The sequence below is a fragment of the Bidens hawaiensis genome, unplaced genomic scaffold (genome assembly GCF_021521415.1).
Source record: "Bidens hawaiensis isolate Kalapana, Puna unplaced genomic scaffold, B.hawaiensis_p1.1 tig00015194_1, whole genome shotgun sequence".
In the NCBI taxonomy this organism is placed as follows: Eukaryota; Viridiplantae; Streptophyta; class Magnoliopsida; order Asterales; family Asteraceae; genus Bidens; species Bidens hawaiensis.
Genome location: NW_027492349.1, coordinates 177,808 through 249,896, shown reverse-complemented (window position 1 = coordinate 249,896; position 72,089 = coordinate 177,808). Strand labels below are relative to the sequence as shown.

General features: G+C 36.6%; 2 protein-coding genes and 4 pseudogenes across 3 annotated transcripts; 5 read left to right on the top strand and 1 right to left on the bottom strand.

Moving 5' to 3' along the window:
- Window positions 1-15,483: 15,483 nt before the first annotated feature.
- On the bottom strand, window positions 15,484-19,254 carry LOC143548526 (G-type lectin S-receptor-like serine/threonine-protein kinase At4g27290; annotated as a pseudogene). The gene is made up of 7 exons (XR_013137973.1): window positions 17,918-19,254; window positions 17,652-17,774; window positions 16,960-17,072; window positions 16,555-16,766; window positions 16,232-16,469; window positions 16,003-16,153; window positions 15,484-15,913 (listed from the first exon to the last, which is right to left on the bottom strand). The product of XR_013137973.1 is annotated as a G-type lectin S-receptor-like serine/threonine-protein kinase At4g27290 (transcript).
- A 4,379-nt stretch (window positions 19,255-23,633) lies between these two features.
- On the top strand, window positions 23,634-23,963 carry LOC143548544 (toll/interleukin-1 receptor-like protein pseudogene; annotated as a pseudogene).
- Window positions 23,964-24,285: 322 nt separating this feature from the next.
- Window positions 24,286-25,296, top strand: LOC143548543 (TMV resistance protein N-like). Its single transcript, XM_077039670.1, has one exon. The coding sequence runs from the start codon at window positions 24,286-24,288 to the stop codon at window positions 25,294-25,296; it is 1,011 nt and encodes a 336-aa protein (XP_076895785.1).
- Window positions 25,297-30,606: 5,310 nt separating this feature from the next.
- Window positions 30,607-34,596, top strand: LOC143548542 (disease resistance protein Roq1-like; annotated as a pseudogene).
- Window positions 34,597-39,613: 5,017 nt separating this feature from the next.
- Window positions 39,614-42,826, top strand: LOC143548541 (TMV resistance protein N-like; annotated as a pseudogene).
- A 2,679-nt stretch (window positions 42,827-45,505) lies between these two features.
- On the top strand, window positions 45,506-48,813 carry LOC143548540 (disease resistance protein Roq1-like). The gene is made up of 5 exons (XM_077039669.1): window positions 45,506-46,023; window positions 46,149-46,423; window positions 46,509-47,206; window positions 47,597-47,875; window positions 47,959-48,813. Exons 1-5 carry the CDS (start codon window positions 45,506-45,508, stop codon window positions 48,811-48,813), a joined length of 2,625 nt encoding a protein of 874 aa, XP_076895784.1.
- The last annotated feature ends 23,276 nt before the right edge of the window (window positions 48,814-72,089 follow it).

Genomic DNA, 72,089 nt, shown 5'->3' with positions numbered 1-72,089 from the left:
TACAGCAGCCATATCTGCATCAAACAGACTAAGTTAGATACACGTCAACACAAATCACAAGTTCGCCTGTTACCATGAGCGAAGTTGTGATTTATTCTGTATAGGCGAAGTTAGAGGTGGGGCAAAGTTGGGAAACAACTTCGCCTCAACTTGAACTTCGTCTGATAACTGTTAAGTAAATAGGTCCAGGCGAAGTTAATGATAACTTCGCCTAACCACAACATCGCCTCATAAACTGTTTCAAAATATATAATCAGGCGAAGTTAAACCTCAGGCGAAGTTACGGATAACTTCGCCTAAACTGTAACTTCGCTGAATTCGAATCGGCAACAGTTAGGATAATCGAACGACGTGTAGATGATGAAATTGGAGATCGAGGACTCCGTAACACATGATTTTATGAAGTTTTAGACGTTCAGGTATATTACGAACACGTAATAACAAGCTTGAAATCGGGTGTTTAAGGTTTCGAAAGACGAGGTCGATAATCGAGTCGAAACGACCGATGATCAACCTCACAAACAATGAGTATATGAAACTATAAACCCTACACACCTTTAATCGACTTAGAACAGAGAAAGAACGAACACAGAAGATTGAGATCGAAAATACGATAAGTTCGCTTATGTTTCGGAGGATAAGTTCGCTTAGGTTTTGAAATAATGATACTGTTTGACCTTAAAACTTCTTTATATAGGGTCAAAATTTGACAGGCGAAGTTATGGATAACTTCGCCTATTGCAGGCGAAGTTATGGATAAGTTCGCCTATATATGAAAATTTTCAAAACAAACCCCTATAATTTGAACAATTTGCAATTAAGTTTTAAAACAACCTTTAAAGCATTAAATGATACGATTAAGACCAAGTAACCAGGTATAAAATCAAACAACTACATAAGCAGAAAAAATTTAAAAATAAAATACACGGGATCAAATTTCAGTCTCGATAGGGACTACCATGTTTTAGAAAAGATCCGAACAGGAATCATACTAACTACGTGACTGTCACACAGATCCGTATTTAGCTGTATTATGACATAAAGAAACAGGTTGTAAGCAGGTAAATAACTTAGAATGGTTTTCATCGTTTCTGTGATACGGGTTAGGTTCAATTAAGCTCAAAATTTTAAATGGGCAACAACTCAGAGATTATGATACCTCCTATCTATTCTCAAAGCGTATTTTGCTTTCCCCAAGTCACCCTGAGTTGACCTCGACCCGTAGTGTCTGATTAAATAGTAGTAACTCTTCGATCCTTGGACTCTTAATCCCGTTCTCTTTCTTACACCTTGATTGAGAAGTCTAAATATTATGTACTCTAGAATGTCTCAAAATTTTTTTTTTTTTAAACATTTACACAACTTCAGATAAACTACTGCAAGTCCCGAATCTGGATCACTGCAGTTTCTTGACACGCTATCTTCACGGGAATCAGAACACTCACGGGCTCGTGTATGACTGGGTAATCGCTTTTCTGCCTATCATTCGGAAAGATATACATGGAGACATGCACAACTCATAAGAAGTTTCCACATAAAATCGAGTAGATTTAGTTAGTATCACTTCTATTTTTACGCACCATAAAAAGCTACCATGACATACAATGACTGTTCTAAAGTCTTTTAGGCCTTATAACTTCACTAGTTAAGCACACAAAATCAGTATATCTATCACTTTCCAAGGTTGGATCAATTTTCTGTTAAACATAGTAAAGATACTTCTTACGAAGTAGTAGACTTGAAAAATAATTTCATCTCCCAGAAGAAAAAAAATTTTTTTAACTTCAATTGCCCCGATCAAATTGAAGTTTTCAGGTAAACGGCTGTCCCGAAGATCCAATGGATCAGCTGGACCGACCACATACAAGTATGTGTCCTTCTAACTAAGTATGATCGACTAATTTTCAGCGAAAGAATGAAAACACATCATAAACCTCCCCGGTCACTTTCAGTCATCTGGTTAATGGCTATCCTTATATTCAACAAGTAGAAATGAGGACCAAACATATCCGAAGATATGTCCTTCAAACTGAGGCGACCGACATATTTCTAAGCGATAGTGACGTTTTTTTTTTTTTTAAAACAAAAACATAAAGCATGGTTACTCGGGATTGATCATCCAATTCAGCTCAACAAGGTTTTGAAATCTAGTTTTGTCAAACGCTTTCGTAAATAAGTCAGCGAAATTATCTAGCGTATCAACCTTTTCGAGCTCAATCAGTTTCTTCTCAGCACAATCCCGTATAAAATGATGACGTATGTCAATGTGTTTAGTTTTACTGTGCTTAACGGGATTGTTAGTTACTGAGATAGCAGCAGTGTTATCAATGCAAATAGGAGTAAGAGTAAAATTCAGACCATAATCGCGCAACTGTTGTTGAATCCAAAGAACCTGGGAGCAGCAGTTGGATGCTGCCATGTATTCTGCTTCACAGGTTGAAATTGCGACTGAGGTCTGCTTCTTGCATTGCCAGGACACTAGTCTGCCACCAAGAAACTGACATCCACCAGTTGTAGACTTCCGACTCTGATTGCACCCTCCATAATCAGAATCTGTGTAGGCGACCAACTCCAAGTCTCCTCCTCTCGTGTACCACAACCCCAGCTTAGGCTTGCCTTTCAGATACCGTAGAATCCTCTTCGCACCCTTCAAGTGAGATTCCTTTGGGTTTGCCTGAAAGCGAGCACAAAGACAAACAGCAAACATTATATCAGGCCTTGAAGCAGTTAAGTACATTAAAGAACCTATTATAGCCCGATATTGGGTTGGGTCCACGTCTGCATCGTTGTCTGACTCAGCACCCAATTTGTGGTTGACGCAGACTGGAGTATCGTATGGAGTGCTGTCCTCCATCTTGAAACGTTTGAGAACATCATGGACATACTTCGTTTGATGAATGAACATACCATCTTTCTTCTGATCAACCTGCAGTCCTAAAAAGAAAGTTAGTTCACCCATAGCACTCATTTCAAATCTCTTCTTCATGACGGCCTCAAACTCCTGACACATGGCGACCTTTGATGCAGCAAAGATAATGTCGTCCACGTAGACTTGCACCAGTAGAAAGTCGTTCCCTTTTCTCTTGAAGAACAATGTGCTATCAATCTTACCTCTTTCAAACTCATTCTCAAGCAAGTAGTCGGATAACGTTGAGTACCAGGCTCGAGGTGCCTGATGTAGTCCATACATCGCTTTACTTAGCTTGTACACGTGATCGGGAAAGTCAGGGTCAGGAAAACCCGGAGGTTGCTCAACGTACACAACCTCATCGACTTTACCATTTAGGAACGCACTCTTCACATCTAACTGAAAAACCTTCATTTCCTTATGAGCAGCAAATGCCAAAAACAGACGAATGGCCTCCAATCTTGCCACAGGAGCAAACACCTCATTGTAATCAATCCCCTCTTGCTGATTAAAGCCTTTAACAACCAGCCTCGCCTTGTTCCTGATAACAATCCCTTTCTCATCTCTCTTGCATTTGAAGACCCATTTTGTGCCAATCGCATGCACATTCCTTGGTTTTGCAACCAAGTTCCATATCTCCATCTTCTTAAACTGGGCTAATTCTTCTTGCATGGCTTCGACCCACGAGCTGTCCTTGAGAGCCATTTGATAGTTCTTTGGTTCAATCTGGCTGATAAAGCAGGTGTACAAGCATTCGTTGATTATGCCTGATTCTTTAATGCTTGTGTAAACACAGGTGTGCTCATTCAAGCTTTGTCTTGTTTGTACACCATCGGACAGATCACCTATCACATTTTCCAGAGGGTGATTTTTGTGAATTCTCGTAGTCGGAACCGAACTGACATTCAAATTATCTTCCAAGTTCGAAGATAGCTCATCAATGTGTGAATGATGTTGAGAGTGAAACGGATTGATGAATTCCTCTTCAGTAGAGGCAGCAGGGGTATTGACAGCATTTGACGAGGAAGGCTGACATTCATCATACTGTGGTCGTTGCACCAAAGTGTCTTCCTCATCGCACATCATCTTCGTTGCCATTCTTTCCTTAACTTCTGCAAAATCCAAATAAGGCATGTTAAAAGATTTAAAAAGTCTATCATAGTCGAAAACCGCGGCGGGTCCCGTGCTTGGTTTTGGTGATTTGTAACTTGTGATATCAGTGTTACACACCACCTCAACCTTGCTGGTCGATGTATTAAAGACCCGTCTGTTGGGAGTTCCAATAACGTATCCGACTAAGATTCCTTCGTCGGCTACTTCACCAAATTTAGAATTGGTCTTTAATATCGAACACGGTGACCCGAATGGTTCAAGACCACTCAAGTTGGGCTTTCTCCCATGCATAAGTTCATAACAGGTTTTATTTAATCTTTTAACAGTTAACACTCTATTAAGGATATAACAGGCTGTTGCAACTGCTTCAGCCCATAACACCACGGGAAGTTTCGAATCAGCCAGCATGGTTCTGGCTCCTTCAATTAAAGTTCTGTTCTTCCTCTCAGCCACTCCATTTTGTTGCGGTGTATACGGAGCGCTGTACTGGTGTTCAATCCCCTTCTGTAAGCAGAAGATCTCCATCTCATAGTTCTTGAACTCAGTCCCATTGTCACTTCTGATGTACTTAACCCTTTTTCCCATGATATTCTCAACCTTGGTAATCAAATTCTTTACCATCTGAACAGTTTCATCCTTTGACTTCAGGAAATATACCCAGGAATATCGAGAGAAATCATCAGTGATCACCAAGCAGTAAGATGTTCCTCCTAGACTTTTTACATTCACTGGACCGAAGAGATCCATGTGAAGTAGTTCTAGGGAGCTGACAATAGAATTAATCTTCTTGGTGTGATGGGATTTCTTGTGTTGCTTTCCCTTCTTGCATGATAAGCATTTGTCTTCGAAGTTGAAATTCTTCAAGGGAACACCCAACACCAACCCATTCTTGACAATGTAGTTCATCTTCCGAAGATGAATATGCCCCATTCTCCTATGCCATAATTCGGACTCCGATTCAGTCGCTTTCGACAAAAGACACGATTCTTCTGTGGCCATTTCAGTCGACCTCATGTCCATGATATACGTATTCTTCTCTCTTGGAGCCCTCATAACAATCCAATCCTCGGGTATCTTAAAACCAGGATGCAACACAATCGCCTCATTCTTGGTAAAATGCATGGTGTAATCCTTGTCACAGATCTGCGAAACACTCAGCAGATTATGCTTCAATTCTTCAACAAAGTTCACTTTCTCTAAAGTCATCTTTCCATTCGTCACAGTCCCAATTCCTGTGATCCTTCCACCGCTCTCTGCAGCGAAACTCACTCTTCCTCCTTGAACAGGTTTCAATTCGTGTAACAAATTCTTGTTACCCGTCATGTGCCGGGAACAGCCGCTATCCACAAACCATAGATTGTTTGCAGCCCTGTTCAACTGTTCCTACACGATTAAAGCAAATGATTAAAATCTGGGGACCCAAGACCTCTTGGTCTTGGGTCGATACATCCCGTACCTTGGCTGTCCAAAGTTAGCATCAGAATAATTTCTGTAAGTCCTGAGCGGATACCTCCTTGGAGATTGATTATGAGGTCATCCAAACCATCGAGAATTAAATGAATTATTACTTATGGTTTGGTTGTTAGCAGTGAAAAACTGAGATCTATTTCTTTGAAAACCTGAATTAGACCAAACAAAGCACAAACAAAGCACAAACACGTCAAACACACAAATGGCTTCAAAACACACGTTAATATTAACGTCGGGTGCTTAAGCACTAGCAATACAATACTCGTCTAAGAAACCTTTAGACGGCTAATAACTACGTGAACGAACGACCCCAAAAACCCTATACAAGATATCTATATACAGGGAACTAACATACTAGCCCAACAAAAGCCCAAAGCCCGCTGAGAACCACTAATGTTCTCGGCTTACATAATATACCCTATCTAAGCCCAACCTACAAGCATAAACCACAAATATAGCCCAACACTCTTGCTGAAAACCAAAGATTATTGACCAACACCTTCCATACTCGAATCCAGAACGTTCAAGCGCTGATGAACCGAGAAGCCTCCGAAAATGCTAATCTGAAAGCAGATAATTCCAGGCTTGCTGACAGACTGGCCACTCTAGAAAGAAACCAGCCATCTGCAAGTGCTCACAGGACTAGTCTAAATAAGAAGATCGAGGATGCCACTCGGAAGTGGGATGTTGAGAGTGAGGCCACAAATTCAAGAGTTACAATCTTAGAGAATCAGCTCGCTTCATCCGCTTCCCTCGATTCACTCAGAGCCTAGATTGAGGCAATTCAAGAAAAGGTGATGAAACATGATCGTCTTAATGAGCTCCAACTGAAGACAAACGAAGAGTTGGTGAGCAAATATCAAGCGGCCTCAGACCTTATGGGTATTCATGAAGATGACTTTCACGGTCTGGAGGATCGACTTGATATAGTTTTCAGAAGTTGGAGAAGGTCGGGTGAGACTTCTCAGGCTGGTGGTTCGCAGCCTACTGCAGGTCCGAGTGTGGCCTTGCGAGGAGTTAGAATGGGAGTGTCTGAAGGTGAGGCGAATGTTGGTCGTTTGGTACAACATGGCGGCCAGTCTAGCGGTGTTGGTGGTAGTAATGATGGTGATGACGAAGATGAGAATGAGAAAGATGATGAAGATGAAGATGATGATGTTCATGATAGCTATGATGAGGACGACGATGGTGATGATGATGGCGGAGACGATGGAAATGGAGGAGCCGGGGCAGCAGGAGGTGGAGGTGGAGATAACACTCAATCACCTCCACAAACTCAATATGAAGTTCAGGACCCTGCTGCTCACGAATCGGCTGACAAAGTCAGGGAGCATGATACACAGATTATTGACATGTATAAAGATTTATTTCCTGATGACTTTGTAGGTGTTATGGATGACTTTATTGAAGCGGGAAAGAACTTGGAGCATCTTATTGAACAGAATACAGAGGAAGGGGTTGAAGATGATTACATAAACCACTCACCTAATCCAGACACTCCTCCTGCTCAAGTTCAAGCTTCAGAGACTCCTGCTGCTGATCCCATCTCCAATCAAATTGCCAACTTGAGGCAGGAACCACCAAAGAAGAAGAGAAAGAATCATATTGTGTCAAGTCGTGCATGCGCCCGCGATCTCCTCTACCCTTACCACGATGATTCGCTGATTGTATACGCGAAATATAATAAGGAGAACGCGTGTTGGGCAATCAGAAGATATAGTGGTGACCTGATCTATCTCAACCACCACGAGCTGAAGTCGTTACTAGAGCTGGACATTAATTATCTTCAAAAAGCTCTAGGCCATGGTGCGGTTGGGAGTACGCTGGATAGTTGGATTCCAGATTATCTTCATCGTCAGTCGAGGGTCGACTACAAAGATTTTGAGCCGAATAAGGGTCGGAAGTACAAGAACCCAAGAGAGATAGACCCAGCCACTGGAGTGCCACGAACAATGTGGAGATACAGGACACCAAAGAATTGTCATATCATCTACCATGGTGAGCCCTTTATTCCTAACATCCTCCGAGATTTCATTGGCTGGGAATTCGACAACACGACAGGGGAGGCCGTCATACGCTGCAAAGATCTGCCTGAGATTCGCGTATTTGACGAGCACGAGCTAATGGGGCTGCACATAGAAGACATCAAGAAGCTCTACAATTCACCCCTGGGAACCGTCGAGGACATCGGTCGTCAAAACATAGACCGGATAGTTGAAGTCTTCAACAAGTTTATTAAAAGAGTTGTTGAACTTCCACTACCCGAGGACGGCTAGCTAGATTACGACACCGGCGGGTTCCAATACTAAAGACTAGAGGGAGATTGTTAGTCCTATTTTGTTTTAGTCTTTTGTATTGTAATGATATGTTTTGGGCTTTAGTTGTTAGTGTTAAATGTATAAGCACAAGGGAAATAATGTTGTAAAGCCCATTGGGCACTTGATGTGACTTACTTCTCATGCATGCTTCCCGATAAATAGGAAGCATGCCATGAGAGATAGTGGTTGATTGAAAATAAAAAGAAACCTTTTGTAAAAATTCCCTCTCTCTCGGCTTTCTCTCTTACCAACCCGAAAATAACATCTCAAGATTCGAGACCGCTTAGGTGGCTTAGTGTGATTTTCGCTAGCACTAAACTCGGTTGATCCAAGATTATTGTTAGATCCACCCGCGTTAGGACCTACAAAAAGGATGTCACCTACAATGTAGGTGAGGCATGACCTACACGTCCCCTTTCTCCTGGTGAATGTGCTCTAACCGGTTTAGAGTATTAACAAATGTTAAATTGGTGATTAGTAATAGTATAAGTTTGTGGACAAAATGATGTTGACAACTTTCTCAAGGTAAAGAAATTAGACATGAATGTTAAGTTTTAAAATTTAAATATAAATTCTCATTTTTTACCATTAATTTTATAAACGAAAATTAAATAGAATAACCCTAAATACTAATGACTTAAAAATGGAAAAAGATACCCTACACCCATCATGAAAGGTGGTCAAAGTTAGAAAATGAGCGCGTTAAATGATGGTAAAAAGCTAAGTTCAAATCATCCAAGAAAACTTTGGTCAAAATCAGACTTCTGCTTATGATTTGACACAAAACTCTTCACAAACTCAAGCCAAATCATGATGAGCACCAAACATGGAACTATATCATCACATAATCTTTATATATTTTTGAGTCAATAAATTTATGTAGTTTTGATAACCATTGATCATGGAGGGGGGATGCTGATGAGTGACAAACACTTCATGAACTTATTACATGTCAAAACAAAGTGACATTCATAGTGACTTCTTTTTCTAGAGAAGAAGCAATGACGATATATGAATAACCTACCAAAGTTTATTTATGAAATTATCAAGAATTGTATAATGAACTATTTTATGTATATTTTATTGATTCTAATAAAAATGTTTAATTGACGTGTGACGCAATTTTATTTAAAGGAACCAATATTGTTATGATCTTTTAGCCTAATGTTTCGAATGCACAAGAAGACACTTATAATGTGTTATTTTTCTTTTGTTAAAATTTACCTAGAAACATGTGACTTTTTATCGTCCAGTCGTGTTAACGGGGCTACACAACAATTATTATTATCTGATTTTCGTTAAATTGTCATATTGTCGTGAATGCCGTCATATGCAATTCCTGAAAATAGAATGTTACATTGTCGGTTCTATATATCATGTTTGTTCTTATGTTCTTATTTTTCTTATATTGTCGGTTCTTATATTCTTATTGTTGAATATATATATATATAGAAATTCAAGAGGAAGTAAAGGTATAACTTTTTAAGAGAGTATTTATATGTGTTGTCATGTTTTTATTTATGATATATTATTATATTACTAACTTTAGAAATCCGTGTATTACACAGTATAAGTCAATGTATAAATTACAATGAACAATTAAACACAAATAAAATAAAAGATAATTAATGTAAAAAATGTATTACAAATATAGTCGCTTTATATCATCAAATGTATTTGAATTTTAAATTGATAATGCGTTGTTCTACCATCGGTATACAATAATGAAGCAATATCACTGCAAGCAACATTTAAAACAATGATGCCTTAAGATCTGAAAGATGTAGTTAAAGGTCTTTTACAAAAATGTTTTTCACTCCATACTCTAAACCTTAAACCATAAACCAAAAAAGACATCAGATTTTTCTTTTTGAACAGCTTTCATGATGTCCTTATAAACACACTGTTGTTTAACTGTCATAATTGTCTTGTACTAAATATAAAAAACAAAAAATTTATCTATGATTTTTAAGACTTATTAAACATTGGATATTTGTAAAAAGTAAACAAAATTATTATAATTTTCTTCAATATGAAGACGCCTCAAAAATTAAATATTAGTGTACTCTTTAAACACAAACTCTTTTATATAAATTTTAATTTTAAAGAAAATATCTTTATGACACGTAATTATTATATATATTAATATCTTTTTATATTAAGTATGTTTATAATATAATTTATAGCATTAATAATTCAATCAATGAAGATTGACCAATTAATATGGTATGTTGAATTTATAATCAATACTATATTTAAAACCAATATATTTTTTTCTTTTCCATCAATAGAAGAGAAATGATTCGGGCGGGAATTTGATAGAAAGGATTAACCTCAGAATGTCATGTGTCCAGATTATTTTCTTTTATTAGTATAACTAGATATATCATTATCATTGTAGTTAATTACATATTATTTTTATATAAGATGGAGAGAGATGCCAATATAGATAGTAAAATGCTTTAAAAACATAGAAATAGAAAATCATTTTAGTGAGAGCGAATTTGATATGCAAGATATAAATGTTCCAAATAAAATTTTGTGTATAATAATAATGGTACATCATATATGCTATATAATAACTTAAGGTTATAAAATTACATTTAACCCATGCTTTTCCCCCACTAATAGTTAGATTTTAAAACATAACAGGCAACTTGTTAAAAATAAATTCTACTGCCTATCATGATGGTAGAAATCAGGCCTTAACACTAGTTTTTTTTAAAGATTTAGTTACATAAATCTTTTTATTAGTTATGGAATTTGAACCCTCGTCACATAAAAAGAAAATTTTATTTAACATAATGATATTGCTAGGCTAAAGGCTCTTTTGTCTTTAGCATTAGTGATTAAACCGTTAACGTATTATGTCTATTCAAAATTTCAGCTGTGTATGCTTATTTCATTAAGATAGGAAAGTAGGCCGGAACGAAAATGAATAATAACTATTTCAACTTCAAAATTAAAGACGATTTAAATAAATTATCTAATTTAGCATACAAAACTTAAAGAAAGCATACCATTTAATTGAACTTACAATACAGTCCAAGCTTGATTATTATAACCTATTCATAATATAACTAATTAGAACATGATGCCCAACATTGTATTTTTAAATAAAAAAGGCTTGAATGTGTTGAAAAGTTTGGATGACTAAAGCAAATAGTTCATGGGTTTCATGTGCTTCGAATTTTAAAGACAATCTGTACAAAGATAGCATCAAGAGACCGACAAATTGAGAATTGACCACACTTTGCGGTACCAATAATCATTGCATTTCCATTTTCTATTTCTTTATTTATGCACTAATTTAATTTTTAGCCAATAATAATAATTTTTATAATAATTCATAGAACGTTTCCATGATTAACTAAAATATGTTTTATTATTATAGATTCATCGATTTATAGTCAATATTTTGAGTATGTCCAAATTTTTTATTGGATGCATTTTTCCCATGGAACTTATATAAACTAGATTTTACATGTTTTATTTTCTAATAATTTAATGTTTCACCATAAACTCAAAATGTTATTAGTATCTTACTTGAATGGATGATAATAGACAAATATGTAATTTTAATTAAAAAATACCTTTTAGAAATAATAACAAAAATAGATGACAAATGAGAGGAAAAAAGGCAAGTGATTTAGTAGAAAAAGCAATTCTCTTTGTGTCAAATCTCTTTAAAAAAACACAAAAGCAATTTGAATGTCAATTCAATATTAAAGGTGAGCTCTCATTCTCTTTGTTGCTTTTCACACTGTTCAAATAGTCCTAATGTATTTCCAACAATTTATTTATTTATTCATATAATTTAGTAATCTAGTATATATTAATTAGTCATGGTATAACATACTATGTGTACAAAACTCACCTCTAATTTCTATTAGAACATATAGTTGACAGGTTAATCTTGAGTTGTACGCAAAACTCGTAAACTAGAAAACATGAATAGTAAGTGATACCACATACTCACCTCTAATTTCTATTAGAACATAAAGCGAGTAGAAACTGATAGGTTAATCCAAGCAAATATCATTAACTTGGATGATATGGCTTGGATCTCAATAGGAGAATTAAGAAACTAACCATGCATTTACTTGGAATATATTTTCATTTTTTAGCAACTCTCTTTTTTTTGCATATGAATATTAAAAAATTTAACCAAACTCGGTATATCAAGCCAGTATTAAAACGGTGTTTCCCTAACCCCTTATAAATATGCACCTTCTTAACTTATCTCTTAAAAGGTGTTTTAAATCCGCAACAAAACTTCACATATCACATGTGGCCATTTACTTTAGAACTTACCGTTTGAAAGAATGCTCAAAGTCGTGATCACGCCTTTACAAGTTGACTTCCGTGAGAAGAAACTAACCATATAACATGATGTATAGTTCTTTAAGAAGAAAACGCATTTCAAATTTGACAGACTATATGTATAACGTTTTGAGATTTGAGGATGAAATACTCAATTTTATTGCCGTAAGAGAGAATGAAAACATAAGCAAAAGTAAGAGGAGAGTGTGAGATTGGTATTTAGTATTAAACCTTTTGATTATGTACCTTTTATGCATTTTTTTAGCTCTTAAAATATCAATAAAACTATAACCTTTTTATATCGTATTATTAGCAATTATCTTATCATGATCATTATAAATCCTATGGCGTATGTTATAGCTCTTAACCCCTTTTGTAAACCATTGCAGCATTGCCTACGACCACCATGAACCGCCCCCTAATATCACCATAAATTATCTACATTGCCAACATAAACAACTACCATTAGGTTTAGAGGTGCACAAACCAGGTATTTTCCGTTTTTCCGGGTTTTTAACGGGTTTCAGGTAGGGTAAGTCGGGTTTTGACCACGTATTTCCGGTTCCGGGTACGAATTTGAGGAGAAATCCTATACGAAGTCCTACCTGCGGGTAGGGTACGGGTAGGAAACGGTTCCTGGTCGGTACACCGGGTCAAGTCCGGAACCGGGTATTTTGTGCACCTCTAATTGGGTTGGATAAACAGAATTCTTCGTCAACCTCTGATTTCTCTCACTAATCTTCTTGTTGACTATTAAACATTAGTATGTTTGGGCCCAACCTCAAGTAGCCGAAGCCCAATTTCAATTTCATTTTTCGGCCTCAAATGACAAACATAATAGTCCATTAGTCTAATTAAAACTTTAAGTCCTTGTTCGATCTGGACCTATCCCAAGCCCAATAACAGCTGATGTTTTTTTACACATTTTTTTCTTCTTTTTAATAGTCACTCGAAAACAAATTCGACAAATTAGTTTAGTTTTCTTTCTTGTATAATTTTGTTTCAAATTCTTAATCTTACTCTCTAAATTTATAAACCCAAAAATCGATTGTAACTTAAAAGTGATTTGTTTAGGTTATATATGATTTATGATCATTGGAATGCAATTAAATTTCTTGAAACAACACTATTGGCAAAAAAAGAAAAAAAATGGATGAGCCGTTCAATTACATGGTAAGAAGGATGAGCCCTTCACTCACTTGATCTTGATCACTATTGTGCTTAAGATTGTTAGTATCATCCAAAAGTTCACGGGGCCAATTTGTAACAATTAGATGTAGTACGACTAATTGTGTGAAAATGTGGTAGTCACTTCTCTTAATGGTCATTAAGAGGCCACCTCTTAATGGTTCATATATTCTAAATGTTTAAGAGGTAATTTTGAGTCTGAATGATTAAGATGCTACCTCTTAATGATGACCTCTTAACCATTAAGATTTAAAACAACCTCTTAACCATTATGAAGTTATGAACCATAAGAGGTAGCCTCTTAATGATCATTAAGAGACCATCAAACAGATTACAATCCTACTGTAAAAAGGATGAAAAAATTTTCCTACTAGGAAAAAGTTGTTCTAAAGTTCATGCTTTTATTAAACAATGTCCCTAATTGCAACAAGCTAAATATGAACCGGTGACTACACCTAGTCTATTGCAGTCTTTACCCATTCAGCCGTTCTTACCTATGTGTTTAGAGATTTGTCATTTGTGTATGTACTTTGTATCAGGTTTACCTAAAGCCCAAGGTGTTTAATTGACGAGATGGTCTCCATACTAAGTTACCGAAGGTCACCAACTTAGTTTTGACACATGCCACCGTTTTACGGATTTTGATTTATTTTTCTTTTTTCCTTTTCTTTTCAAACAATTAACTTGATATAAAATTTGATTTTTGTTTAGATGACTCTGTTCACACAAATGAATCAAAGGGTACCAACAAAACTCAAATGCTACATTCTTACTTTCCAAACAATTTTACAAAGATACAAGGATCTTCAAATCAATGATCATGCCATTACAAGCGAAACCATTACAACTACAACATAAGAGAGTACATGAAAGATCTTGGCATATGAAATTATGAATCGTACAACAAATAATATCATTATAAATCTTTTCAAAAATTTTAAAAGATGTAACCAAGATCCTAAGTGACAAACACAACACATCTTAACTCTTAAGAGAGACACTAAAACTCGGTATATCAAGCAAGCATCAAAATGGTGTTCCTCTAACCGCTTATAAATATGCAACTTCTTAACTTATCACTTAAAAGTAGTTACAAATCCTCAAAAAAACTTCACATATCACATGTTAATTCCATTTAGTTTTGAACTTTCCGTTTGAAATAACGCCCAAAGTTGTGATCATGCCATTACAAGTTAACCTATGTGAGAAGAAAATAACTATATAACGTGATGTATGACACTTTAAGAAGAATAATAACATTTGAAATTCGACACAGACTAATGTCAATATGAATAACGTTTGAGATGAATTGTATGTTGACTTAAGGAAGCAATCATATTTAAAATTAGTATATTTGGGCCCAACTTCAAGTAGCCCAGGTCCAGTCTCAAATAACAAACATATCTAATTCAAAATTCCTGTTCGGTCTGGACTTTGGAAATTGGACTGATGCTTTTTTTTTTCTTTTCTTTTCTTTTTGTCTTCGTCGGTTTTCTTTTTTCTTTTTTAATTTTGTTTCAAAATTTAAATTTCAATTATTAATCTCACTCCCGAAAGTTATAAGCCCTGAAATCGATTGTAATTTACAACTTATTTGTAATTTATGAAAAAGGCTAAATAGATTATTATTTGGCTTTTATGTCACAAAAAGATAATTAAAATGCAATAAAAAATTATATATTCACTAGGATGAGCCCTTCACTCTTTTGGTCCCTAGTGTGCTTAAGATTGATTCGGGATATCAGTCTGCGTTTTACATAATCCATTTGTGCCACACGTGACAAATATTCTCCATAAAAAGGTTTACTCACATTACAAATGTTGCCATCAAACAAACACATGCACATAGACTCATACAATGATGGTAAAACAGATCTTTCAAGATTAATGCTTAAAGTTTGAAAAGTTATTACATAATATAGTATGTTCTTGAGCAATGCAACATATAATTGTGACACATGGAAGTGGACTGTTGACACATACAAAATGCATTCTGTTTTAATTACTTGATAATTAGTGTCTTGATTGTCACAACACAGTTATTAAGTATTACGTCCTCTTGGATCTATCTGAAGTAACAATAATACATATGTATAATAAAATATTTGAAGGAAGATAGTAGATGCACATTCCCTGAATAGATATTTATACAATATGCTGACATTGACTAATATGCTCCAAAAGTATTAAAAATCACTAAAACTTACATGCCCAAGAAGGTTATTGCGAGGTAGTTGATTAGAGAATAATGGCAGTTGTATACTCATGAAGCCCTTGCATGTAGTTATCGAGCATCTACTTGGGTAATTGTGAATTCATTGACTGAACCCGAACCTTGTGGCATGCTTGAGGATGACTCGACTTCATGCTTAGTCACTTCTGCATAATAGCCAGGTTGGTTTGGCACAGGTAGTGCACCCCCACCACCAAATATGTGAACCACAGAAGACATACTTGGCCTGTCATCTGCATGGTGTTGCACACATGATAAACCTACATGTATTGCTTGAAGCACTTCAGATGCGGTCCACAAGTCCCCTAGGGCTGCATCAACCAGATCCAAGGACTTCGCTTCCTTGTAGAGTTGCCATGCCTAAATTAACCATACATATACATATTAAAGTATAGGTTATTAACTGGTAACCTTTGATTATGAGACTATATTCATTCTACTGAACTTACATGCCCAAGAAGGCTATCATTGCGACCTTGAAGGGTGAATCCTCTGTTTTTCTTCCCACTCACAATCTCTAGCACCAAAACACCAAAGCTAAACACATCTGATTTTGCTGAGAAACTCCCACTTGCTGCATACTCCGGAGATATGTAACCCCTGAAACACATTGGGAGCCAAGTAATTAGTTAAACTGTAATCAACATGAGTGTGAGTAGTAGTGTAATAGATACTTACAGTGTACCGACAACTTTATTTGTATTGGCTTCAATCTCATATTCTTTGAACATTCTAGCCAAGCCAAAGTCTGATATTTTCGGGTTCATGTTGGAATCAAGCAAAATATTACTTGCTTTTAGATCTCTATGAATTATTCTAAGGCTGGAATCTTGATGGAGGTACAAAAGTCCACGAGCAATCCCATTTATGATGTGGTAGCATCGAGGCCAGTCAAGTAATAAGGAGCTGTTCGCATCTGCCACAGGTTTGAATATTTTGCTATGTTGTATAATTACATGGTTTAAAGATTTAATAACTTTATAATTATGAGAAAGCCTAACCAAATAATAAATGGTCCAAGCTTTTGTTAGGCATGTATTCGTAAATTAACATCATTTCGTCTCCTTGAGCACAATATCACAAAAGTTTCACCAGGTTACGATGCTGAAGCTTAGCAATACACATGGGCTTCATTCTGGAACTCCACAAGTCCTTGCCTTGATGTCTTTGACAACCTCTTCACATCAATTTCTCTTCCCTCTTCAAGCACACCCTGAAGATTATTTTTTATCATTGCAATATTTGATTGCAGTAAAAAGTCTATAATCGGTTTAAGATTTCATTCTTCTTACAATGTTGTCTGAATGAATATAAAGAAATAAATATCTAATATCAATACAAAATAAGATCTATGAGTACATATTTTTAGTGTAGAAATGACGAATCTAATTTATGGAGAGTATTACCTTGTAAACTTCACCAAAACCTCCTTCCCCTAGCTTATTGTTGAATGAAAAGTTGCCCGTAGCCTTAGCTATCCGATCCAAGCTAAATAATGGCAGCTCCAAATCTTGGTTCCCTCATCATTTTTGAAAGCTTATTTAATTGTGAAAACACAAAATAATGGAATTACTTCCGCATAAACTAAATCATTACAAAGAGAACATATGTATAAGGGGTGTCACTACAAGAAATTTGATTTGGCGGCGACATGTCGCCGCTAATTGGTCGCCACTAATACCTTGCCGCTGATGCCACTTTTTGTCGCCACTAATTCCTACCTGGTCACCACTACTATTAGGTGCTTTTAGCGACGACCGTTGTCGCCGCTAATACTACCTGTCGCCACTAATTGTTTAGCGACGACCATAGTCGCCACTAATACTATTTGCTGCCGCTAAAAATTGAATACACATGTGTTCAATTCAAAACCAATTTAAAGTAGAGAAAAATTATGAGTTAGAAAGGGGTTGGGGGTAAGCGGTTACATAATCACCTTATGCATCAAAGTTAACGCAAAATGTACATATATTTACACGGATCACACAGTTCTCTACTTAAAAATAAAATTGATTTGGTCCTGTACTGATCGAACGTTTGTAGAGATAGATATAGTGAAAGGTTGAAAGTTTCAAGGAAAATTACTTGTTAAACTTACCGTCACCTTTATCATGTGATTTCTTCTTCTTTCTCCAAGCATATAGTATGAATGCAAATGTGATGAAAACCACCACAAATACAATTGGCAAGATCACTTTATAATGCGGTTTCTTCTTGTCTCCTTTCACCAAATAAAATGTTAGTTGAACCATTATTGAACTGGTTGTTATAACTATGTTTTGCAAAGTAGGTATTAACTTATGGTATAATATTATAATGTTTGATAACACATACTAGATCAAAGCAACAAAAAAATGAACTTACGAATAATTTTAGGGCTATTGGCAACTTTTATATAGATATCTTGCCCGGAATCATCTCCTTGCTCAGCCTTTCTGATATCCACCAGCTCACTAAGCCACATTAAGCACCCACTTCTGCCATCTCTAATATCAGTATTCGCATAAGCTGTGCAAGAGACGTTACTTGTGCAAATATTCTCACACTCCTGAAGGGACATGGTACTATTGAACCAAGCATTCCGCGAGTCAGGCAATTTCACATTGCTAAACTTGCTGAACATAAGCCCAGTTCCATTATTCATGGATATTTCACGCTTACACCCGTTTGACCAATTATTAACAGACCATTCTTCTGGCAGCATAGGTTTAAATCCCTCTAAACACGTACACACCGGGGAAGTACTGATGTTACAGCTTCCATAAGTACCACATAAACCGTAACTTTTACACTCATCGTCGAAGGGCATCATATATTTCTTCCATGATTGATTATTATTATCCCAAACAAACTGTCGAAATTTGCCTTCGGAATTCACTATCATCTTTGTAAAAGATGAACTGTTTAATAAAGTAAACGTGAAGTACATCTCTTCTTTTTTATAAACAAATCCAAATTTAGAGAAGTTGTTTTGTATCAGACCTTCCATCCCAGTAAAGCCCAAACCATTGGTAGATCCAACCCTTTGTGGTAAACTTGATTCACCATTCATGTTGGTGATATATAACTGTGGATATCCGTCTATGTCCATGGAAACTGTATAAGAACCTGGTGAAGGATCATGAGGACCCTTCCACGATGTCAGGTTCCGCTGAATCCCCGTTACAAGGTCCACGCCAAGTTTCATTCCTGGTAGCCAAGTGTTACCAGGGTGATCAAAGCTTTGCCAGATGATGTCTCCAGTAATGTTGTCTCTGATGACGAGGTTCCCGGAATCCAAAAGCTGTGCTACTGGACTAATATTTATGAGTGTTTTGGTGGGTTGGGATGACCAATATATGGTATTGTTAGAACTGACAAGCTGTAAAGTTCCCTTGTCGTTGAACTCAAGCATGCCCATTGGATCCACAAGTGCAACTTCTCTATTGGCAACCCATACAACGATACCTTTCTCAGCTTTCTCATAATACATTATCCCCAAGTAGCGAAAATTTAGCTTCCTGGTGAAGAAACCCAGTTCAAAGTTTTCACTTGCTGATACAATGGTATCCCCATCTTTAAGTATCTGATTTGGAAGTATGGTGTCTAGTGCACTACTAGTTCTCAAGATGAAAAGTAGTGCACATAAGCTATACAACCAAATCATGTTGAGATGCTCCAAAGATGTTGATACTGTTGATTTTACTCCTATATTCATCACTCTCAGGTGCAGTATTATTTTTAAAGCCTTGAGTCAATGTGTTGGTAAGATTTGTTACTTCTCTTTTGATTGACAGAAGTCTTGGTCTTGTGCCATACCAGCTCATGCATCGGTTACTTGTACCGTATAAATAGATCCAAGTGGAGAAGACTTGACTTTCCATCCATCCCATCAATTAATTTTGGGTTGTTATTCATTTTTGGCCCAATGTCTCCCCCTCATGTCATGGTCGGGGGGCTGCAAAAATAAACCATGTTCATTACCTTCCTTCATTGGCACGACACGGTCTTGAATTTTTGAATTTATGACGTGAAAACTAGTTAGGCTTCATATTGCCATATGATTGCACCTTAGTGTAAATTCATGTGTGAACTGGTGTCTCCGTGCATATTCACATATTGCGCTATGATTAAAACCATCTCAACCTTAACTATATTTATAAACTTAATCCTAGCAAGCTAGCCAAATGCAAACTCAGAACTAAAGAATTAATAAACTGCTACAATAATACACTAGCTTCCATGGAACTCGGTCTATCTAATCTCCCCTGCTCCACTGCATACGATACCAATTAGGACATGTCATTATCCAAACTAAATTACATGCATGTTTGTAAGAATAGTGAGAATATATGCATATGACACTTTATTCTTGCCATTATAAAAAGTTAGCGTGTAGACAAAGTGAGAATATCTTCACTTGACACTTTACTTTTGCAACTTGGCCACTCGGGACACCAGTTGTAGCTTTTGCTTTGATAATCGTGTCAAACAGGTTATCTTGTTTTTCTTTCACTGCAGCATTGGACCCGCTTGATGCTACATAACTAAAGCATCACACCCCCATATACATGACAAACCCGAAAAGGCAAAAACCAATACATTACACACTTAAACCGTTATATGCGGAGATACTCCACCCTTATAAAATTAAGCCCTTTAGATTTTAGTCACTAACCCTTCTTGTGACAAATACCAAATATTTGTCTTCTAGACTTCTAATGTTAAGAGTAAACCAACAATCAAGTGTTAAAAAAATATCTCAAAACATTTAGCTGTATATTTATTATTCTACTGTGGTGCTGATAAGTTTTTGGCCGTTCAGCGAGTCAATTCTTTTGATCACCCTGGTGACACTTTGGGATAATGTATTAGTAATATATAACTGCGGATATCGTTTATGTCCATCGAAACTGTATAAAAACCTGCGAAGGATCATGAAGACCCTTCCATGATGTCAGGTTCCTCCGTATCCTCATTACAAGTTCCATGCCAAGTTTCGTTCCTGGTAGCCAAGTGTTACCAGGGTGATCAAAGCTTTGCAAGATGATGCCTAGTGACGAGATTCCTGGTATCCAAAAGCTGCTACCGGATTAATATTTGTGAGTGTTTTGGAGGGTTGGGATGATCAAATTATGGTATTGTTAGCATTGACGAGTTGTAAAGTTCCGTTGTCATTGAATTTGATAATGCCCATGGGATCAGCTAGTGGAACTTCTGACTTCTCTATTTGCAATCCATACGACAGTACCGTTCTCTGCTTTCTTGTAGTACATTATCCCAAAAAAACGAAAATTTAGATACCTAGTGATGAAGCCTAGCTCAAAGTTTTCACTTATATATATATTCATCACTTTCTGGAGCAGTAGTGTTTTAGCATTAAAGTCTTGATCATGTGTTTGTTAAGATTAATTACTTCTCTTAGTTTAGTTCGCAAAAGTCTTGATCTTGGCAGTATTATCAACTCATGCATTGGTTACTTGTACCGTATGAATAGATCCAACTGGAGAACACGTTAATTTTCATCCATCCCCTCAATTGGTTTTGGTTGTAATTGTAAGGCCAAAATGTGACTTGCGATATCAAATTACGAAACCGGTTATATATTTATGGTCAAGATAATATTTAATGTCGGCGAGCAAAACCGGACATGAAACGAGAGCTTCGGGACGCACGTTTAGCTTCAACGGAGGAGAGCTTTTAGAATGTTTTAGTTTGGTTATAAGTAGAGCACTTGTTTAGTTTTATGTGTGTGTTTCTATGGTGTAAACAACCACCCAAGGGGAGCTCACCTTGGGTGGGTCGGTTCGTGTTTAATATATCAATCTTTAACCGATAACGAGATCGTTCCTATACTTTATATTATCTTTATATTTTGTTCGGTCGTTTGTTTTCACCGCACCCGTCTCGAGCACCTATCAAGAACAAAGCCGTTCGTTGTCGGATCTGGTTTCGGGACCTACAGTAATTCATTTTGGGCCCAATGTTTCACCGTCATGTCTGGGTTGGGGGGGGGGCTGCCAAAAATAAACCATATTGTATGGTCTTCATTCATTGACCCGGTCTTGATCTTGATAGTCGCTGTGAAGAGACGATAAATGGCAGGATTTGCTTGAAATGATTGATTTTTTCTCTGATTCACTTCAAAGTTTTTTACTTGAGGAGAAATCTTGTAAGATGTTCTCGTGCCGTCACCAATGTTTGACTTATTGTGTGCAAAGAAAAGTCACAAGTTGAAGCATGGATTAGTTAAGCCAATGCAATTTGTTCCATTCATCAGAATTTCATGTTCTTGTAGTTCTTTGCGTTTTTTGAACAATAAATGTCACCAATAAGAAATTCTCCAAATTTATATGTTGTGTGTTAGCTAGTACTACCAATAACATTATTTTCTTATACAAATCTAATCTACTAGAACGAGTGTTGTGGTCATGGTTGGGGGCGCCAACCATGCCACCTCACCCCTTAACCCACCACCAAACCACACAGTACCTCCATGGCGCCAAGCATGCCCCTTGCTCGCCAATCTAGTAACACCCAAGAGGGTTCAAAAAGGTGGGATCCACCCCATTTCAGCCAAAATCACCTTTTTTTTAATATCTAGTTAAACCACAATACCCTTGTTAAAGGGTTGGTTACTTAAAGCCCACCGTCTACGTGGTAGTAACATGCCGCTTTAACATAACCAAACTACAACACATAGTCTTATATCATGACTACTTTAACTGATACGTTAGTTTTAGGGATTAGAGGCAGTTGAAGCCCTATAGTGAAGCCTTAGAAAGTGAGAATGATGGTAGGCCTAGCATCTTTTGTAGTGCAGAAGTCTTTAAGAGCATGAAGAAAAGTTTTGACTTTTGAGGCGTATTAACTTTGAGTGAACCTTGCATATTTACCTGTAGAATCAAGATATGGCTTTGTTGGTCTTTGATCAAACCATTTGAATCTATATATGGAGATGGACAGTTTGTTGGTATTTTACACGTTGATGGTTGTGACTTTTAACATTACTACCATCATCAATCAGACTTTTCACTGGCCTTATCCTTTTACATTTAACATAGATATCTTATTTTTAGATAATCAATTATTGATAACAAATTACTATTTAATACTTAAGTTTGTAGTTCACATGTCATGCTCTTAGTTAGAAAAAGTATAGTCAAACTTTTTGTTGTTGCTATCAAACATCAATGGATACATCATGCAAGCTTGACTTTTAAGAGATTTGGTAAACAATGAAAAAAATTATATCTAGGCCAGATTTGTAATATTCCCAAGTATAGAAAACTTTTTTTTTGCACTAATTTAATCTTAATTTTGTAGTTCACATGTCATGCTCTTAGTAGAAAAAGTATTGTCTTTGGACTTTTTCTTTTGTTATTGCTGTCAAACAACAATGCATACATCATACATGTTTGACTTTATCAAATTTAGTAAAAAAATGAAAATGTTTATAGTCTCTGTCAGATTTGTAATATTCTCAATTAAACAATTATTTTTTACACTAATTTAATATAATCTTAATCTTGTAGTTCCCAATTTCACATGTCATTCTCTTAGTTGGAAAAAGTATTGTCAAAAGTGTTGACATTTTCTTTTGTTGATACTGTCAAACAACAATGGATGCTTTATACATGTTTGACTTAACACACACACCTTCAAAATACCACTTTGGCTATGATTTAATTGGTGCTTTGGCTTCCGATTTTCCACCCTGTCCAGTGTTCAACTTTTCCTTCAGCTTTTTCAAGTCTGCACAGGTAACTACGGGTGGCTCTCTTGAATAGGGGCTTCATTTTTTTGCTACATTGGATTTCCAATTTCTTGGTTTTCATCTCTTATAATTAGGTTTTCATAAGATGATTATGTTTAAAGTTTATTAACCAGGGAAGTATAATTTGAACAATTATTGTTTTTTACATGTTAATAATTTTATCATAAACCAAAAATGGGAAAAATAAAAGAATGGAATTGTAATTTCATTTCATCAAAAGTCTAAACCACACAGGTGGGTTGACTACATTCCATTTCAAATCCCTTTACAACTTTACTCTCTTCGCTTAAAAATTTTCTAATATAGGCTCTTGCTCCCACAGCCATGGATGGTGCTCTTGTTGCATCTTCATCCTCATCGTCTACTGCTCCAACTGCCGGAAGATGGACATATGACGTGTTTTTGAGAAACAACTTTGTGGATCATCTTTATGCTGCTCTAGATCAGGCAGGAATATATACGTTCAAGGATGATGAGAAGCTCCAGAGAGGGAAATCCATCTCCCCTGAACTCATGAAAGCAATTGAAGAGTCAATGGTTTCGGTGGTTGTCTTCTCAAAAAATTATGCAAACTCTTCTTGGTGTTTGGAAGAACTATTGAAGATCATCGAGTGTTATCATAACATGGGGCAAACGGTGTTTCCAGTGTTCTAAGACGTGGATCCATCTGACGTCCGTCGACAAAAAGGAAGTTTTCAAATAGCATTCCAACAACATGAACTGAAATTAGAAGATGATCATGAGAAAGTGAAAAGGTGGAGGAAAGCTTTAGAGACCGCTGCCAATTTCTCTGGATGGGATGTGCCTAAAATTGCCAGGGCGTTAGTTCTCTTGCTCCGCCAATTTAATTACTTTAAACATTTTTTTCTCATTGAATTGTTGATCAACATACAGGCGTGAAGCTGAATGTATTAAGCAACTTGTAAGAACTATCTTGAGCTATCCCAGATATCATCTAGAAGAAAATCTGATTGGGATGGAATCACGTGTTCAACATGTAAGGACCTTGCTACGTATAGGGGCTGATGATGTTTGCTTTATTGGAATATGGGGAATGGGAGGAATAGGCAAGACAACAATTGCCAGAGCTGTCTATCATCAAATCTCGTATGCCTTTGATGGTAGTAGCTTTATTGAAGATGTTAGAGAAAACGGTTCTGATGAGAAAGGTCTCAAATCCTTACAAAAAAAGCTTTTGTCAGAAATCTTAATGGAAGAAGATTTTAAAGTAAAGAATTGTCATGATGGAGTTTCTCAGATTCGGAGAAGACTGAGCCGTAAAAGGGTTCTTGTTGTTCTCGATGATGTTGATGATATTATGAAACTCGAATTCTTAGCTGGTTCTCATGAATGGTTTCGCCATGGTAGGAGAATTTTGATAACAACCAGAGACGAACATGTGTTATGTAATGCACAAGAGCATAATGTACCTGATTTGTTAAATGAAACAGAAGCCATGAAGCTCTTTAGTAGACATGCGTTTAAGGCAGACATCCCTCCAAAAGAGTATGAGAAGCTATCAGGTGTTGTAGTAAGTCAAACAGGTCACCTTCCTCTAGCCCTTAAAGTTTTAGGCTGTCATTTTTGTGGTAGAAGATTGAACTTTTGGCAAAGTGGCTTGAATGCTTTGGCCAAAATACCAGACAAGAAGATCAATAAAGCTCTAAAGCTAAGTTTTGATGGGTTGAATATCTTAGAACAAAAAATATTCCTTCACATTGCATGTTTCTTCAAGGGTAAGAAAAGACATTATATCACGAGAATTCTTGATTGTCTTGGCTTAGAAGCTGCAAGTGGAATAACCGTCCTGATTGAAAAGTCTATTTTGACCACTTCTAATGGATATCTTCATATGCATGATCTTATTCAAGAGATGGGTCGATGCACTGTCCGTGAATGCTATTCAAACAACCTGGTTTTGTGTCCAAAGGAGATCAAAGAAGTAATGACAACAATCACTGTAAGCACTATTCTTATAACTGATTAAATTATAATAATGGGAAGTCGAAAGAAGTCCACATTATAAAGTATGGAGTTTAATTTTAGCTGTAATAAATTTGTCCATGACGCATTTCTCCTTGTATGTTTGCACATCACGCACGCCCAAAACATGTGTAAGTTAAGTTATCTGTTACAGAGTGTAATCTTCATGTTCTGCATGGTCTCAGCTGTAACCCTTGTATTCCCAAATTTATATATCTGAGTGCTTTAATTTGTGTATCCCAGAACCTAGAGACAGTTGAAGCCATAGTGGAGACCCATGATGATTATGAGCACAATTGTAGCGCAGAAGTCTTCAGAAGCATGAAGAAGCTGAGGCTACTTCAAGTTAGATCACGATTCACTTCGAGCGAACCTAAATATTTACCTGAACAACTAAAATGGCTTTGTTGGATATGCTACCCATTCGAATCTCTGACGATTACAAGAGATATGAGCAACCTTGTCTTCCTTGAAATGATGTATAGTTGGATAATGAACTACAAATAGAAACACAGGTACCATTTTGTAAGCTTGTCATCTATATCTGTACAGGTCAACCTCACCAACCATAACAAATGCCATCTATATCTGTCAGGTAAACCTCACCAACCTCAAGTTCATAAGTTTACGCCAATCAACAGGTATTAGTAGCTTTCCAGACGTCTCAATGGTTCCATTGAGTATCTAAACTTGTCACATTGCAGTTTGTTGAGCAAAATTCACCAATCTGTTTTGCTTCACGAAAAGATTATTCACTTAGATCTGAGTTTCTGTACATCCCTTAAATTTCTCCCAACCCATATGAAGATGAAATCTCTACAGAGTCTGCATCTTAATTCTTGCGAAAACCTCTATATCTTTCCAGAAGTCTCAGGAGAGATGGGGGAGTTGTTGGTGCTGGATATCAATAAGTGTAACCGTATAACCGAACTACCATTGTCCATCAAACTTTTTACTGGGCTTACTGTGTTGTCTATGGGTCTAACTGGAGGCCCACTGCTAGATGATCCTAGCAGAAACCATGAAAGCATACAGGTTTGCAAACAGTTAGGTTCTATGAGTGCACTGAATCTAAAAAATAACAAACTTGTTGTGGACGCCATTCCTACTGATCTGCATATTGTGTGGCCCTTCTTGGAAGAGTTGGATCTAAGTGAAAACATATTCACCTGCCTACCTGCAAGCATCTCTCTGCTGTCTCATCTTAAATACCTCAACCTCAGTGACTGTGTCCGCCTCAAGGAGTTACCTGAGCTTCCTTTGCTTATTCAGGTTCTGAAGGAGGATCGTTGCAAGTCTCTGCAAAATATTGGAGACTTATCAAATAAATATAAGTGGTTGTTTAAGATCTCATTTAGTTACTGCCCCAAACTCCTAATGGATCAAGAGAGCCACCTTGCTAGCTACTTGGTGAAATCTTTGGTCCAGGTATCTTCTTCATCTTAATAAATTTTCTAGATAATACACACTTAATGAGTATCTAGCTTGTAGTACAGTTAACTAGGGATGTTGTTTGCTGATACAGGAATGTGCTGCTGTGAATCATCGATTAAGTATCACAGTTCCTGGAAGCAAAATCCCTGAATGGTTCAGCAGCCAACGGTCGGGTAACACAATCATGCTCAAGTTACCTCGAAATCATAGCACCAAAATGACAGGGTTGGCCTTATGCTGTCGCTTGGTACCACCACTAGACAAAATGGCGACATTCCTTAAAATCAAGTTCAAAGTGTCAACTGAGGAATATTTGATTGGTAGGGTGGCAACACGTGCTGCTAAAAGCGATGATGTTGTATGGACCGGATACCTATCAATTGATATCCTTGGGAGTCTATGTCATGGTTTTGAATCTGAAAATCTTATGGTAAGTTTTGAAGATGATGTTGTGGAATGCGGGGCGTGCGTTATACACAAAGATGATATCAAACCAATGACAGAAAGTGGACCATGGATCCCAGATTATGACGAGTTGAGTAGGATTGATCATGAGAGTGCAAGTGGTGAGGACTGGCATCATGGAAGATGGTCCAAACCTACTTTTTACTTCAACAATAAAAAAGTTGGAGACCACAAAACTGTTGAAGTATGGGGTGTTGAAGAGTGATTCAGACTTCAAACGGCTAGTTAGTTTGGGATCATTGAGGCTTAAGGGTAGTTGGTTCATTCTCCCTTTCAGGAGATACCCATGTTTTCTGTTCCATTAAATTCTCGTATATTCTGTCTAGTAGTTGTAGTGAGTCTCTGTATTTTTGAATGATAAATGCATCTTGCATGTTTGACTTTAAGAAACATAGATCGCCTTCAAAATAGCACTCATGTGAATACATTGCTGGTTTAAATGGAATCAGGTATGCGCCATGTCATCGGCCTCAATTCAAATAACAAAGGTAAACAAATGAACCAGTTTGTGAACCAGAACTGGTTTTAACACGAATCAAAACTGATTATTAAACCGGTTCGTTGTAGAAATATGGTCCCGGTTTCAAACCGAACCGATGGTTTTAACTCCTCTTCATTTTTTTAGCATATTAGAGTAATTCCCCCTCTTTCTTCATTCAAGCACACCTAAAGATCATATTATTTTTTAGATAGGTATCATTCACTAATCTTTTACACATACACACTTATCTGTTCTTGTGTATGAAAGCAGCAGAGTATATGTAAATTTGACTAGAACATCTGTTTGCTTCGTTTTAGACCAAGTGTAGGCTTTTCTACAAAGTAAAAAATTTCTAAATAAATGAAAGTCACCACCAACACAAAACACAAAGTTAACATCCGCTTTTTTATTTATAAACTAGTAACTGATCCCGCGCGATGCGGCGGGAGCGTTGATACACCTAAACTCGCACGTCACAATTGAGATGTTAATAAAATATAAAGTTTGTTCTAGTAAACATCTGCGCGTGTGATGGTTGGGTAAAAGTTAGTTACTATTATATATTAATTAGTTATATTTAGGTTAATAAATGAATAAACATTGGTACTTCAAGCATTGTTTACGTGTTTTCAGGATATTGGAAGCTACGGAGCTTAACGAGGATATTTACGGGCTTGGAATGAAGATCGAGAAGTGAAAGATTGGAAGTGCACGCATCATGAGGCATTCAAGAAAAGAAAAAAATGAAAATTTGATATTTTACATCTTCGCGATACGCGAAGATGCAAAGAAGGGCAGCTTCACTATACGCGAAGTTGCAGGATGTCGGCCGCGACTATTTTGTCCTTCGCGATACACGAAGAAGCATGCTGGGACATCTTCGCGATACGCGAAGATGCTTAAGTCGGCCAAAAATTTAGGTTTTCCCTATTTAAACCCCTTAACCTCCCCGGCTAATAACGACTTTCAGAGGCAGAAGAGGTGTCCTAAGGCGACTTTCATCCATCCCGAGGCTTCCGGTTTGTCCTACGATCGTACGTTCATCAAGGTAAATGCTTTAACGATTATGTCGATGTCCGGCTAGTCGTGTGTATTCGTTCTAGGCTAAGGTTTTGTGTAATATACTGTTATGATCAGATTCTTGTGCTTCATGAATATAGCTTGATTAATTTTATATGATTTGTCTTGCTTAATTATTATTTGGTTAATTAAAGCTCGAGTTTGCGATTATTGATTTGTGTAATGTTTGTTTGGTTGTTCATCAACATTTAGGGTTAGGCTCTTGTGTCCTTGATCTATAATCATCAAACTTTATCATTGAGTTAATTATCTTAGACATAGAATTGGTAATTGTGGAGTCCGAGTTCATTTGTGTCAACAATTCTGTTAGGGAATCGTTTGTCATCATAAATCAAATCATAGGACTAGCAATTATTATAAAACTAAAGACTAAAGAATCTGTGATTAACGTATGGAACACATAACCCGAACCTAGAATGAATACTTTTAATTAATATTGTTTACAAATCGTTTTAAGTAATCATTAGTTTTAATTAAATCTTTTTCTAAAAACCGCTTGACATCGTCTGTCCGTTTAGATTAAATAATTAGTTATAAATTAAATAAACTTGTACTTTCCTTGAGTCCCTGTGAAGACGACCTTACTTACCCGTACTAGTTATAGGTATTTAAGTCTTTAATTAATTGTTTTTGAGTAGACCACAACAACCTACGTGTTGCGCCGGGAGCAAACATTTATACATGTAAACATGCGTGTCACAATAAGGACATTAATAATACATCAAGCTAATAAAGTTTGTTCGTGAGTTACCGTAACTCGGTTTTGAATAAAAAATTTACATCTAAATGTAGGTAGAAATAAATTTGAAAAATGAATCGAATATTACTATGTCGAGACATCTAAGTAAAAATTAATTATAAACATAAAATAACAAAATAATAAAGTCATGAAAATAAGCTTCTAAATGCATGAACTATTTCATTGACTTACAAATACTTAAATAACTAACTTGGATATATGTTCAAATTTTATTGGTTTATCCTATGAATAATAGTTTTTGTGAGATAATTACTACTTGGTTTTTAATATATATATATAATTAGTGGTCACGGTTTTGTACTTTTGTGAACTAACCACTTAATAAAGTTGTAAAAAATAAAGATTTTATAACATTGATCCCATCTGTCGCGCACTAACATAAAATTTAAAATACTCACTGGGGTCCAGCTAAAGTTTAGATCATAAACATAAACAAAGGGGATACTTCTTATTACCTTTTTTTAACAAAATAATTAAGACACCAAATTAAACTTTAATGGAGTCTTGAAACCTTACAGTCTTTCTTGTTATGTTTACTAATTATTTTTCCTAGAGGTATCACCACCTTCAACATACTGCTTTAAGTTAGGGCTGGATTTGGCTGTTCATGTAAGTATCCAGTTTCTTTCTTTCTTTCTTTTTTTTTTTTGGATTTCTTGAATCAGGGCTAGATTTAGCTGTTGAGTTCATTGCTCTCTGTATTCTCTAGTTAGGTTATCACAGTGATGCATAATACCTTAATTATACCCTTATTAGTCAAGTCATAAGGAGCAGAACATGAGCTCATTAATTATACATCACTATGTAAGACGTACTCTGTTTCTGTTATTACATGTCTCAAATTAGTCAACTGTAAAGGTGTGGTTAGAGATCTATGCTATTACTCTTTCTAGCTTTGACTATAATTATTACTTTTTTAGTTAACCTTTGGGAATATTTGTATCAATCTTAAGACTTGTATCCACAATATACGCAACCCAGAACAATACAGCATCTCAATAAGATGGGATCTATTTGAATTTTATAAAGAAATAATGTTCTTTTCTACAACTTAATGCTGAGATGTAAACAAAATATAGTATCATAAAAAATGGAATTGTAATTCTGTTCTGTGATAAATTACCTTGATTATTCGATTCCTTTTATAAAGATTATTTTCTCTTTACCCTCTTTGCTTAAATTTTCTAATGTGCTCTTGCTCCCACAGCCATGGATAGTGCTCTTGTTGAATCTTCATCCTCATTGTCTACTGCTCCAACTACCGGAAGATGGACATATGACGTGTTTTTGAGTTTTCGAGGAGAAGACACTCGAAAAAACTTTGTGGATCATCTTTATACAGCTCTTGATCAGGCAGGAATATACACGTTCAAGGATGATGAGAAGCTCCAGAGAGGGAAATCCATCTCCCCTGAACTCATAAAAGCGATTGAAGAGTCAATGGTTTCAGTGGTTGTCCTTTCAAAAAATTATGCTAACTCTTCTTGGTGTTTGGAAGAACTTTCAAAGATCATTGAATGCCGGGATGTTGTGGGACAGAGGGTATGACCAGTGTTCTATGATGTGGATCCATCAGATGTCCGTGGACAGAAAAGAAGTTTTCAAACAGCATTCCAACTACATGAAGAGAAGTTAATAAGTGATAATTCTGAGAAAGTGAAGAGGTGGAGGGAAGCTTTAATGGCTGCTGCCAATTTATCCGGATGGGATGTAACTACCAGTGGGTTAGTTCTCTTGCTCTATATCAGTTTAATTACTTAAAGATATTCTTTGCTCATTGAATTGCTGATCAACCTTCAGGCGTGAAGCTGATTGTGTTAAGGAAATTGTAAGAACTATCTTGAGCTATAACGAATCTCGTCCACAAGGAAATCTGATTGGAATGGAATCACGGATCCGTCATATGAAGGCATTGCTAAGTAAAGGGGCTGATGATGTTTGCTTCATCGGAATTTGGGGAATGGGAGGACTAGGCAAGACAACAATTGCCAGAGCTGTGTATTATCAAATCTCGTATGCATTTGAGGGTAGTAGCTTTCTAGAAGATGTTAGAGAACATGGTTTTAATAAGACAGATCTCAAATCCTTACAAGAGAAGCTTCTTTCAGAAATCTTGATGCAAAAAGATCTTAAAGTAAAAGATTGTGATGATGGAGTGTATCAGATTGAGAGAAGACTGTGTCATAAAAAGGTTCTTGTTGTTCTCGATGATGTTGATAATATTAAGCAACTCCAGTTCTTAGCCGGTGCTCGTGACTGGTTTGGCCCTGGTAGTAGAATTTTGATAACAACAAGAGATGACCATTTGTTATGTTATGCACAAGAGAAATATGCCCCTGAATTATTAAAACAAACAGAAGCTATGAAGCTATTTAGTAGATATGCGTTTATGGAAAACATCCCTCCAAAAGAGTTTGAGGAGCTATCACGTGCTGTTGTAAGTCATACCGGTCACCTTCCTTTAGCCCTCAAAGTTTTAGGCTCTCATTTATGTAAGAGAAGTTTGGATTTCTGGCAAAGTGCATTGAAAGCTTTGGCCAAAATACCACATAATGAGATCAATGGAGCTCTAAAGCTAAGTTATGATGGACTGAATATCCTTGAAAAGAAAATATTTCTTCACATTGCATGTTTCTTCAAAGGCTGGGAAAGACACCATGTCACAAGAATTCTTGATGCCTTGGGTTTTGAAGCTGTCAGCGGAATAACTGTGCTTATTGAAAAATCTCTTTTGAGCATTTTTAATGGATATCTTCATATGCACGATCTTATTCAAGAGATGGGTCAGTGCGTTGCCCGTGAATACTATCCAAATACCATGGTATGGGTTCCAGAAGAAATCAAAGAAGTAATGACAACAGTTAATGTAAGCCTCGTTTTTTCATGCTTGATAGCAACTTAGTTTGCATTGGGCTTTTCTGAACTCTTGTTTCAGAAAATGATGGTAGGGTTTTGATCTCCTTACGCTTGTATCAGTATGTGTATATCATCAATGCTGCCAAAGAGCCAAGTGAGGAAACTTATCTATAGAACCATACTTTCACATTCAATGCATTTGTTCCTCATATATCTGATGTTTCCTTTGTGTTGGTTTTTTGATAATTTTAGAGAGCACTTTCTCTCACATTCATTACGTCTACACATAGACGTAATGTTTGCAAGAAACAGCATTGGTTGCTCAAACTAATGCATCTTGTTTATTATTATTATTATTATTATTATTATTTATTTATTTACTTCTTTTTGTAGAGGTTAGAGGCAGTTGAAGCGATAGTGGAGCCTTGGAAAAATAATTGGTCCACTGTATGTTGTAGTGCGGAGCTTTTTAAGAGCATGAAGAATCTGAGGCTGCTTAATGTTAACGAGGCATTTACTTCCAGTGAACCTACATATTTTCCCTAACAGTTAAGATGGCTTGATTGGTCCGATTACCCATTTGATGCTTTGAGAATAACAAGAGCTATGATCAAGCTTGTTGGCTTTTATATATCATATGGTTTGATGAGACAACTACAGATTGAGGAAAAGGTACCATCTTGTTAATCAAAATTGTTTGATGTATCAGTCTTACATTGACCTTAATGCAGCGGATATCATCTATTCTACCAGGTCATCTTCCCCAACCTCAAATTTATTAATCTAACATATTCAATGTCAATAACAACGTTTCCAAGTGTCTCAGGGGTTCCAAACCTTGAGTGGCTAGATTTGTCATTTTGTGATAGTTTGGTGGAGGTTCACGAGTCTGTTTTTGTTCACAAAAAGATTATTTACTTGAACTTGAGTAATTGTGAGAGACTTGTGAATCTCCCAACCTGTATGAGAATGAAATCTCTACAGACTCTGATTCTTGATGACTGCAACTGTCTCAAAAGATTCCCAGAAGTCTCCATGGATATGGAGAGGTTGTCAGTTTTAGATATTCAACATTCTCGTAGCATATATGCATTGCCATCATCAATCAGACATTTGACTGGCCTAACCACTTTGGTTATGGGAGGATGTTTTGGCCAAGTAAATAAAAGGGTATTACTAAATCTGCTTATTTGGGATTCCTTGAATTTTAGTTCTTTGAGGGTACTGGATCTTAGTTACAATCTTCTAGATGACAGTTTCCCCATTATCTGCATACTGCATGGCCCTCCTTGGAAGAGTTTGATCTATCTGGGAACATGTTCACCCGACTACCTGAAACCATCTCTCAGCACTCTCATCTCAAACTCCTCGACCTGAACAATTGCGAGAACCTCAAAGAAGTGCTCGAGCTGCCACCATGTATTCAAGTTCTGAGCCTATGTCATTGCATCTCTTTGAAAACGATTGGAGATTTATCAAATAAATACAAGTGGTTGTTTAAGATCTTAATCCGTGGCTGCTTGAAACTCGACAAAGAAAATCAAAGCCACATTGCTAACATGTTGATGAAATCTTTGGTCCAGGTATTTCCTTCATCTTAATTTATTAGTCTCTCCTGATATGTACAGAAGACACCAAGTAAATGATTATGTTTGTGGATATAGAAATGTGCTGCTGTGAATCATCGATTAAGTATCACGGTTCCTGGAAGCAAAATTCCCAATTGGTTCGGCAACAAACGGTTAGGTAGCGTGATCGGATTGCATTTACCTCACAATCAGATCTCCAAAATGATAGGGTTGGCCTTATGCTGTCGTCTATCATCATTTTATATAAATGCAATTACAATCAGGTTCAACACGTCATATAAGGAGATTCGGCACATAGATTATATAGATTCAGCACATCCTGCCAAATCCCTAGATCATATGTGGGTAGGATACCTGGCAATTGATATCATTGGGAATCTATGTCACGGTTTTGAATATGAAAATCTTATCATAGATTTTGGAAATTATCAGGATGTTGTGGAATGCAGGGTGTGTGTTGTGTACAAAGATGATATCGGACTAATGACAGAAACCGGATCATGGATCTTAGATTACGATGAATTGGCCAGTAATGACTATCGCGGTGAGGAATTGCAGCATGGAAGATGGTCATCACCTACTTTTTCCTTTGTGCATTGGAAGACCAGTGACCAGAACTCAGTTACAGTCCATATATAATGTGATAATAATCTCAATTACAGTGAGTCTTGAATCAACATAGTACCGTGTTCATATTTTTTTACATCTTTACAATGCAAGCATTGTTTCATATTAGGCTAGGTAATAGACTAATAGTGTTTATGCTGTTCATCTTTTTTAACCACCGACAAACTATTGCACGGCATGCCAAACGATTGTTCAACGTTTCTTTTCTGTTCTTTTCTTTTTTTTTTTGTTTTGTTAATAAAGACCTCTACTTCGTTATATTACTTTTTATTATTTTGCTCGTGACAAGTTTTCCGGAAAAAAATTATGTATTCATCGTTTAAAGTGTCTGAAAACATAATGGTTTTATACTATAAAAAACTTGTAGTTACAATAAAACAAACTAAAAAGGAATTAAGTTTATTAAACTAAATAATTGAAAAGAAGTTTTATAAAATTAGTTAAAAAGTAGTAGTTTTGAAGAAAAAAAAGCTAATAAAAAATTTTTATTTTAACATGAGTAATAAAATTTTATAGTTGTAGTTTAACAAAACAAGTCTTACTTTGAATAAAACTTAAAAGTTATGCTTTAGAAAAAGTTAAAATCTTAAAATGTTAATTAAGATCGTTTTTAGAGTATTTTAGGACACAACAAGAATTTTTATTCGCAAGTAATGTCTTACAGATTTTTTTAACAATTATGAAAATTTCATTGTTTTTGTGCTTAATATCTTCCCTAAATATAAATTGGGCAGTGTAATCCGATAATTTACTATCAATTCGTAAATATTTTCTTTTTTAGATGACAACGTTTCACATTTAAATTATGTATATATATTAGATTTACTAATAGTCTAATAATACCTTACCCAGCTAGTATTGTTGTGAATAGATCTACCCTATAAACAAAGAGCCAAATATATATCCAATGAATCTAATGGTGTTATATCCAACTCAAGAGGCTTAAATAAGATGGCTAATTTTTCTAGGCTTAGGAAAGCAAAGCGTAACAAACTAACAACAATTAAGGGGTGTTTGGGATTGGTTATTTTACAAAAAGTTAGAGTATGTTTGGGATTGAGTTATATATAGTGTTTGAAAACGTTAAAAGATGTGAGAGGATAAGGTATTTCTGCTCCATAATGTTTTGCCCCAGTTCAATCCACTTTAGCTTACAACATTTTGGGGAAGACATAGGTGGCTCAATGCATAAATATTGGGATCTTTGTGATTTCTAGTTCGATTTTGAGAACGTCTGGGTTTTACCACCAATGGGTCTTCAGACGGGTGGATTTTTCCCAAAACTGGAGATAACTTGAAGGCACTTAAAGACTTCATACGGCTGGGTTGAACCAACTGACGGTGGCATTTTGTCATTGGGTCACCCCATACAGAGTATCTAGACATTCTTTGTTTGTTGGCCGTTCAAAAAAAAGTTAAAGTTTTACTTTATTTATATATGCTTTAACTTTTAAAAATACAGTAGAGGTCGGTACGCTAACAGATGATTTTTATTCCCTTATTTTATTTTTTGTTTCAACTAATTATAATATTTAACAAATTATATTTCTAAACTTTAAACTTGGACAAGTGTCGGCTTTACATGTTTATTTGTCGGTTAAACGATTTTCTTAAACTTTGCTTTCGTATTTGTTATAGCTAGCCTTTAAAATGACCGAAACCTTTTTCACGATTTAAAAGTATCACATCGTCATATCTTTTTATATCCGTGTTTAACGTTTGATACCACGCCTTTAAAATATGATTCTTTTTTGCTTACTGCCAATACCAACCGAATTTGCCAATTTGTGCTGGTACTGCCGATACAATTTGCGTCGATTCTCAACTGTAATGTGCTGGTTTTTTTGTTCGATAATTTGTTGTAATTTGGCATTGACGGGTTTATTTCTTTTGTTTAGTTTTGATGCCGTTACCCGATACAGACTGATTTCGCGTCGACTTACAACGCGTTCGTGGTTTAATGTTTTTACACATGTCTTTTTGTTCGGCTTAATTGTCCCCGCGGTGAAGGGTGGGGTCGTAAATCGTAGTTTATAACTTTAAAAACCTACGTATAAAGTTCAAAGTCAGTAAGTGGTGCGAGACCATTCAATCTTCACGGCACGTGACAACACATGCAGTGCACAATTTTCCTTCTTTAATGGATGGACTCATGGACATGAAATTTTTAAGAAGGTGTAATTATTTAACGGAAGGTCCTTTAATAATGCTTTGTGGCTGTTTAGTAGTCTTTTAATATGACTATTAAGAGGTTATATTTTGATAGTTTATAATTTTTAATAGTTAAAATGTAATCTTAAGTTTGAATGATTAAAAGACTATTCTTTACCATTCAGACTTAAGACTATCTCTTAAATATTAAAAGATTGCTCCTTAAAAACTAATAGTAAATAAATTAAAGACTAACAAACAACCGTTTGTACACCGAACGTCCTATGTAAAGTAGCATGCTCTTCATACATACATATTCTTTACAAATAAATATATTAAAATTAACTAACTTTATATATATATATTCTTTATAGTATACATATTGAAGATTAATTAACCTTTTTTTATGTTATAAAGTATCTATGTGATTAATATTTTCTATAAAATACTTAAAAATAATATTTACACCATCAAAATTACTTAATGGCATCATGATTTGACATTTTTTTTGAACTATAATCTAAATTATAATTGAAATTTATTATATTCTTTTGGAAACGTGTCGATCCTAAGAAAAGTCATTATTTTCATCACCTTGAACCTCTTACTTTGTATATATACTATTTGCCTAAACAAAACACATAAATATCTAGACATACACAAATATGTACTTATAACATAGAACGTGTTATAAACAATAGTAGTATTTTATTATAAGACTTTTGGTTACATCATTGAAAATATATATAATATCACTAATGATGAAAAAACATATAATACTTGATACGACTCGACTATTTATAAGCTTTATATCGATATATGTCGATACAAAAAAGTTCATCGTAAAAGTGTATTTGATTTTATATAGAACACATATATTAAAATTTATAAATCAGAAACGAAACATAATTTAAATAAAAGTTGGCAAAAAGAATAAAAACAATAATCATATTATGCTATTTTTAAATAAACAAGTTGATCGCAAGAGTATATTCGTTTCTATAATACAAACAAATTATAATTCAAATGAAAGTTGGTAAAGAAATAAAGAAAAGCTAAAAGCCTAAAAGTATATTATGTTATTTTCAAATCATATGTAGAATCTTGGTCGCTTTTTTACTAACTTGACTTTGGTTTATCTGCATTCATCTAAATCCAATCCACATCAAACAGAGTTTTCTTCATTAATTATCCCTCCTCCGATTTCTTCAAATCGGCAACTGCAAAAGTAAGTACTTAGTTTTTTGAATTAGAACTTGATTTTCTAGCTACAATGGCTTTTCAGTTTCTTGATTTTCATAGTGATGCACAAACACCTAATTGATGAGTTACCTAGACCCCTTGTAAAGTCATTTATGTGAGGAACATTGTAGAGCACTAAATAATATATTGTTTATGTTCTTATATGTACGTCTCTAATCAGTAAATTGTAAAGATGCAGTTAGAGAGATCTATGGCCATTACTCTTTTTACCTCTAAGTGTATATACAGCTGACTAGGCCTGGCTGTTAGGATTAAACGCACACACGAAACTGAACACGACACGAAAGCAATAAATGAACACGAGGATTTAACGTGGTTCGGTCTAAACTGACCTACGTCCACGGGTGGCAACTAGGTATATCTTTATTGAGTGACCAAATATTACAAGTACATAATGTTGTTTATATAGAGACTGAACTAGGGTTAGTAAATTATTATGCAAGAAATCTAAACCGGGCCGGGCTTGGGCCCGACCGCCCACACCCGTCTCCTCTTTTGACTTCATATAATAAACCGGGCCAACAAGGCCTACGAACCCAACACTGGCAAACGGGACGGTTCGGGCAGGTTTGGCTATGGGTCAGACTGAATTCGGATCAAATATCATAAATTGAGAAAATTCAAATAATTTAACCAAAATTGATTTAAAAAAATCCTTCCAAAATTTTCGGAACGGAACAGGTTTCCTGCCAGACACGTAACCCGACGCCGCCAGGACACATGCTACGTGGTGCCGGATGCACGCTTAGGTATCAGTTATGCGCGTGTTTCAATGCCGGTTATGCTTCTGATGTCATGTTATGCTTGCGGCGCCGGCTTACGCGTCTGATGCCGTGTTACGCACTTATCGGCACTGGTTACGTGTCTAATGCCACGTTGCGCTCGTACCGGTGCCGGATTACACGCATTTCACCCCATATATATCAACCAAACCCTTTTGACGTGTTTGAAAAATAACACCAACCCATTTTGACTCGTGTCAAAATTGCCAGGCGTACAGCCGAGGAAAACATAAAATATGTATGAATGAAATGACCTTTTTCCCAGCTATCTCTTCTCTGTACTCAATCGTTGTAAGCCAACCTTTGATAATATCTGTATCAATCAGTTAACCTGTATCCGTCAAATACACAACCCACTTCTCGGTGATATGTAGAAAGATGTATGCCAAAAGCAGTTCAGAATGAGAGAAGTGGTTGGACACTTTTCATGCCAATTATATGTCATAAAAGCCGAGAGCTTGATCTAATAATTGTCTTCAGCCATTCTTTTGTTATATTGCAATCACATACATATACAAAAACATTTCATGTTTTCATTTGTTGCAAAGTTAGATTAAGAACACTGAACACTACAGGTTGGTTGTCCTTTAAAGATTTGAATCTAAGATATAAATAAAATATGGAATCATAAAAGAATGGATTTGTTATTTCATTCCATATGAACAATTATGCGTGTCACTTAAAACCACGTTCCATTGCAATTCCCTTCTAAGATGAATTACCTTGACTGTTTGATTCCTTTTTAAAAGATTTTTCAGATCAAGTGAACCTAATTTTAACTTTACTGATCTTTTTGTTTAAAATTCCTAATATAGACTCTTGCTCCCTAAGCCATGGATGGTGCTCTTGTTGCATCTTCATCCTCATCGTCTACTGCTCCAACTGCTGGAAGATGGGCATATGATGTGTTTTTGAGTTTTCGAGGCGAAGACACTCGAAACAACTTTGTGGATCATCTTTATGCATTTCTTGATCAGGCTGGAATATACACATTTAAGGATGACGAGAAGCTCCGGAGAGGGAAATCTATTTCCCCTGAACTCAATAAAGCTATTGAAGGGTCAATGGTTTCAGTGGTTGTCTTTTCAAAAAATTATGCAAACTCTTCTTGGTGTTTGGAAGAACTTGTTAAGATCATTGAATGTTGGAATAGCATGGGACAGACGGTATTACCAGTGTTCTATGATGTGGACCCATCTGATGTCCGTGGACAGAAAGGAAGTTTTCAAACAGCATTCCAGCAACATGAAGTGAAATTAATAGATGATTTTGACAAAGTGAACAGGTGGAGGGAAGCTTTAAAGACTGCTGCCAATTTATCAGGATGGGACGTACCCAGAATTGCGAATGGGTTAGATCTCTTGCTCTTTATCAGTTTAATTACTTTTAAGACTATCAACAATTTATCAAATTCTAAACTAATTAAAGTGGGGTAACATTATTTGTTCATTGAATTGCTCTTTTTCTGATCAACAGATGTGAAGCTGATTGTATTAAGCAAATTGTAAGAACTATCTTGAGCTATACCAAATCTCTTCCACAAGAAAATCTGATTGGAATGGAATTGCGGGTCCATCATGTGAAGGCATTGCTATGTAAAGCAGCTAATGATGCTTGCTTTACTGGAATTTGGGGGATGGGTGGAATAGGCAAGACAACAATTGCTAGAGCTGTGTATCATCAACTCTCGTATGCGTTTGAGGGTAGTAGCTTTCTGGAAGATGTTAGAGAAAATGGGTCTGATAAGAGAGGCCTCAAATCCTTACAAGAAAAGCTTCTTTCAGATATCCTAATACAGGATCAATTTAAAGTAAATGATTGTCATGATGGAATGTGTCAGATTCGGAGAAGACTGAGCCGTAAAAGGGTTCTTGTTGTTCTCGATAATGTTGATAATATTAAGCAACTCCAGTTCTTAGCTGGTTCTCGTGACTGGTTTGGTCCTGGTAGTAGAATTATAATAACAACCAGAGACAAGCATTTGCTATGTGATGCACAAGAGAAATACACACCTGAATTGTTAGGCGAAATGGAAGCAATGAGACTCTTTAGTAAATATGCATTTAAAACAAACACCCCGCCAAAAGAGTTTGAGGAGGTATCACGTGCTGTAGTAAGACATACCGGTCACCTTCCCCTAGCCCTCAAAGTTTTAGGCTCTCATTTTCGTAGTAGAAATTTGGAATTCTGGAAGAGTGAGTTAAAAGTTTTGACCAAAATACCACACGATGAGGTCCACGGAAATCTAAAGCTAAGTTATGATGGATTGAATATCCTTCAAAAGAACATATTCCTACTCATTGCATGTTTCTTCAAAGGCAAGGGAAGACATCTTGTCACTAGAATTCTTGATGCTGTTGGTTTTAAAGCTGTCAGTGGTATAACCGTGCTAATTGAAAAATCTCTTTTGAGAATTTCGGAAGGAAATCTTCATATGCATGATCTGATTCAAGAGATGGGTCAGTGTATTGCCCGAGAATGCTATCCAAATATGGTATGGGATCCAGAGGAAATCAAAGAAGTAATGACAACAATCATTGTAAGCCGTTTTTTTTAATGATCAATAGCAACCTACTTTGCTTTGGGCCTTTTTGCTCTTTTTTCTGCTTTGATTTCCCTAACATTACTTGTTGTTATTTGCAGAGATTAGAGGCAGTTGAAGCCATGGTGGTGCACGCGAATAGTTATAGGGGCATTTCCTACAGTGCAGAACTTTTGAAGAGCATGAAGAAACTACGGCTACTTGAAGTTAAAGGAGGATTCACTTCCGGTGAACCTACATATTAACTTGAGCAGTTAAGATGGCTTAGTTGGTTACAATATCCATTTGATTCTTTGAGAATAACAAGAGATATGATCAACCTTGTTGGCCTTAATATGACAAATGGCAAGATGAGACAACTACATATAGAGAATATGGTACCATTCTTGTTAAATCTATATTTTTTTGATGTGTCAGTCTTACATTGACCTTAATTAGCAAACATCATCTATTTTACCAGGTCATTCTCCCCAACCTCAAGTTCATTGATCTACAACATTCACAGATAACAATGTTTCCCAGTGTGTCAGGATTACCAAACCTTGAGTGGCTAAATTTGTTTCATTGTTCTAGTCTAGTGAAGATTCACCGTTCTGTTTTTCTTCATGGAAAGATTACGTACTTTAATTTGAGTTTTTGCACAAGTCTTGAGATTCTCACGTTCCATATTAAGATGAAATCTCTACAAACACTACTTCTTAATGACTGCGAGCTTCTCAAAAGATTCCCAGAAGTCTCTACGGGTATGGAGAGGTTGTCAGTTTTACATATTCATTGTTGTAACCGTGTGAGGGCATTACCACCACACACGTTGGCTTTGTAACTGAGAAGGAGGTTCTTATTCAGGGTTTCTTGCATTTAAGTTCTTTGAGGGTATTGGATCTTAGTGAGAATCTTCTAGATGACAGCTTCCCGATTTATCTGCATATTGCATGGCCCTTCCTAGAAGAGTTTCTTCTATTTGGAAACAACTTCACTCGGCTACCTGCAACCATCTCTCAGCTCTCTCGTCTCAAATACCTTGACTTGAGTTACTGCAGCCTCCTCAAAGATTTGCCTGTGCTTCCATCACTTATTCAAGTTTTAAAGGCAAAAGGTTGCAGATCTTTGGAAAAGATTGGAGATTTGTCAAAAACATACAAGTGGCTGTTTAAGATCTCAGTTAGGGGCTGCCCTAAACTCCTATTGGACAGGGAGAGTCAAAGCCACATTGCTAATTTGTTGATGAAATCTTTGGTCCAGGTAGCTTCATCTTAATTAGTCTATCCTCTTATGTATCTAACACTAACTGATTAGTACAGTTAAAGTAAATGATTATGTTTGTGGATATAGAAATGTGCTGCTGTAAATCATCGGTTGGGTATCATGGTTCCTGGAAGCGAAATTCCCAACTGGTTCAGAAACCAACGGTTGGGTAACAAGATCCAACTGCATCTACCTCAAAATCAAATCTCCAAAATGATAGGCCTGGCCATATGCTGTTGTCTACCACAAAGGTGCAGACTGTATATGGATTGGATACATGTCTATTGATATCCTTGGGAAACTATGTCATAGTTTTGAATCAGAAAAGGTTATCATAAGTTTTGAGTTACATAATTCTTACATCATAGAATGTGGAATGTGTGCCATATACAAAGATGATATCAAACCAACGACAGGAATTGGATCATGGATATTAGATTTTGATGAATTGGGTAAGACTGACCGTTACAGGGACAGTTCAGTTGGTGAGGAATTGCAGCATGGAAGATGGCCAATCGCTCCTAATCCCTTATTTCACCGGATAACAAGTGACCATAACTCATTTAGAGTGTTTGTCTAATTTGATTATCTTAGGTAGTAAAGTGTCTCAAAGTCTTGAATCAATGTGATCAATTTGGCATCTTTACAATGCAATTTGTTTTTCTTTCCTTCTTTTCTTTTTTTTTTTAATAGTTGACTTAGGAAATAGTGTTTCTGTTGTTATATGACTAAGGTTGAGGTTACATGTTTCAGGAGTGTGGGAAGTATTTGGCTATAGACTTCATTGGCTTTTATTTATTAAGATCAAATTTTAAAGATACAGTGAAGGTGTCTTTTGAGCTCTAGTTCGAAATCTCGAACTCGGCTGTTAACATTTTTTTAAGCTTGAGCTTAGCTCGTTTATGGTCAATCGCTCCACATGTTGGAAGGATTTGCAAAGTCCCATAAGTGAAGAAATTTGATAGAATTAAATTCAAATTCCAATTCATTTGCCAACCAAACACATTGAAAATGGAATTGAAATCCAATTCAAACAAGTTATTGTCAAAGTGTTGGACTTTTTCTTTGTTTAGTGCTGTCAAACAACAATGCATACATCATACATATTTGACTTTATCAAATTGGTAAAAATAAAATGTATTATAGTCTATGCCAGATTTGTAATATTCTCAATTGAAGAATTCTTTTTTACATTATGTTGCAGTTGACATGTCATTCTCTTAATTAGAAAAGTATTGTCAAAAGTGTTGACTTGTTCTTCTATTGATGCTGTCAAACAACAATGGATGCATTATATGTGTTGGCTTTAAGAAAAACACACATCGCCTTCAAAATAGCACTTTGGCTGTGATCTAGCTGATGCCTTGCAGCATTCATCTTCTCCTTCAGTTTCTTCAAGTCTGCGCAGGTAACTATGTAGAGCTCTTTTTTTATTCTTTGAATAGGGGCTTCATTTTCTTTCTGCATTGGATTTTCAATTTATTGCTTTTCATCTCTTATAATTAGGTTTAAAATAAGATGGGATATATTTGAACTTTATCAACAAAGGATGATAGGGTTAGAATCGTTGGAGAAGAAGAAAATTAAAAGATAGAAGGAGATTGACTCAAATATTCTTTCATATTCATTCCATACGTAGATACTCCATATATAGCCAAACAAATTACATTAAATACCCCCTTAATATCATAAATAAACATACTCTCCCTTTAACTTAATTGTCTAGATACTAGTTATTATTATTACGTAACAATACTCCACCCTTAAAAAAAATTCTTGACCTCAAGAATCACAAAACAACGAAAAAAATTGTAGCATCCAGACTATTTGGCTTAACTCGTTCCACGGTGGATGCCATTTGGTTCGCCCAAGGGTATTCGGGACTGAGTAAACGGTACGCCACGGTGGATGCCACTCGGGATTCTCGACTAACCCTTTGATTGATATCATATTTTCTTTTGTCATTGCAGATTTTGTAACCTTCTTCAACAGGTTATGAGCAACTGATGAAACAGGTGACACCAGTATGGTTGATCATGTTGGTCCCCATTTTAGGGTGGATGGCGTGGCTAGTTGCGGGGTTGGTTTCGGTGCTGACGGTATGGGTGATAGAGTCTGTTTCAGGGTTGCTTTCGGTGCAAACAACACAAGTGAGGGTTCCTGTTTTGAGGCTGATTCCGGAGCATATGAGAGGGGTTGTTTTTCGGATGGATTTTGAACAGCAACATGGAATGGTTTGGTGCAGAGGGTGTTAGTGATGTTGAAGGAAGGTAATCAGAAGCGGTGTTACCATTGGAATAAAGGTCGATGGAAAACTTGAGAGATTTCAAATAAAGGTCCATGGAGACCTCCTGAGATTTCATCAGGGCAAGAAGTGTTTACAAAGTAGCATTAATCTGGTTGAGGACTGACCCATGTTGAGCAATCCTTTCATAAACATACTCATCAAACTCTTCATTGGATAGTTTTGAGCTCCATTGATCGGAACGGCTCTGATACCATTGATAGGGTTAGAACCCTTGGAGAAGAAGACAACTAAAAGATAGAAGTAGATTGACTCAAATATTCTTTCATGTCAATTCCATTCGTAGGTGCTCCATATATAGCCAAACAAATTACATTAAATACCCCCTTAATATCATAAATAAACATACTCTCCCCTTAATTGTCTAGATACTGATTATTATTATTACGTAACAAAGGAAGTATAATTTGAGGCAGCAATTGTTGTTTTTTACATGTTAATCTTATCATAAACCAAAAATGGAATCATAAAAGAATGAAATTGTAATTTCATTACTTTCCATTTCAATTCTCTTGTAAGATGAATTCCCTCTACAATTAGATTCCTTTCATAAGTAGTTTTTTTAACTAAACGGACATAATTTTAATTTACTCTCTTCGCTTAAAATATTTCAAATATAGTGCTCCCACAGCCATGGATGGTGCTCTTGTTGCATCTTCATCCTCATCGTCTACTGCTCCAACTACCGGAAGATGGACATATGACGTGTTTTTGAGTTTCCGAGGGGAAGACACTCGAAACAACTTTGTGGACCATCTTTATGCAGCTCTTGAACAGGCAGGAATATACACGTTTAAGGATGATGAGAAGCTCCAGAGAGGGAAGCACATCTCCACTGAACTTGTGAAAGCAATTGAAGAGTCAATGGTTTCAGTGGTTGTCTTCTCAAAAAATTCTGCAAACTTTTCTTGGTGTTTGGAAGAACTTGTTAAGATCATCGAATGTCGGGATAATATGGGACAGAGGGTGTTACCAGTGTTCTATGACGTGGTCCCATCTGACGTCCATGGACAAAAAACAAGTTTTCAAACAGCATTGCAACAACATGAAGAGAAGTTAATAGCTGATTCTGAGAAAGTGAAGAGGTGGAGAGAAGCTTTAGAGACTGCTGCCAACTTATCTGGATTGGATGTACCCAGAACTGCCAGTGGGTTAGTTGTCTTGCTCTTAACTTAATTACTTTAAGACATCAACATTTTTTTACCAAATCTTGAACTAATTACAGTGGGTGACATTTTTTGCTCATTCAATTGCTCTTTTGTTGATCAACATACAGGCGTGAAGCTGAATGTATCAAGCAAATTGTAAGAACTATCTTGAGCTATACCGAATCCCGTCCAGAAGAAAATCTGATTGGAATGGAATCACGAATACGTCACGTGAAGGCGTTGCTACGTAAAGGGGCTGATGATGTTTGCTTTATTGGAATTTGGGGGATGGGAGGAATAGGCAAGACAACAATTGCTAGAGTTGTGTATCATCAACTCTCGTATGCTTTTGAAAGTAGTTGCTTTCTTGAAGATGTTAGAGAAAATGGTTATGATAAGAGAGGCATTAAATCATTACAAGAGAAGCTACTTTCAGAAATTTGCAAACACATTATAGCATACGTGATTGTGATGATGGAATGTGTCAGATACGATAAGGCTGCGCCATAAAAAGTTGCTTGTTCTAGATGATGTTGATAATATTAAGCAAATTCGGTTCTTAGCTGGTGGTCGTGACTGGTTTGCCTCTGGTAGTAGAATTATAATAACAACAAGAGACGAGCATTTGTTATGTTATGTACAAGAGAAATATACACCTGAATTGCTAAAAGAAACAGAAGCTATGAAGCTCTTTAGTACATATGCGTTTATGAAAAACTCCCCTCCAAAAGAGTTTAAGGAGCTATCATATGTTGTAGTAAGACATACCGGTTACCTTCCCTTAGCCCTCAAAGTTTTAGGCTCTCATTTTTGTAGGAGAAATTTGGATTTCTGGCAAAGTGCATTGAAAGCTCTAGCCAAAATACCAAATAATGAGATCAATGAAGTTCTAATGCTAAGCTATGATGGATTGAATAGCGTTGAAAAGAAAATATTCCTACACATCGCATGCTTCTTCAAAGGCAATGAAAGACACCATGTCACGAGAATTCTTGATGCCTTAGGTTTTGAAGCTATCAGTGGAATAACAATGTTGATTGAAAAATCTCTTTTGAGCATTTCAAATGGATATTTTCATATGCATGATCTTATTCAAGAGATGTGTCAGTGTATTGTCCATGAATTCTATCCAAATACCTTGGTATGGGTTCCTGAGGAAATCGAAGAAGTAATGACAACAATCAGTGTAAGCCCATGTCTTTTATGCTTGAAATCAAGTTAGTTTGCTTTGGGCCTTTATGAACTCTTGTTTTTGAAAATAACGGTAAGGTTTTGAGCTCCTTACACATATGTACTTGCATGTACATGGGTCTAGCATCAATGCTGCCAGAATGCCAAAAGTGGAAAGTTATCTATATAGCCAAGTTATTTCAGAAAGTTTGAAGAGTCATACTTTCAATCAATAAATTTGTTCTTTTATATATCTCATGCTTCCTTTGTGTTATTTTTTTCTTATAAAGTTCAAGGAGAGAACTTTTTCTCTCTCATTCATTATGTCTACAGGAAACAACATGGTCGGTTCAAACAAATGTATCTTGTATTTCTTGTACATGTAATCTACTTTTGTTATTTGCAGAGGTTAGAGACGGTTGAAGCCATTGTGGAGCCTGAGAACGGTTATAGGCCCATCGTCTATTGTAGTGCAAAACTTTTGCAGAGCATGAAGAAACTGAGGCTACTTAAAGTTGAAGGACGATTCACATCCAGTGAACCTACATATTTTCCCGAACAGTTAAGATGGTTTAATTGGTTCCAGTACCCGTTTGGTACTTCGAGAATAACAAGAGATATGACCAAGCTTGCTGGCCTCAATATGAAACATGGTTTGCTGAGACAGCTACAGATAGAGAACAAGGTACTATTATTGGTTATCCAAATCGTTTGATGTATCAGTTTTACATTGACCTTAATGTGACAAACATCATCTATGTCTGCTAGGTCAATTTCCCCAACCTCAAGTTCATTAATCTAGGAAATTCTAGCTCGATAACAATGTTTCCCAGTGTCTCAGGGGTTCCAAACCTTGAGTGGCTAAATTTGTCGAACTGTATTAACTTGGTGGAGGTTCACGAGTCTGTTTTTCTTCACGGAAATATTATTTACTTGAATTTAAGTGATTGCGAGAGTCTTAAGATTCTCACACACTGTATCAAGATGAAATCCATACAGAGACTGCTTCTTAATGGTTGTTGCCGTTTCAAAAAATTCCCAGAAGTCTCTATGGATATGGAGAGGTTGTCACTTTTAGATATTGGTTATTGTTACGGCATAAGGACATTGCCATCATCAATCAGACTTTTGACTGGCCTTACCAGTTTGCTCATGGCAAGATGTTTTAGCCAAGTGGACAAAAGAGTATTACCAACTCTAATTATTCAGGGTTCATTGAATTTAAGTTCTTTAAGGGTACTGGATCTTAGTCGCAACCTTCTAGATGACAACTTCCCAGATAATTTGCATACTGCATGGCCCTTCATAGAAAAGTTTGATCTACTTGGGAACATGTTCACCCGACTACCTGCCACCATTTCTCGGTTCTCTCATCTCAAATACCTCAACCTGAGGTACTGCTTCCACCTCAAAGAATTGCATGAGCTTCCATCATGTATTCAAGTTCTGAAGGCACGTGGTTGCGTGTCATTGGAAAAGATCAGAGATTTATCGAATACATACAAGTGGTTGTTTAAGATCTCAGTCGGTGACTGTCCCAAACTCCTAGAGGACGGAGAGAGTCAAAGCCACATTAGTAATATGTTGATGAAATCTTTGATCAAGGTATCTTCTTCTTCTTAATTAATTAATTAATTAATTAATTAATTAATTAGTCTCTCATGTCCTGATATATAAAGAACGTATTTGTTTAGTACTGTTCAAAGTAAATGATTATGTTTGTGGATGCAGAAATGCGCTGCTGTGAACCATAGTTTAAGTATCATGGTTCCTGGAAGCAAAATACCCAACTGTGTTGGCTCAGACGGATCAAACAATCAGAACAAACACACAAACAAACGAACGAACACGATATATTGGGGTGACAACCCTCGACTCTTTTCATATAATCAAACGAACTTATCAAACGAACATCACGAACATAACAAACTTACATGGAGAAGAGACTTCTTGACTCTCTCACACACATAAAACTAATAATCTAGACCCTATTTATAGACCTATTAAACTTGCTCTCCAAGACAAACTTAACTTGTGAAACAAGACAAACTTATTCTAGAATAATCCATATTAAAATAAACTTACAAAACAAACCCTCAACTTTATTGATAATTCAAGATTATTCTTCATTCACCCCCTTAATCTTGAATTGTTCCTCTTCTCACTTTTATTCCTTCTTTTCAGCTGACCATAACATACTTGCTTCACTGATTCTTCAAACTTAGCATTCTTTCCTTTCGTGCTTAACTTTGAAGTCATATTGCTACTTTCTTTCTCAACTCAATTCTTCTCATCAACTAGTTCTTGACTAATATTTTCACGAACTCCAAAACAAATCATTTGGAATCGTTCCAAACCGAATATCCTTCACTTTCATAATCGATTTCACATCATAACATTTTTTCTTTTCAACTTCAAAGTTATTAGGATTACAACATACCTTAAGCTTGATGTTGTACGTCCTATTCAGGTTTCTCTGAACCTTCATCAACAATCTCTCTTTCTGATCATATAGCCTCAATAACCCATTGGCTATTTCAATCTTACATCCTTCTTCATTCAACTGACCCAAGCTAAGAAGATTGGTCTTACTTAGGCATATAGAAAACATCATAAAACGTTTTCTTTTCACCAGTCTTACTTACCACGGTTACATTACCTTTACCTTTGATTTTGATCTCGGATCCATCACCAAACTTCACTTGACCCGAAACTCGTTCATCTAAGGTAGTAAAAAACTCTTTCTTTCCTGACATATGATGACTTGCACCATTGTCTAAGTACCACGTTCCTTCATTCTTTTCATCCTTTTCAAACACACCAGGGATAACCCTCTCTTCATTCAAACTTACTTTCTTTATTGAACAGACTGCCATAAACAAAGAAGGATCAACATCATCTTTTTTCTTTGTCAAATTCACTTCTTCATTCCCTTTGCTTGGCTCTTCACATTCATTCAAGTAGTGCCCTATCTTATCACAGTTGTAGCACGTTACATACTTCCTTCTATCTTGCCATTCTCCCGGGTTTCTTTTTCCGGTATTCAACCCGTTCATCATTCTCACGTTCATTATTCCATCTTGGATTCGCTCTTCCTCGTCCATTATATCTTCCACGACCTCTACCACATCCTCGGTAGTTTTCAACTTTCTTTTCGGTTTGGGTGAACATGAGCTGACTTTGGGATGAACTTCCATTCACATTCTTGAACATGTTTCTTTCTTCATACGCTTTTAAACGTCCAATCACATCTTCAAACGCCATTGTTTCGATGTCTGCGAGTAGCTCCATCGAAGAAATAACAGGTAAATATTTATCTGGCATAGAGTTCAAAAATTTTCTTACCAAAACCTCTTCTTCAAGTACCGCTCCCAAGCTCTTGTACTTTGACTGTACTCCACCCAACTTCGCTGCATAATCATCAATACTTTCTGTCTCTCCCATCTTCAATCCATCTAACTCGGCTCTTAGCATTTCAACACAAGCTTCTGAGTTCTTTCTGCACCAAGATAACGAACTCTTAACGCTTCCCAAACATCTTTTGGTTCTAAATACTTGGCTATCTGAAGCATCACGTCTTCAGGTAGGGTTTGGAAGATAACACCTAGCGCCATAAACTTCTTTCTTTCTTCAATTCCAGTTCCCTTTTCCTTATCAATCGCATCATGCAAATCATTCGCACCCAAGATAATTTTCAACATAACCGACCATGATGCATAGTTGGTCGAAGTTAACTTCAGTGCTTGCAAAACAACCACCAATCGATTCTTTCACTGTTCCAGAGCTTCCTGCTTCTTTATCACCGGACATGTCACAATACTTTTTTTTTTGTGACTTATTCAAAACCCTTCACCCATCTGTTGACTTTTGTGACCCCTTTATAATTCTTTGATCACAAACTTTAAAAAAACCCTCAGAATAAAGAAAACGAAACTGTTTCTCTATTAATCTCAATCTTTGTGGGAAACTGCTCCACACACAAATACTTCACCTTTTGATATATATTGGTGCACAAACTTCAAAATAATAAAATCCTTTCTCTCTCGTAAACAACAAACAGCAAACGGAAGGACCCGTTGATTGAACAAAATAAAATTGATAATCAAGATTTCTTTTCTTTGAACAAGCCTAAGCTTTGATACCAATTGTTGACCCAGACGGATCAAACAATCAGATCAAACACACAAACGAACACGATATATTGGGGTGACAACCCTCAACTCTTTTCATATAATCAAACGAACATCACGAACATAACAAACTTACATGGAGAAGAGACTTATTGACTCTCTCACACACATAAAACTATTAATCTAGACCTTATTTATAGACCTACTAAACTTGCTTTTCAAAACAAACTTAACTTGGGAAACAAGGCAAACTTATTCTAGAATAATCCATATTAAAATAAACTTACAAAACAAACCCTCAAATTTATTGATAATTCAAGATTATTCTTCAAACTGGTTCAGCAACCAACGGTTAGGTGACAAGATCGAACTGTATTTACCTCATAAACAGATCTCCGAAGTGATAGGGTTAGCCATATGCTGTGGTGTACCATCAGAGGGAACGTTTGTTCTTAGAATCAAGTTCGAACCGTCAGATGAAGGGAATTTGATCAGTTATCCAGCACATCCTGCCGAAAGTGTAGACTATATGTGGGTTGGATACATGCCAATCGATATTCTTGGGAATCTATGTCATGGTTTTGAATACGAAAATCTTATCATAAGTTTTGAAGGCGATGAAATTGTGAAATGCGGGGTGTGTGTTGTATACAAAGATGATATCGAACCAATAACAGGATCTGGATCATGGATCTCCGACTATGATGAATTGGTCATGATAGACCATTACTGTAGATCTAGTGAGGAATTGCAGCATGGAAGATGGTCACCACCTACTTTTTCCTTCAATTATGGGAAAGCCAATAACCATAACTCAGTTACAGTTTATTTAGTTTAATTATCTCAAGTAGGGGTGTTCTGCGATTGGTTTAAAACCGCGAAACCCCCAAAGCCGGTAATCGGTTTGGCTTCACGGTCGGTTTTTCTTTTTACATTCGGTCGGTCGGCTTCAAAATTTTCAAACCGTAATGAACGGTTTGGCTTACGGTTTTTATTGAAAACCGGCCGTAAAAACCGGACCGGACCGTAGGATTTATTTATATATAAATTTTATTTTTTGATATTAGATTTATATAATTATTTATAATTTATCATATGTTTTAAAAATTGGGCTTCTTGTCTTGGCCCTCTATAAAATGCTAGTGTGTAATTTAGCCTAACTTTACTAAAAGTCCAGTATCCCGTCATGTTCTAGGCTTAAATTCTGGACAATATGATTAATTATGGGGAACTTGTATTTTGGTTATTTTATTTTTGGACAGCTTGAAATCTGAACTTGTGAATTAGAGTTTAAGTTTTTGACAATATCATATTAATGCCTAAACCGTGAAACCGGTCGGAGCCAAATCGGTAGTAACGGTTCGATTCGATTTGGTTTTTATTTTCAACAGTTTGGCTTCGGTTTTTTATCAGCAAAAATCGTTCTAACGGTTTGGCTTACGTTTTGACCCAAAAACCGTCAAAACCGGACCGTGAACACCCGTAATCTCAAGTAGTCAAGTGTCTAGGAATCTTGAATCAATATAATATGATTAATGTCTCATGTTTATTATGTATAATAATAACTACTTTAGGTACTAGTTTTTTGTTGGTATATGACTAACTTCGACCCCAACCTTGATGTACAACCCCACAAAGAAGATGAATTAACCAGAGATAATAATAAATTTATTAATAGAGAAGTTACTCATGGTCTTTGACGATGATAAATCACTACACCGATAACTCCATGAAGGATGCATGGACTCCGCCGTTTTCCTCTTACCCAATTGTTCCAGCCCAAAACGGGTAGCCTCACTAGAGCCTCCAAACCGCTCGACGCTCGAACTCGCTCGCGCTCGCTCGTAATTTGCTCGGAAAATGCTCGCTCGTTTTTTCGCTCGATTGTAAACGAGCCGCTCTGCTCAGTTCGGTTTGTAAACGATCCAAGCAACGAGCAAAGGTCTGCTCGATTCGGTTCGGCTCGCATATTTTTAATTTACTTTATATATAATTATAGATGAACAAATATATAAATATATAGACAAAACACATTAAATATAAGTATACAATTTTATGAACGCTTTTAAAATTTTCCTATTCGGTTAATTTTATAGTTTTGTTAGTTCGATTCAAGTTTTCAGAATACTAAAAGCTTGTTTACATGCTCATTATGTTAGGATATGTGAAGGCTTAGAGATATTGGGCTCGGTTTTGGCCCATGTTAGGTTTCTTGGGGCCCAAGTTGAAAACCCTAATCTATTCTCTATATTAACCAATATGATGTAATTGTAATCTTTGCACCTCAATCAATGATATAACCTAGTTGCAGCCCGTGGATGTAGGTCCCCCGTCGGAACCGAACCACGTAAAGTTCTTGTGTCGTTTGTCGTTTATATTTTCTATTTACTATGTGTATAATCGTGTGTGCTTGTTCGTGTGTTGTTCCGCTGCGCTGCTTTGTTCTTAACAAGTGATATCAGAGCTTTAGCTCGTTGTTACACACAGTTGCACTAAGCAGATTAGCAAAACCTTTGCGATTAGGGTTTGGGTTTGGAACCCTTGGAGACGCCGCCAATCAAGACCGTTTTGTCATCATGCTGTTCGGAGATGTGGTCCACAAAGAAATAATGGAAATGGGTTTTGCTTTGGAATTCGCATAAAGCAATTATATTTGTTTTGTGATTTTCGATCAAAGTGAGCATTTAATTTTGTATTTTTTGAGATGAGGGTGTTCTTGGGGTTCGTGCTGTTAAAAAAAAATGGAAGTGTCTCTTTTTGTTGGTGGTTTCTGCTCATGCACAAAGGTTCACAAGAAAGAAAGTAATTTTTTTTCCTTCTCTTTGCATTACCAAGATCACAAGGTGGTGTTTGGAAGTGGATCGCATGGAACCGAGTTGGTTGAATGGAGAAAACTAGTACCAGATTTGTTAAATTCTTGTGTTGAGTTTTTTTTTTATAGAATTCGACTGGAGCCGCTAGTTAGGTTTATATTTAGCAGTTAGTCGAGTTTGGGTTGCGGACTAAGTAGGGTTTTGTTTCTGAGTTCGGGTTTGACTGTGATTATCATCCATGAGTAGGTTAACCGGGTTTTGTGAAGATCAGTTGTGTTCGGGTTTGATTCGGATTTATTTGCAAGAGATAGTCTAAGGTAATTGTTTACGGTTTATTTTCAGTTACTTGATTTATCGGTTATTATGGGAACAAATTGGTTGATTGACAGTGTTCAGCTGAACAACCATTAAGTTCAGGTACGTACCATCTTTGTGCCTTTTCATTGTTTCCGATTTGTTCTTGTTTGTTATTGTTATAACTGAAGACAAGATGGTTATGATCGGAATGTTCAACGGTTTGATTTTTTTTTTGTTGATTGGTTTGTCATGGGAACTTGGATGTGGTACTGGTGATGGATAACCCGGAGAAAATTGAACCAATAGGTGCGCTGGTAACGACATAAGTGAAAAATAGTGACAAGTCATGTAATCTATTGCTCGTTGGGATGATCTTTCGCTTAGGGTTTGCGTTAACTGATCAAGTGTACGGTCATAGAACGCTTGGTACCGCTTGCTTTTCGTTGAAAGCTTAACTGCTGTTATAACCGTTTGCCTATTAGCTGGTCTAGAACTGTGAAGCTATTCTTGTTCAGTGGTGATCAGTGGTTTGACATTTGAGAGGGAATCTTTTGTACTGGTATTGGGTGAAGGATTTCGCTAGGGAAGTACGAGTGGAGATTCGATTCATGAGTGTTGTTTTGGCATTGGTTGGTATAACAAAGACAGTGGGAGCTAGGCATAGTTTGACTTAGTAGTGCTGCATGAAGGTGTGGGACATTCTTTAGAGTCGATGTCCATAAATGATAAATTCTGCTTCTGAGAATGTGTCGGTGGTGATGCATTGGGGGCTCAGTGGAAGGCAGTGAAGACTCTTGGGTTTGAGATTCTATTTTGCTTCATTTTCTTGTTACCTACTTCAATGAAGCATCGGTGAATCTATTATTGAAGACTTTTCTGGAGTTGTAAAAGTCTTGGCTCGCTACATCGGGTAGAGCTAAGTGGGTTCATAATGCAAGCATGAATCCTGGATCCATAAGGATGTCAGCTTGAGCGTATTCGGAGGTTTAAACCTAGATGGGGATTCGGTAACAGTGGAAGCACGAGGGTGTTCAAGTACAGTTGTACAGTGACGTTGGGGTTTTGAGACCGGAATTCCGGATGAAAATTCTCTCTTGGGTGCTTGCTGTATTAGGAGAGTGTTTCTTTCTTCTAGAAGTCTCTGGAACCGGTTGTGTGAGTAAGTAGGTGCCAGCTGAGATTGAAGATAAGTCATTGGCGGTTTTTGCCATGACCGGGTCTGTGATGCCTGTATTGGAGCTGGGGTGCTTCAATGGGCATTTCGGGTAACCGATGCAAAGACCTGTCGCTGCAACTAGGTGGATTGGATTGTTGAAATATTAGCTTGTTCATGGGGAACTGAAGGCTTGAAGAACTTTTGTTGTTGACTTGTTGAAGTTTTAGCTTGTTTTTGGAACTGAAGGCTTGGTGGATTTCTGTTATTAAAGATTATTGAAGTTACTGGATACATGGTTTGTTTGGAAGGTTGTTGCGGTTGTGCAAAGCCTTCAAGTGGGATATTGTTAGGATATGTGAAGGCTTAGAGATATTGGGCTCGGTTTTGGCCCATGTTAGGTTTCTTGGGGCCCAAGTTGAAAACCCTAATCTATTCTCTATATTAACCAATATGATGTAATTGTAATCTTTGCACTGTAACATCCTAAAATTTTTATATTGATAAATAAAAGAAAGTTATGTTTAGTAATTTCACGTTTTAGTTATTAATGTCGAGTAAGGAACGGGTCTTGGGCTTAGTTATTTTATGAACTCGGCCTGTCTCGACCCGTAGGAAGCCAACCCGAGCCTAACCAAACCCGTAGTATATAAACGAAAGTTCTTGACACTTCCACCATTTTCACCATCTTCCTTCACTTACACCCACCCAAACACTCTCATTTCTAGAGAGAGAAGCTAGAGAGAGAAAGTTCTCAAATCACAAATCCGAGTCCACAATCTTGTTCCTAATCGTTTTTGGTAAGTCCCTCTCGAAAATCATCCGTTTTCATAACCATTTTCGACCTCAAATCGAGCAAAAACTCCCATTTTCGTAACTTGAGTTTTCGGGTCAAAAACCGCCTTGTTTTGGTGTCAAAATGCAAGCTTTTGTGTTTAAAAGTACTAGGGATCGATAGCCCTTTCAATCCCGAGCATTTCCATGTCAACAACTTCGATTTTGGGTCAAAAATCTGGAAAATCTGGAAAACCCGTGGGTTTCTCCGTCGCCCAGCTTGAAGGAGTCGAATCAGACTCATTCGATCGAACCAGTCGATCGAATCAGTCCATTCGATCGAATGCGTAGATCGAACAAGTCCAGTCGACCGAATAGGGAAGCAACCGAATGGTCTCCAACTCATTCGATCGAATGAGTTTTGTATTCGATCGAATGAGTGTTGTATTCGATCGAACGTGTTCCTATTCGATCGAACGTGTTCCTGTTTGATCGAACGTGTTCCTATTCGATCGAACGTGATGTATTCGATCGAACGTGTTGTATTCGATCGAACGTGTTCCTATTCGATCGAATCAAGCCAGAACCAAGCTGTTTCCAAGTTCGCCTAAGGTTTAACTTCGCCTGAAGCGAAGTTCGTCTATAAAATAAATTAAAAACCTAATGGAAAATGTGTTAAGGCAGTTATCGAAAATAAAATTTTTCCAAGCTGACCTGGCAGCTTAACCCCAGCCAGGGGCTCTGCCCCTTGGACCCCGCTAGGGGCTGCCGCCCCTAGAACCCCGCTGCCAGGGGCGCTGCCCCCGGACCCCCGTTCGTTGTGGGTCATATATAGATAGAAATACAAACGAGTAGCAGTAGTTAATTGATATGTGTAAATATTATACAGTTAGCCGAGCCCAGTTAAGGAAAGGAATTACGGTCAACGGCGAGCGTAACAGGATCCAGGTGAGTTTCTAGCCCCATTTATGTGTTACGTCTTCGGGGCTGTGTGCATACTCAATATGTTTGTTAATACACTTATCCTAAGAGATAAGTGTATGCCTTATGTGAATAATGTGAAATGTATGAATGATGGCATGACGGTACGTGAACGATCTTCGGATATTGCACGTACTGTCAGGTTGTAACGCTAAGTTAAGGTATGTATGATATGTATGCTTAGGGGTATGAACGTAAGAAAGTTAATAAAAGAAGGAAATAACGGATGTATGGTTGTATGGCAACGAAGAGGGAATCGAACCCTACTAATATTCGAAAACATGGGACCAGACCCTAATAATATCTGTGATGTTAGGGACCAGACCCTCATAATATCTGTGATGATAGGGACCAGACCCTTATAATATCTGTGATGTTAGGGACCAGACCCTTATAATATCTGTGATGTTAGGGACCAGACCCTCATAATATCTGTGATGATAGGGACCAGACCCTTATAATATCTGTGATGTTAGGGACCAGACCCTTATAATATCTGTGAGGTTATAGGGCGAAAGGCTCTTTAAAACGTATGATTATGAATGTAAAGAAAGTATGTAAGTAAGAAAGAAAGTATGTAAGTAAGAATGAAGTTATGAGTACTTATGTGTGAATGAAAGAAAGTTATGAGGTTAAGTACGTATGTATGTAACAAGGTATTGTATGGTAGTGTATGATTAACTAGAACTCACTCAGCGTAGCTGACTTTTAGTATGCACGCAGGTGAGTAGAATGAGACAGCTGGCTTGAGTGGAGGACACATGGCAGAAGACTAAGGCCTGGCATCTGAAGATCCGATATGTTTTATAAGTTATGTTTTGATTTTGAAAGACAAGAGGAATGTTTTAAGACATGAGTATGAATTGATATGTAATGTTTATGAAAGTTTTATATTCCGCGTAAAGTTTTTAATTAACTCTGATATTTAGAACTGTGTTTATGAGTAAATCCAACACGAAAGTAGGGTTACCGGTTACGGGGCCTTACAAGTTGGTATCAGAGCATAAGTTCGAGAGATTTAAGCATCCTACATGCTTAGACTCGAACAGAAAATGGGATTTAAGTAAGAAAGGAAAGAAGATGCCAGTTCAAGAATGCCATGTGTCGCTCAAGCAAGATCAGTAAAGGTAAAGTGTATGATTAAATGATATATGATAATGAGAAAAGAAAGATATGTGAACGTCAGGGATAGGAATAATTGGTTGTTTGATTTGACAAAACTGCTTAAGTAGAACCAGCACAAATAGACTCATAAAGGGAAGTGTATAGGACACGGAAAGTAACGTGATCAGCTAATCACAACTGGCCACTGTTATTACCTGTTAGCCTTACTATCCTTGTACTAGATAGTTCATTGAGTGATGATGTTTGTGTTTTCCCTTTTAGATTACGATGGCTGGAACTGGAGACATTGTAGGAGCTGGAGGTCGCGCGGGACGACGCGGCAGGCCTCGTCGTGTCCGGCAACCTTCGGTTGAGACCGCTTCCAACACCGAAGATGAAGGAAGCGCAGCTGGAGGAGACCAGAACAACAACGAGGAAGTTCAACTTAGTCCTGCAGTTCAAGCAGCCATTGTTCAGGCTGTAGTTGCTGCTGTGAAGAACCTGAATCCCGAAGGATCTGCTGGAAGCCGTGAACGAACTGCTGAAGGGGCGGGTGGTGATGGTAGAAAGGATGGGGAAGGTGAAAGAGGGGCCTCGAGTGGGGATAAGTCTGTGAAAGTCGATGATAGGAGAGGAGGACAAGGTGGGTGCAGCTATAAGTCCTTCAAAGGTTGTGACCCGCCTAAGCTGACTGGTTTAGGAGACGCAATCGCTACCCTCCAATGGATAACCGCTATGGACAAGGTTATCCGCATTAGCGAATGCCGCCCCGACCAAGCTGTGGGTTATGCTACGCAGTCATTCGTAGATGAGGCTATGTATTGGTGGGAGAGTGTGGAGCAGAGGAAGACCCGTGAAGAGATCAAAGGGATGAAGTGGGAAGATTTGAAAGAGTTGGTAATGAAGAAGTTCTGTGCAGATGCCGAGGTTGAAAGAACGGAGATGAAATTCCAGAATTTAAAAGCCGGTATGATGACGCATCGTGAGTATACCACGGAGTTCAACCGACTATCTAGGTTGGTGCCTGACATGGTTGACACTGAAGTCAAGAGAATCAAGTGTTATGTGAGGGGGTTGCCACAAAAGGTCCGCATGTTAGTCAGGGCGGTTCAACCTGCTACTTTTGATTCGGCTGTTGGACTCGCGGAAATGGTCTATGCTGACGTGGCCGCGGATGATGGGGTGGAAAGGGACGAAGAGAAAGAGAAGAAAGGGGTCACTCCTGCTAGACGACCCGGTACTCAGTTATGGAACTCCAGGGATAAGAAACAGAAAGTGTGGGAGAAGAGATCGTGTAAGACCTGCGGAAAGAGGCATGGTGGTGAGTGCAAGTGGGGTAAAAGTTCTAATGTTTGTCTCAAATGTGGAAAGGCTCATGGTGGAGAATGCAGAATGGGGTCGAATGCCTGTTACAAGTGTGGGAAGGTAGGGCATTATGCCAATGAGTGCAGTGTGAAGCCTGCATGCTTCAAGTGTGGTAAGACAGGTCACTTTTCTAGGGAGTGTACAGAGATTGAAGCTGGAGGTAGTGGAAGGAAGAATGCCGATCAAGCTAGGCCAAGAACTAGAGCCTACATGCTGACCCAAGAACAAGCCAAGCAGATTCCGGATGTTGTCACTGGTACGTTCCTAGTAAACGGCATTTCTGCTTTAGTGTTATTTGATTCTGGTGCGAATAGAAGTTTTGTAGCTACGGCATTCAGTAAACTCGCTAAAATGAAAGGCTGCCGAGTGTCTGAAACTTTTGTAGTAGAAACCGCAAGTGACACTTCGGTGAAAATAACAAAAATGGTTAGGAATTGTAAGATAGAGTTGGAGGGACATGAGTTCCCTGTTACTTTGTACGTTATGACCTTGGGAGGGTTCGATGTGGTTTTGGGTATGGATTGGTTGTCTGAGTTTGAGGCTCAGATAGTATGTAAGAGTAGGATTATAAGGTTAAAGTCATCGGATGGTAGCGCGGTAACGGTTTATGGTGATAAGGAAAGTTCTGGGCTTAATGTCATTTCGATGATAAAAGCTGAGGGTTTGCTAAGGCGAGGGTGTGGTGCCTACCTGGCGTATGTTGTCAACGCTACGGCCGAGACGAAAGAAATGAAGAATGTTCCTATTGTGCGCGACTACCCAGAAGTATTCCCTGAGGATCTTCCGGGGTTGCCACCTGAGCGAGAGATAGAATTTCAGATAGATCTAGTACCAGGAGCCCAGCCCGTCGCGAAAGCGCCTTACCGTCTAGCACCGTCCGAGATGAAGGAATTAATGTCCCAACTGCAAGAACTCCTCGACAAGGGTTTTATCAGACCGAGTGTTTCTCCATGGGGCGCACCGGTTTTGTTTGTGAAGAAAAAGGATGGAAGTATGAGAATGTGCATAGACTATCGTGAGTTGAATAAGCTTACGGTAAAGAATAGATACCCCTTGCCTAGGATTGACGATCTGTTTGACCAACTGCAAGGTTCGAGTTGGTTCTCACGAATAGATCTCAGATCAGGCTACCATCAGCTGAAGGTGAAAGAGGTAGACATCCCTAAAACAGCGTTCCGAACGCGGTATGGACACTACGAGTTCCTTGTAATGTCATTCGGTCTAACAAATGCTCCTGCAGCATTTATGGACATGATGAATAGGGTGTGTCGACCGATGTTGGATAAGTCGGTTATCGTCTTCATCGATGATATATTGATTTATTCAAAGAGTGAGTCTGACCATGCCGAGCATCTGAGAGAGGTATTGGAAGTTCTGAAGAAAGAAAGGTTGTACGCCAAGTTTTCGAAGTGCGCGTTCTGGTTTAGAGAAGTGCAATTTTTAGGTCATGTGGTTAATCCGGAGGGGATTACCGTGGACCCAGCTAAGATTGAAGCGATAACGAATTGGAAGACTCCGCAGAATCCGACTGATATACGAAGCTTCCTAGGGTTAGCTGGCTACTATAGGAGATTCATCGAAGGTTTCTCCAAGATAGCCGCACCGCTGACCGGTATGACCCGAAGGTCGATAGTATTCAGCTGGGGAAAATTTCAAGAAGAAGCCTTTGAAGAATTGAAGAAGAGACTCACGCAAGCTCCAATCCTTACTCTACCCGATGGTGACGAGGATTTCGTTGTTTGTGCTGATGCTTCGCATCAAGGATTAGGTTGCGTGTTGATGCAACGAGGGAAGGTGATAGCATACGCGTCTAGACAGTTGAAGGTCCATGAGAGTACTTACCCGACGCATGATTTGGAGCTAGCAGCTGTAGTGCATGCTCTTAAGATATGGAGGCATTATCTGTACGGCACTAAATGTACTATCTATACCGATCATAAGAGTTTAAAGTACTTCTTCGAGCAGAAAGAACTGAACATGAGGCAGAGAAGATGGTTAGAATTGATAAAGGATTACGACTGTGAGATTAAGTATTACCCCGGTAAAGCTAACGTGGTCGCTGATGCGTTAAGTCGTAAGAATGAGGAAATCCTTGCAACAGTGAAGTCATACAAGTTGATCATGAACCCGAGTCTTTTTGAAGAAATCATCAAGGTGCAGTCAGAGGTGTTAGTAGATGAAGGGTTAGTAAAGAAGGAAAGGATTTATGGCCAGCAAGATGAGTTGATGGAAAACACTCATGGAGTTAAGACTAGGTTCGACCGTATGTGGATCCCACGCCATGGTGATCTTAGAAGTCGAATCTTAGATGAAGCTCATAAGTCAAGGTATTCAATCCATCCTGGAGCTACAAAGATGTATCAAGACTTGAAAAGAGATTACTGGTGGCCAGGAATGAAGAATGATGTAGTAGATTATGTTGGTAAGTGCTTGACTTGCTTACAAGTCAAAGCCGAACATCAAAAGCCTTATGGGAAGATGCAACCGCTAGAGATACCTGAGTGGAAATGGGAACACATCACCATGGATTTCATAACTAAGCTACCTCGTACGGCTAAGCAACATGATACCATCTGGGTGATTGTGGACCGTTTGACCAAGAGTGCTCACTTTCTGCCCATACGAGAGGCCATCTCGTCAGAAACGTTAGCAAGCTTGTTCATCAAGGAAGTGGTAACCAAGCATGGAGTACCGTTATCGATCGTGTCTGATAGGGATACACGGTTTACTTCGAGGTTCTGGAAGAAATTTCATGAAGCTATGGGGACGAGGTTGAACATCAGTACGGCGTATCATCCTCAAACCGATGGACAGTCTGAAAGGACGATCCAAACCCTTGAGGATATGCTACGTGCTTGCGTTTTAGATTTGGTGGAAGTTGGGATGATCATCTGCATCTGGCAGAGTTCTCCTATAACAACAGTTACCATTCGAGTATTGGTATGCCACCGTTTGAGATGCTGTACGGTAGACGATGTAGAACCCCGGTGTGTTGGGGTGAGATTGGTCAGAAGGAAATGGGAAGCCTAGAAGTGGTTCAAGAAACGTCTTCAAAGTTCGATCAGATCAAAACAAGAATGAAAGCCGCTCAGGACAGACAAAAGTCTTATGCGGATAAGCGGCGTCGACCAATTGAGTTTAACGTTGGCGACTATGTGATGCTTAAGGTCTCGCCTTGGAAGGGGATTATCCGTTTTAGGAAAAGAGGAAAGTTGAGTCCGAGGTACATTGGACCGTTCAAGATTGTAAAACGTGTGGGTGAAGTAGCTTACAAACTGGATTTACCCGATGAGTTAGAAGGAATTCATTCAACCTTCCATGTTTCTCATTTGAGGAAGTGTCTAGCTGATGACACGTCTCACGTGCCCTTAATGGACATCGAGGTTGATGAACAATTGAACTACATCGAGCAACCGATAAAGATCGTTGATCGCAAGGAGAAGCAGCTTCGTCACAAGATTATACCCTTGGTCAAAGTGATATGGAAACACCGCAAGGGATCTGATGCTACTTGGGAAGTCGAGGATGAGATGCGCAAGTTTTACCCTAGTTTGTTTATGTAATAGTTAGGTTTCGGGGACGAAACCTCTTTAAGGGAGGAAGACTTGTAACATCCTAAAATTTTTATATTGATAAATAAAAGAAAGTTATGTTTAGTAATTTCACGTTTTAGTTATTAATGTCGAGTAAGGAACGGGTCTTGGGCTTAGTTATTTTATGAACTCGGCCTGTCTCGACCCGTAGGAAGCCAACCCGAGCCTAACCAAACCCGTAGTATATAAACGAAAGTTCTTGACACTTCCACCATTTTCACCATCTTCCTTCACTTACACCCACCCAAACACTCTCATTTCTAGAGAGAGAAGCTAGAGAGAGAAAGTTCTCAAATCACAAATCCGAGTCCACAATCTTGTTCCTAATCGTTTTTGGTAAGTCCCTCTCGAAAATCATCCGTTTTCATAACCATTTTCGACCTCAAATCGAGCAAAAACTCCCATTTTCGTAACTTGAGTTTTCGGGTCAAAAACCGCCTTGTTTTGGTGTCAAAATGCAAGCTTTTGTGTTTAAAAGTACTAGGGATCGATAGCCCTTTCAATCCCGAGCATTTCCATGTCAACAACTTCGATTTTGGGTCAAAAATCTGGAAAATCTGGAAAACCCGTGGGTTTCTCCGTCGCCCAGCTTGAAGGAGTCGAATCAGACTCATTCGATCGAACCAGTCGATCGAATCAGTCCATTCGATCGAATGCGTAGATCGAACAAGTCCAGTCGACCGAATAGGGAAGCAACCGAATGGTCTCCAACTCATTCGATCGAATGAGTTTTGTATTCGATCGAATGAGTGTTGTATTCGATCGAACGTGTTCCTATTCGATCGAACGTGTTCCTGTTTGATCGAACGTGTTCCTATTCGATCGAACGTGATGTATTCGATCGAACGTGTTGTATTCGATCGAACGTGTTCCTATTCGATCGAATCAAGCCAGAACCAAGCTGTTTCCAAGTTCGCCTAAGGTTTAACTTCGCCTGAAGCGAAGTTCGTCTATAAAATAAATTAAAAACCTAATGGAAAATGTGTTAAGGCAGTTATCGAAAATAAAATTTTTCCAAGCTGACCTGGCAGCTTAACCCCAGCCAGGGGCTCTGCCCCTTGGACCCCGCTAGGGGCTGCCGCCCCTAGAACCCCGCTGCCAGGGGCGCTGCCCCCGGACCCCCGTTCGTTGTGGGTCATATATAGATAGAAATACAAACGAGTAGCAGTAGTTAATTGATATGTGTAAATATTATACAGTTAGCCGAGCCCAGTTAAGGAAAGGAATTACGGTCAACGGCGAGCGTAACAGGATCCAGGTGAGTTTCTAGCCCCATTTATGTGTTACGTCTTCGGGGCTGTGTGCATACTCAATATGTTTGTTAATACACTTATCCTAAGAGATAAGTGTATGCCTTATGTGAATAATGTGAAATGTATGAATGATGGCATGACGGTACGTGAACGATCTTCGGATATTGCACGTACTGTCAGGTTGTAACGCTAAGTTAAGGTATGTATGATATGTATGCTTAGGGGTATGAACGTAAGAAAGTTAATAAAAGAAGGAAATAACGGATGTATGGTTGTATGGCAACGAAGAGGGAATCGAACCCTACTAATATTCGAAAACATGGGACCAGACCCTAATAATATCTGTGATGTTAGGGACCAGACCCTCATAATATCTGTGATGATAGGGACCAGACCCTTATAATATCTGTGATGTTAGGGACCAGACCCTTATAATATCTGTGATGTTAGGGACCAGACCCTCATAATATCTGTGATGATAGGGACCAGACCCTTATAATATCTGTGATGTTAGGGACCAGACCCTTATAATATCTGTGAGGTTATAGGGCGAAAGGCTCTTTAAAACGTATGATTATGAATGTAAAGAAAGTATGTAAGTAAGAAAGAAAGTATGTAAGTAAGAATGAAGTTATGAGTACTTATGTGTGAATGAAAGAAAGTTATGAGGTTAAGTACGTATGTATGTAACAAGGTATTGTATGGTAGTGTATGATTAACTAGAACTCACTCAGCGTAGCTGACTTTTAGTATGCACGCAGGTGAGTAGAATGAGACAGCTGGCTTGAGTGGAGGACACATGGCAGAAGACTAAGGCCTGGCATCTGAAGATCCGATATGTTTTATAAGTTATGTTTTGATTTTGAAAGACAAGAGGAATGTTTTAAGACATGAGTATGAATTGATATGTAATGTTTATGAAAGTTTTATATTCCGCGTAAAGTTTTTAATTAACTCTGATATTTAGAACTGTGTTTATGAGTAAATCCAACACGAAAGTAGGGTTACCGGTTACGGGGCCTTACATGCACCTCAATCAATGATATAACCTAGTTGCAGCCCGTGGATGTAGGTCCCCCGCCAGGACCGAACCACGTAAAATTCTTGTGTCGTTTGTCGTTTATATTTTCTATTTATTGCGTGTATAATCGTGTGTGCTTGTTTGTGTGTTGTTCCGCTGCGCCGCTTTGTTCCTAACACATTATATCTCACTTCAAACTTCTTTCTCCTAAAAATTTACAACCTATTATACGTTTGTCTAAAAACTACTAATTTGTTACAAAATATATTATTTACAGCCTTCAAACTTGTTTTTTATTGAAAATTTTAAAGTGAAAAAGAAATAAAAAATGCTCGAAATCGCTAGATGTTCGATCGAAAAATGCTCGGTTCGATTTTGGCTCATTTCGTTTTTCGCTCGGTTCGAATTTTAGCCGTTCGGTTCGGTTGTAGCAACGAGCAAGCCTTCGCTCGGTTCAGCTCGGCTCGTGAACAGCCCTAAGCCTCACTCCTGTAGCCCAATTTGGCATGTTACCAGCCCAATTCGGCAACTCATAAACCACTAGTATCTCAATACTTTGATTTATCATAAATACAGGTGCACAAATTGGGTTTTCTAATATCCGATTCCGGGTATAGAATCGGTTCGGGTACGATCGGGTATTGGCCATACACGGGTCGGGTTTAGGTCCATGTATTGTCTCTAAAAATCATACCATATGCACCCGGGTTTTGGTTGGGTTTAGAACCAGGTATTCTAAAATCAGGTATTTGAATACCCTATTTCCGAGTTTTTAAATAACCCTATATTCGATTTTATTTTCAGATATGGATTGGGTTTTTTAAAGAGATGTACTTTTTGAGGTATTTTTGAGGCATTATTCAATATATTGTTTTCCTTAAAAACTATTTTGAGGTTTGTGTTGTTAATATATGTTGCACTTGATTTATTGATTAATATAATAAAGAATATAGAAGTCACTACTAATGATGCATGAAAATGCTTGAACTAGATGATCACTAGCTTGGATTTTGAGGTTTTAAGTTTTAACCTACACATATACTATAATAAATTGATCAACTACCATATTGGAAGAAGAATATAATCAACCCCACCCCAGTTTGTATTCATGATTCATACAATACAATAAATTTTAATTTTTATTTGTCTTGATTTTCTAAAATATATATGAATAGGCCATATGGATGTTTTACCCATACTTAACTGTCATCATTGAATAGTATATGGTCAGTACAGGCTACGCCCTAAAAACGCCTTCCATCAAAACGGCTAAAACGGGCTACCATAATTCGACCACTACACATATATTCACATGCCTGTTTAGTATGGAACCAGCCCAGAAACAGTCATACATATTTCAAAAATTTCAGACTTTTTTTTTTTTTTTTTTTTTTTTTTTTTTTTTTTTTTTAAATGGATTATTAATAAGAGATCGAAAGATACCCGGTCTCTGATCCTGTATTTATGGTATCAGAGCCATGGTGAATAATTAGTGTCTTTGGGGAATCAACACTTTAAGTTTGTTTATGAATATTATTAAAAATAAAGATACAATTAAAAATAGTATTGAGGAAGAATATGATATTCCTCACAATCTTGATTTATTAAATCAATGGACAATTCCAAAAATTAATTATAACCAAATTTATAAATATGGTTATATGGAAAAATTAAGTTTTAAACAAGTAGTTAGAACTACTGAATCAACAATTTCTCTTAATAAAGAGGATATGATAATGAAACTCTTAAATAACAGAGAAATAATAAGATATAAGAATAATGAATATAAATTCATTCATATTGGTTTAGTGCAAATTGCCTTTAAACCATTAACATTAGAAGGTCTTCCAGAAAGCTTTATAGCTGTTCTAAGAGATGGAAGAAATTTAGATTGGAAACAATCCCTAATAGGTATTGTTCAATCTAGTCTGGCACATGGTCCAGTCTATTTTAATGTTTATCCAAATTTACAATTATCTTTAACTGATGTGAATATCACAGATGCTTTAACATTAAATGTTAAAACTAATGGTTACAATTATGCTCCAGGATCAGAAGTTATATGTGTTTGTTATAGAATTTATTACAAACCATTATATACTTTGAATCCTAGATGCAAAATGGTTGATAAACCATTAAATGAAACAATAGTTATAGAAACTAATTTTGGTAAGTCAAATATTACCACTAGAAGAAAAATTAGATGGGAAGAAATAAATTTTCCTGATAATTGGGTATTAAAAGAAAATACCCCATCTCAATCTTATATTGATAACAATCCTTTAGAAATTTTACAAACAACTGAAGGAAATGTTCAAATACAATTTGAAAAAGTTACACCTAGAATAACTAGGTCTTTATCTTCATCAAATTTTCATATATCTCCTTTAGGATATACTGTTAGAAGTCCTTCTAGAGCTTCAACTTCTCAAATAAGAGAAAAATATCCTGAAAATAACAATAGAATTAATGAATTAAGAATTAATTCTAATAATATAGTTAGAGGAATTAATAGACCTCAACAAGACCCGGAATTAACCGAGTCAGAAATGGATTTCTCTATATCATGAATAATATAGAAAAAATTGATTTTAGACCAGGTTCCCTGGTAAGAGATAAAATAAATTCTGAATTCCAAGATCCTAAATGGGAGGAATTTAGAAAATGGTATTTAAAAAATTTTGAAATAAAACAATTACTATATTTTCGAGATGAATTTTATAAAGAATTAGAAGAACAAAATTGTATTATTTATTTTGTTCCATGGTTCTTTAATAAGTATGTGAATAGTATAATTTCTACTATTTACAGAGAATATGATTTAGGAGAAAAGAAAATAAAATCTATTTTCCCTCCTCAAACAGGTTTTAAAATTGAAAAAGAAAAGGTAACAATGTATTACCAAGCTTTTCAAAAATTACTGGAAGGTGATACTTTACCAGTAACAATTTTCCACCTAAATAAATTATTTAAACATATAAATTATACAAATTTATGTTTAATTATATTAGGAGAACAATTAGGTTCTATCCAAGAAAAAATTGAGGAAATAACCTCTTTAATAAAAAATAAAAAAGTTTTTGAAACAGGAGAAGTTATAGCAGTTCCAGCTATTCAACCCCCTCCTGAAATAAGAGATTTTAAATTAAAATCTAATTCTGAAATATCTAAATTATTAGATACTAAATTGGAATTTATTTCAGAAAAAATGAAAGGTTTAAATATAAATACTCTTTCAAAAGAATTTTCTAAATCCACAAATAAAGAAAATTATAAAGAACAAATAAACTTAGAAATTGCTAAGTTACAGAATAAATATGCTAATAAACCTAGCATGAATAAATATTATTATGATAGACCAACTCCTCAAGATGTCTTAATAGAAGAACAGGAGTACATAGTAAATAATTCTTATAGTGGGAAGAACATCTATGAATGGAACATAGATGGTCAAACTGACACCCAAATAGCTAATACTATACATCGAATGATGATGTATTCTACGATATGTAAAGCAAATGGAAATACAGATAAATCTATTGCTAAAATGATAGTAGCAGGATTTACTGGTCAATTAAAAGGATGGTGGGATAATTATTTAACCCTCCAAGACAGAGAACAAATTTACTCTTCTGTAAAAGAAGAAAATGATATCAGTCAAGAGAATAGTGTGTATACTCTTGCTATCAATATAATGGAACATTTTACAGGCAGATGGTCTGATAATTCTGAAAATATTAGAACTCTTTTGCAAAATCTAAAATGTAAAACCCTTACATCATTTAGATGGTATAAAGATACATTTTTATGCAGGGTAATGGAATTACCAGAGAGTAATAGTACTCATTGGAAGTCTAAATTTATAGACGGTTTACCTCATTTCTTTTCAGAAAGAGTTAAACAGAAATTGAGAAAAGATAATATTAATATTAATTATGATGAATACACCTATGGTAGTTTAATAGGTATATGTAAAAATGAAGGATTAGCTTTATGTAATGAAATAAAGCTAAATCAGCAAATTAAAAGACAGTCTTTAATGGAAAAAAGACAGTTAGGCCAATTTTGTGATCAATTTGGCATGGAGAGAATTACTCCCCAAAATAATAAAAGAAAAGATTCTTCCCAAAATAATAAAAGAAAAGATTCTTCTTCTCAAAAACCAAAAAAATATTTTAAAAGAAAAAGGAAAAGAGAAGAAAGAAAAATAGAAAGAGATAAAAAAAGGGAAATTAAACCCTTTGAAAAATTTTATAAAAAATCTTTTATAATTTGTAGAAAATGTGGCCGTCCAGGTCATAAAGCAGCAACTTGCTGGGTAAAGAAAAAATTGAATGAAATAAAAGATGATAATCTTAGAGAAACTTTAGAAAAGATTATCATAAATTCTAATAGTACTTCTGATGAATCAGAAGCAGAATCTTCATATGAAGATATAAACATTTTAGATAATGAAAGCTTTATTTCATCTTCTTCAGATGATAATAGAGATTGTCATGAAGATTGTTGTAACAATGAGATAAATAATGATTCAATTTATGATATTATATCTCAATTCCAAAATATGGAATTAAATGTTATAACAAATGAATTTTTAGATTTATTAAAAAATATTCAAGATGAAAAAATTAAGAAAGAAATGATTTTAGACTTAATAAGAAATGATAAAGATGAATCATCTTCATCTAATAAAAATTTTCAACCTTATACTTTTGCTGAGGTTAAGAATCAATTGAATAAAAGAAATCAACTAAATAAACAGGTTGGTATTGAAGAATTAAAAATTGAGATTAATAATCTTAAAATAGAAATTAATAATCTTAGAAATAACAATAATAATTTAGAAGAAAGAATTATTAATTTAGAAAAAAGAAAATTGGAAATTAATGATGTAAATTTTCCAAAACTTCAATTAGAAAATTATTTAAAACAAATAGAAGAAATAACTTCTCAGAAATGGCATATTAAAGTCAAATTAATGATTGATAAACAATTTTCCAAAGAATTTACTGCTCTTTTAGATAGTGGAGCAGATTTTAATTGTATTCAAGAAGGATTAATCCCTTCAAGATATTTTCATAAAACCACCCAGAAATTAGGGTCTGCTGGTGGAAAACCATTACAGATAAGTTATAAGCTTCCCAATGCTTATATCTGTAATAATAATAAATGTATTCCTAATAGTTTTATTCTTGTCAAAGATTTAACAAGTCAAGTAATACTTGGATCACCATTTTTTAGGAAAATATTTCCTTTAACAAAAGTGGATGAAAAAATTATAAAAGGAACATTTCAAGGTGAAGAAATATCCTTTGAATTTGTTTCTGAACCAATCACTAGAATCATCAATAATATGATTGATGATTTAATTAAAGCAAAAATAAACCAAATAGAATTTTTAAAACAAGAAATAAATGAATTAACTATTTCAGAAAATTTAAAAAATCCTAAATTAAAGGATAAAATAAAATTGATTCAAAATAAGTTTTCTTTACAAATATGTAATGATCACCCAAATGCTTTTTGGGATAGAAAGAAACATATTGTTTCACTTCCTTATGAGGAAGATTTTAATGAAAGACAAATTCCTACCAAGGCTAGACCTTGCCAAATGAATTCTGAATATTTAGAATTATGTAAAAAGGAAATAGAATCCTTAATAAATAAAGGATTAATTAGAAAATCTAAGTCTCCTTGGTCATGTACAGCGTTTTATGTTAATAAACATGCTGAGCAGGAAAGAGGAGTTCCTAGATTGGTTATAAATTATAAACCACTTAATAAAGTGTTAAAATGGATTAGATATCCAATACCTAATAAAAAGGATTTATTGGATAGACTGCATGATGCAGTTATATTTTCTAAATTTGATCTAAAATCTGGATACTGGCAGGTTCAAATTAATGAATCTGACAGATATAAGACAGCATTTACAGTTCCATTTGGACATTATGAATGGAATGTAATGCCTTTTGGGTTAAAAAATGCACCCAGTGAATTTCAAAATATAATGAATGATATATTCATTCCTTATTCAAATTTTATCATTGTATATATCGATGATATATTAATATTTTCAAAAAATATAGAAATGCATTTTCAACATTTAGAAATCTTTAAAAATATTATTATAAAGAATGGTTTAGTAATTTCTAGACCTAAAATGATGCTTTTCCAAACTAATGTTAGATTCCTTGGTCATAATATTGACAAAGGAGTTATAATTCCAATACATAGAAGTATTGAATTTGCTTCTAAATTTCCTGATGAAATTTTAGATAAAACTCAATTACAAAGATTTCTTGGGAGTTTAAATTATATTTCTCCTTATTATGAAAATCTTGCAAAGGACACTGCTATCTTGTATGATAGGTTAAAAAAGAATCCTAGGTATTGGTCAGACGATCATACTAAG

Excerpts from the sequence above, each read along its gene's own strand:
- LOC143548543 (XM_077039670.1), top strand. The coding sequence starts at position 24,286 with ATGGAATCACGTGTTCAACATGTAAGGACCTTGCTACGTATAGGGGCT.
- LOC143548540 (XM_077039669.1), top strand. The coding sequence starts at position 45,506 with ATGGATGGTGCTCTTGTTGCATCTTCATCCTCATCGTCTACTGCTCCA. Across the intron at positions 46,024-46,148 it reads GTACCCAGAACTGCCAGTGG|GCGTGAAGCTGAATGTATCA; the intron begins GTTAGTTGTCTT and ends ATCAACATACAG. Across the intron at positions 47,207-47,596 it reads AAGTAATGACAACAATCAGT|AGGTTAGAGACGGTTGAAGC; the intron begins GTAAGCCCATGT and ends TGTTATTTGCAG.